Source organism: Salarias fasciatus, chromosome 6 (genome assembly GCF_902148845.1).
Source record: "Salarias fasciatus chromosome 6, fSalaFa1.1, whole genome shotgun sequence".
Lineage (NCBI taxonomy): Eukaryota > Metazoa > Chordata > Actinopteri > Blenniiformes > Blenniidae > Salarias > Salarias fasciatus.
In genome coordinates, this window is record NC_043750.1 from 1963264 (window position 1) to 2034808 (window position 71545).

The window sequence follows — 71545 nt, forward strand, 5'->3', positions numbered from 1 at the left end:
TGAGCGTCAGTCTCGCAGCAGCAGAGTCCCGGCGGTCTGACAGAGACGAGGCGGGTTCAGCGGTCCTGCTGAGACACTTCACCGTGACGACACTCATCACTGCAGAAACAAGGCTTCACACGCTTCACTCTTTCTTCAAGTGTTTTAGCTGAGGACCGCCGCTCGTGTGTGTGATGGATGAATAGGGACAGCAGCCGCACTGGACAGCAGGTTCACTCTGTCTGTCCCCACAGCTGATTCCCAGCGGTCCCACTGGAGTCCAGCGGAGACGGGATCAAACAGGCCCGGGTCAGCGACACCCGCCCACCACAGGGGGCTGCTGCAAGGAGATACAAATTATCTGACAGCACACACACACACACACACACACACACACACACACACACGTACACACACACACACCTTGCTGTAAATCCTCAGACCACCCGGGTCCCGGCAGACCACCAGGCCGCTGCATGTTTTTGATCAGCAGGTCTGGGAACACACATAAAACCTGGCTAAAGGTGAACACACACTCATGTGAGTGGCAATAACACTGTCACACACACAGCTACACACAGGCACACACATGGACAATAATGGAGTCCTGAGTTTTATGGTTTCGGTTATGTCCGGCTGTGTGTGTGTGTGTGTGTGTGTGTGTGTGTGTGCCTGACACCATTAGAGCTGTGTGTGACATGATGAAAACTAATGGGCTGACTGATGGAGGCACACACAGTGCGGTTGGTTGTGTGGTGGAGGGTGGGACGGGGTGGGTGGTGGGTGGAGGGTGGGGTAGAGTGGGTGGAGGTGGGTGGAGGTGGGTGGAGGTGGGCAGGTTGGGGTGGGGCTGTTACCATGAGTGACACAGTCTATGATGAAAGTAAGACTGAAGCTACTTTCCGTAGCTTCCAGTAAAGCTTCCGGGTGGAGCTGCTCTGGACCGTCTGCCAGAGCAGCTGCTGCAGGTTCAGACTGCTGCAGGACTTCACTTCCTCACTCAACACGTTTCACTTCAGATCACTGACATTTGTCTCTGTGCAGAAAGTCTGGTTCTGCAGGAAGCCTCCTCTGAGTCTGGATCTATAGGAAGTCTCCTCCTCTGAGTGCCTTCAGCTGGACTGTATTGAACAGAAACATCAAAAATAACAGTATAATGATTAATTTAATTTCCTTCCATATTTCCTATTGGCTCCCTCCTTGAATGCTCACATCAGGTCTGGTTTAATAAGATCCTGTGTCCCCCACTGCAGAAAAACACTGTGAATATCACGAGACACATCAGTGTCAGTGTCAGAGTCCTGAAATGAGGGCTCGGCTGTTCACTCCGACAGGAGGTCTGAGCCCACACCAGCAGGGTGGAGTGAGATCCTCTGGAGCTGGACGTGTTGGTGGAGCTGGTTAGAGCGCTGCTGCACATACATCTGAATTTGGGAAAACAACACATGGGAGATAATCTGTCATGAGGTCAAAGCTGTAGGAAAAACAAGATATTTAGAAAAGGAATTAGTGCTGGAAGAGGCACAACACAGAACAGAAGGATCAGTTTACATGTGTGTCTGCAAAATGATGGATGGATGGATGGATGGATGGATGGATGGATGGATGGATGATCCATCCTTTGAAGAAGCTCCAACAAACAAACCCTGCAGCAGTTTCAACCCACTGGATGAAAACAAAGGTTTCCGTCTGCAGCACGAACCAAGCAAGAAGACGGGGCATTTCTCAGGTTCAGGACTCCACCAATTAGATGATCAGAGGGAAAAAAGTAGTCAAATAAGTGTTTGCAGCTATCATCCTCCTGAATGCTGACTATCCAGAAGACATCTAACAGAGCAGGCTTTGATGACTCAGTGGATTCACCATGAGATGCTGATAAGAACCTTTAATGTGCGTGAATAATGTTCAGAGGAATGACAATGACAGGAGAGGACCGTACCGCTCACTGTAGAAGACTCACCTTCACTTCTCCAGAGAGCTTCTCTGAGGGAACCTCGGCCTGAATGGACCAACACTGACACCCAGTGGTCTTTATGTGCTACTGCAGCAGTATTGAAGTCTCTGCAGAGTCCAGCATGCTTCAGGGTTAAACGGTCTTTCTCTGTAGTAGAGATTATTGCCTTGTAATCAGGAAGATGAGGGAGCGGCTGCTTGTTAGGAAGCCCTCATTCAGAACCAGTCACAGCCGCACTCTGGCTCAGAAAATAGATTACAGTAGCAAGAAAGAAAACTACTTTGTAAGTCTGTAAGGAGGTAAAGTTTATTTATGAAGTGCCTTTCACAGATAAACTCACCAAGCGCTGTACAGAACAAGGAAAAAGACATACATCCAGTTATACTGTCACAGATTTATGTGATGAAATATTCAGCTTGAAGCTTCCCTGAGAGTCTTCAAGAGGAAGAGTCCTTTTTGGATTCAGTGGTGCCCTCGGGCTGTGGCAGCAGGGCCGAGGCACCCGGTCTCACCCAGAAGTCTCGGGGACAGTCTTCAAAGAAAAGAGTCTTCAGGCCTTTTTGCCCGAGCGGTTCTTCCTCCTTCCCTCAGAGAGAACCCCGCTCAGCCTTCCAAACCCGTTGACAAATGTCTTTCCTTTCATTGCAAAATGTCCCAATTAAAAAGAGGACGGTAAGCAGGTGCATTTTGTGTCATTCAGTTGAATTTTTTTCATATAGAACAGCTTGGAGAGGAAACTGCTGATGAGCTATGACCGGAGATTCCATCCAGCAGTCCATGAGTGCGCATGTGCACCTCTGGGCATCGGTGCGTTTGATTTGATGCACTGAGACATTTTCTACAACTGGTCCACAGACGTCAAGACACAGCGCTTGCACCGGGACAGGAAGAACAATAAATTTCACCAACGATGTTCCACACATTCCTCGGGTGTTTTGAAACGCTTCCAAAATGATTTAAATATCTGTCATTTACCGTCTACAGACATTTTAAATATAACAAGAGGTAAACACTGCTAAACAGATTTTTTTTGGTCCAAGTAGTAATGCAAAGAAAAATAACTTGAACTTTGTTCAGAAGAAAAGACAGGGTGGGGTGAAGACAGGGTGAACATGGGTTTCCACTGCAGAAAATCAGAAAAGCACCCGATAATGAAGGCTTTGAACCAGCTGAGTCAGGGTGAGGAGGTGCCGTGTCAGGAGGAAGAAGCAGCTGCAGGGGCCCAGAAAAACCCACCGCTGATGATGATGATGATGCTGTGCCTCCTGCCCAGCCCTCCTTTGGACAAAACGTCAATATGAACGGTTTAAAAAGCAAAAATGAATGGTTGCACACCCAACAGTCAATGCTGGGGTGACCAGGCCTCATGGCCTCCCGTGGGTCAGTACTGCCACCCAGTGGGCTGAGGGAAGGATAACCCCGTCTGGTGATTCAAGAGATGTCCCGCTTTTATCACTGCCCAACAAAATTCACGAGCACAGAAACTCCCAAACACACAATGCAGCCATAAAGACTTCAGACACCAAAGAAAGACCTGAACACGGACGTCAGCAGTCAGGAGTCTGCACTGGAGTCCACCACCAGGGTTTTCAGGACAGCACATTATGTGGCCAAAAACAATGAGCCATTCACTGACTTTGAGAGTGTGTTTGACCTGCAGCAAGCTAATTCTGCTGATTTAGTTCGTGTTTTTCACAGCAAACTGTCAGTGTTCATTAATCGATGGTGTGTCAGCACAGATGAAGGAACTCCTCAGGAAGATAATAGAAAACTGGATAAAATCACAATATTGAGTTGATGAATCACCCAGTGTGGGGTACAAATCAACATTAATTGTGTTTTAGAAAGCCAGTGTCGATGGAGAGACAGAGCCTATCGCTGTTCCATTTAACCTGTTTGAGCTGCTTATCTCAAAGAACAGCTGATGAACAGCTTGTTCAAGTAGTGTCTTCGCCACTGAAATGCTGCAGGATTTTGCAGTGATGGGGTGAGTCTGATGCTTGGAGTGAAGTCAGGTGTTGGAAAGCTGCTCCAGGATGACTTTTCAAGCGTTGTACTGTGGAACGGCCTATATCACAGCCTGGAGCTGGCTGTGCACCGGGCACTGGAGGCAACCGGGGCAACCAAAGACTGCTCTTTAAACTCGGTGAAAAATCTTGCACTGATGGCAGATATCCTGACTGAACTGAAGAACTTGTTTAAGTTTCTTCAGAACAGGAAGACCACACTCCCAAAGGCCCATGAGATCAAGGCGATGTATGTGAAACGCAGTGAAAGTCTCAGTTCACATCCAGGGCAGCATGCAGTTTAAGCGAACCAGGCAGGGGAAGAGATGAAATTTCAGGGAGAAGAGTTAAGAGTCGGCAAGTCTCCGATCACTGACTCTGGCAGTTTATTCAAGCAGTGGCAAAAAGTATGAAAGACAGACTCTTCACAACCACATCTAAGAAACCACGGGACAGTGTCACAGCAACAGAAAAGAGACTTACAACAGGCTTCTAAAGCAAATGGCAGTCCTTAATCCTGAAGAGTGGGACCATGACAGTCCTCGATATGGAGAAGAGAGGAGGGCTTAGTGCCATGTCCTCCATCTCAATGAACAAGAGGCACACCCTGGATTCATTCAATACAAGGTCAGTGGAGGAAGACGATTCCTAGCATGATGAAGAAGTCGCTTGTGGCAGTAGATACATTGTCGGCATGTAATGCAGACTGTGAGCGGAGGTTCAGTCTCAGAACATCATCACTGAGCACAGCAGCACACAGACAGCAAAGAATGCTGTGAGCCTCCTCCACCTGGCTGGGCAAAGGAAGGAGAGCAACTCACACAACCAGAGGCATGGCCCGGGAAATGTTTTAGACTGTGTGGATCTTCAAGTCCTGAGTGTCGTTGAGAGCTCAGTGTGTCAGACATCTGAATGTCTTTATCTCCATGTCTCATTGTACAGATCTGATGAAAACAACATGGTGAAGACCGTTACTCACACTACGCCCACAAAGAAGGTTTTTTAAAGCATTCATGTACACTTGACCACACACCAAAAAATGGAGGAACAGGAATGGACCTAAAAAGGTACAAAGGGTTTGTCGCTCCAGCTGTACCCTTATGGAGAACAATATTGTACCTCCAAATACAGGTACATTTTTGTACCATATTGTTTGTACCTTTAAAAGAACATTTCTGTACCTCTAGTGACAAAAATGTCCCAGTTAAAAAGGGACCAATTACGTACCCTATGAGGTACAGATTGAGAAACATGTCAAATAGTACCTTAATGAGACAAAAACAAGCCAATAAAATTACAAAATATTTATTGCTCAAAATGCATTTATTTTACATCAGCTCATTTAGATAAAATCACTCTTTTCATACGAACCTGACCATGTTCAGTGCTTTTCATTTATGCCATGTTCTGAAACACTTGAATTTGAAACAAAAGTTTAACAATTCATAACATGACCAAAAAACAGTCTTAGCAACTCAGTAAAAGGTTGAAGATATGATAGTTTATCTCCAGGACTACACAAATTTGCTCTTGCAACCCCTGTATATAGGCCGTTACACCAAACATCTCAATCCAACATACAAATTGTCGTCAATGGTGTATGTGTCAAGTGATGTATGGTCCTTTTCATCTCCTGGTTTAAGCAAAATCCACTCACTGTCTACTCTTACACGATACGCGTGAAAATGCAAGTCAAAGGACAATGGATGCAAAATTTTGCTGCAAAGAAACCACATAGTATCAATGTTGAGAATGTATTTTATCTGACCAAATACTGGAATTTTTTCCACATGTACAAGATCTAGGGTTAACACATCTCTAACAGCATATTTAACATTGTTTACAGTTACTTCTGACACGCGCTGTATTACTTTCCCTTCTACACTACTGAAGTTGCCACTTTCTTTTAGTGTAGTTTGAAGACATGAGGGTAGAGACGATATTGGTGTGCTGATGCTTCTCCCAGGCACCTGTTCAAAATCACCCAAGATGTTACTATGGGAAAATTCCCAACATTGTTTGAGCTGGTGACGAGTACTCAGTGTCACAGTTATGTTTCTGAAATTTCGACAGTTGTTAGTCAAACTCTTGAAATATTGATGTTTTCCTTCGAAACGCATACACCATAGAGATCTAAGAGGACCATACACTGACATTAGTCTGGCATAATGAACAAGATAATGACATTTTGGCGTTAATACAGTTCCAAAAACCTCTGTCATTTCAGAAAGAAATGTATGTACAAGCAATTCTAGATATGCCTGGTCATCTTTCCTCACTTTGTCTGCCAAAACAATGTCTGCAATATCTCTGCATAATAAGAACACATGCCAGTATCTGCTCCCAGGTGGAATACGGTGCCCTATTATAAAAGGCAGCAATCTGAAAAGGCACCATTTTTGGGCAGCAGTTCCTACAATCCCTTTATTTTTGAGGACCTGTTCAGAGAATATTACAGGCTTATTGGCCTTGTCATTCTGCCCAACACAAAATCTTTGAAGCTCTTCATTTAGCTCTGCAATACTTATATGCTTTTGTTTGCATGCTTCAACAAGAACATGTTTCATCGTCAGTGGAAAAACTCCTTCCAGCAAATCATGCATTAAATCTGGAGGCAAAGACTTGGTTACGTCAAAATAGTCCAGTGCATCAAATGGACTTCTGCAATGCACACCATACACAGCAGCAGTCTCAACATTTTGCTGGACACACTGGAGATGATATTTGTGAACTTCACTTGTTCGTTGAACAAAGTCTCTTTCTTGGAATTTGTGATTAATTTCTGAATGTGTTGCCATACAGTACCGACAAATTCGACCAGAGTGAAAACACATGCGAAAGCCACCAAACATATGAGCTGACAGATTGTCACCTGAAAAAGTAGCTAAAGCAGCATAAACTTTTTCATCTCTACCATAGACATTTATAATAAAGCCTTCTGTTGAAAGTTGTTTTAGGTCCTCAATCATTGGTTTTAATATGACCTCCATGCCAAACTGTTTCACATGAGAATAACGAACTAGCAAAGCTAAGTGAATATGTTTAAGCTGAGACCGATACTTGCCACTCAAATTTCCGATAGTGTAGTAAAATGCACACAACTTATATTTTGTTCTCTTTGATCCTAAAGGATTTACAATTTCAAATTCGTCTTCATACAAATGAAGCCTTAAAGCATTTGGATGCTCCTTGAAAAATGCATGTTCCTTAAAATAGATAGAATCTCTGTAGTCTGTCAGAGTGTCTGGATCTTTGACTTCATTTTTTTCAGATAAAACCTGATCCCAGACATCTTCATGAGAACAGTACTTTTGTAAAACTTCAGATATAGGAACATAGGAATATGTTCCTATTGGGTTCCCAAGGGAGTCTTTTAATGCATAGTGTATAGGTTCTGTGTAGTCCATCTTGGTCTTGCAGTGTTCTTTTATCATGTATGGGGAACGAACAGCCTCACAGGCTTTATCGAAGAAATCAGGTGAATGTAAAACTTGCTGAAGTTCAGGACATTTTGAAATATCAAAACCACTCTTCTCAAGATGATAAGAGATGAATGCATCATAGTTTTCTTTGAAAAAACTAAGAAGAAATTGAACATCATCAGTAATTTCTTGTTGAACTGATAAGTGCAAAAGATTTTTCTCTCTACATTTTAGGACAAATTTGAACAGATTGTCTCTAAATTCCTCCAGCAGTTTATCTAAATTGGGCTCAACTATTTGAGGAACACATGAATCTATTTCAGAATCTTGCTGATCAAGGTGCAGATTTTGTTGCTCTACAATGGCATCCTCAGTTTGATCTTCAGGATCAGAAGACTGAAAGACAGGGCATCGATGCTTTCTGTACACATGTTTTCTGAAGGATTGGAACTGGGAAAAAGTTGACTGACACTCACTTATACCACAGGTGATACTAAACCCTGCATCATGGGCATGAACGAGCCCAACATGTTGAATCAATTTAACAAGAGTAAAGGTCCTTCGCAAGCACTTAGGACACCGATATAAGTGTGGCATCAGGATCTAGCCTAGTTGGTTAATGATTCTCAGTACAGTTATAGGCAGAGTCTTGTTTCCTTCTTCCACAATGCTGACAATCCGCCTCTGAAGGAAGGTCATGGTGTTTTTCAGCTGTGGTGGGTAGGCAATGTTGAAGATGAAGTACATACTGAAGGCTGTTATGAAGGCTTCATCAAGACCTTTGCACTGGCAGACATCGACACCATCCACTTTCACCACACTGGGCCTGGGACTGGTCATCAACATTTTCCAGTCGTTATCCATCAGCTGAATGGTTGGATAGGGTGTAGCAGCATCTCTCTATATAAATGAAACAATAACAAAAAAAACAAAAAAAAAACACACACACACATGAACTGGCGTGTTATGGGGTTTATAGAGGATATACACTCAAAAATATAAACACAACACTTTTGTTTTTGCTCCCATTTTTCATGAGATGGACTCAAAGATCTAAAATTCATTCCAGCTACACAATATTACCCTTCCTTTCAAACATTGTTCACAAATCTGTCTAAATGTGTGATAGTGAGCACTTCTGCTTTGCTGAGATAATCCCTCCCACCTCACAGGTATGCCACATCCAGATGCTGATCAGACACCATGATTAGTGCGCAGATGAGCCTTATACTGCCCACAATAAAAGGCCACCCTGAAATGTGCATTTTTTTTTATTTTTATTTTTTTGCTTTATTGGGGGTCTGGGGACTCAGAACCAGTCAGTATCTGGTGTGACCACCATTTGCCTCATGCAGTGCAACACATCTTCGCACATCACCTCATGTTTCAGCAGGATAATGCACGGCCCCATGTTGCGAGGATCTGTACACAATTCTTGGAAGCTGAAAATGTCACAGTTCTTGCATGGCCAGCATCTCACCGGACATGTCACCCATTGAGCATGTGTGGGATGTGCTTGACCGCCGTATACGACAGCGTGAACCAGTTCCCACTAACAACCAGGAACTTAGTACAGCCTTCACAGGCCACAATTGACAATCTGATAAACTCTATGCGAAGAAGATGTGTTGCACTGCATGAGGCAAATGGTGGTAACACCTGATACTGACAGGTTCTGAGTCCCCAGACCCCAAAAAAGCAAAAAAAAAGCACATTTCAGGGTGGCCTTTTATTGTGACAGTCTAAGGCACACCTGTGCACTAATCATAGTGTCTGATCAGCATCTGGATGTGGCATACCTGTGAGGTGGGAGGGATTATCCCCCGATGCACACTGGATGCGGTCCGGCTGCGGAACGGCTCCGGTCCGGACACCGCAGCTAATCCGTAGTCATTAAAATCAATGCTGTGATGCACACCGGCTGCGGTCCGGCTGCGGTCCGGCTCCGGTCCAGCTGCGGAGCTCCGGTCTCTTTCTGCAAAGATCCTATTTTTCCGCATGCCGGAGCCCTACCGCGTCAATTCCGACAGAAGCAAGTCGGGCGCCGGAAGGAAACGCGATACGTGTTCCAAAATAAGTCACTTCAAAATAAAATCTGTGTCGTGTTTTTGCCTTAATATTCTATTTTTTTTACTTCTTCTGGTAGAATACAGAACAAACAACGTCATGTAGTCATTATAGACATTAGAAGAACGAACGGTTTTGCTCTTCGTCACTGCTGAAAAGTCAAATGACTCCAAAATGGCTCAAAACAGCTCTGTGACCGGAGCAGCTTCGTGTTGCCAGATTGGGCGGGTTTGTTCCAAATCAAGCATCTTTTTTGAACACGTTGGACGGGTTGATGAAATGATTATGTGTTTATGACGTGTTTTTTATCATACAAATATGGTTTTAAGGTGCATTTTCATCCGAGGCGGTGGTTTGGGCTGCTTTCTATTGAGTAAAACGGGTTTCAAATTGTCTACGGGGGATAACGACAGATCTGGCAACGTCCTCCGGCTTGACTGCGGAGACACCGCAGGTGGTGTGAATCACAGTGCTCCGGTGTACCGGGCCGGAGCCGGACCGGTGCCGTTCCGTAGCCGGACCGCATCCTGTGTGCTTCGGGGGTCACTCAGCAAAGCAGAAGTGCTCACTATCACACATTTAGACAGATTTGTGAACGATGTTTGAAAGAAATGGTAATATTGTGTATCTGGAATGAATTTTAGATCTTTAAGTCCATCTCATGAAAAATGGGAGCAAAAACAAAAGTGTTGTGTTTATATTTTTGTTGAGTATAGTTACAAGTTGTTTTTTATATCAGATGAGCACACTGGGTATATAGATGAACAAACTTCTGTGTCTTACAATTTTTCTTTTTCCTCCTGAAATCTACTAGTTAGCAAAGCAGAACAATTCAAAAGCCTACCTCTCCCAAAGTGATGTAGTGTTCAATCTTTTCTCTGAAGATGGATGGCAAAAGGAGGAGTCCAGCCCTCAAATCAATCCCTTGATATTAAATGCAAAAGGGAAAAAAATTACAACAGTTCAACTACAACGCCATGTTTATAAACAAGATGACTGACTACCTGAATGATCTTCACTCAAGGCATCTTGTCTTGCATCAATGTACTGTTTTGCCAGCGCAGACTTCCCCTGTGCGAGCTGGAGTACACTCGGCAAGACACTGGCAAATCCATCTCTGAAGCGTTTACAGAAGGCAATTGTTGAAGGATGAATTCTGTCAACCTCCTCCATACACTGTAGAAACATAGACATTATAAATTGAGCAGAATATTGATAAAAGTAACTGCAGGTCATATATTAACATTTTATTTCAGAAAACTATAGGACATATTTACATTTGTGGTAATCGAATGTATAGTTTCTCGTGATAAAGAAAGTGGAATGCGGCAGTTTTTAATTGTAGCAATAAATAATATTGCTATTTTGGCACATTTTTTGCATTAATTTCTTAATATTTTCTAATTATTCTCCCTTTCATTTGTCTGTAATGGCTATTTGAACGTAACCATCAATTTGCTTTGGAGACAATCAATGCACATTTAATTCTGTCAGTGCATAACAGGGTTTGGTCAGTTGCATTGCTACTGTCTAATAATTTCCTATATAAGGGTAATAATACATATAGTAGGATATAATAAATCTAGTAATTTTAAATTGGCTGAAAACAGAATATTTTTAAGTTTGTTTCTTTGAAAACAAGTTTTCAATGCTGAATTTGTTCAATCAACTGTTATCAAGTAGGATACTGCATCATCATCGAAACATACATCAAACATCACTTATCAAGCAGTTTATTCTCTCCTTAGTTGATGTTGTCCCACAGGCAAAAAAAAAAAATCACAAACCAGTGGCTACTGCATCATGCCTAATAGACATTGAATCTATCGCTGTACTTACTATAGCAGGCATCTTTAAGAATGGATATTTGTTGAGCACTTCCTCAACTGGCATCCCTTCCACGATTTCACGTCGTCGCCAGGAGAATGTTCGCGTCATGAGGTCTTTGACAGTGGTCATATCAGGATGCATCTTCCGATACTCACTCTGGAGCACAATAGCATGGGCTTCAACAGATGTAGAATCTTCACCGATACCAATTTCCTTTGGCATAAAGAAAGACAGGGCTTAAGCAGTGGTAAGGAATGACTTCCTGTATTACCTTGTCAGTATAAGGCAATAATGCGGTTGATCTGTAAATGCAACTCTTAAAGCAGGGCTACTCAACCCTGGTCCTTGTGGGCTGCAATCCAGCATGTTTTAGATGTTTCCCTCATCCAACACAGCTGATTCAAATGATCAGCTCATCATCAAGCTCTGCAGAAGCCTGGTAACGATCCTGATCAATTGAATCAGCTGTGTTGGAAGAGGGAAACATCTAAAACATGCTGGATTGCGGCCCACGAGGACCAGGGTTGAATAGCAATGTCTTAAAGTGTGCTATATTATTTTTTAAAGTTGGCTTTACAACATGTAAAATGCATTCTATAAAGATTATTACAAAAAGTCAAAATGTAAGCAATGAATAACACATGGAGATGTACTCACCAATGACTGACTTGGTGGCCTTCGGGACACATCTGAAGATTTGTTGGTTGTCTTGGACTGTTTTGTATGGCCAAACTTCTCCTTCAGCTTTTTGACTTCAGAGTCACTGACAAGTGGGGCTCGTTCTGCTTTAAATTTCCGTTTCAAAGACATGTGCCAAGTGTGCTAGAATAATTATATGAAACATAAGTAAAATCCATGTACACTATGTTATACATGCTAATATATGTTGATGGACAATAAGAAATACTCACATAGCCATTTCCTTCCATGTCTCTCAAAAAAGGGTATTTCATGATAAGAGCCTTGGCAACCTGAGTGTACTCCGCATTGGTTGGATACCTATCACAAAGACAAAGAGTTACTTTTTTGCATATGCAACACACCAATAATATAGCAATAGTACTAAAAAGTTACTTACAAGGTATATTCTGCCATCATCTCGTACAGTACTCTGATAATTTTGTTGCGGAGTTTGGGGACTCTGTGACATGGTTCTTTTGCATCCAGTTTCATCTGGACATCTTTAGGAAACATTGGAATGATGGTCACAATAGGGAGTCTCCTATGAGCTGCTTCTCTGCTAAAATGCAAACAAAGAAAAAAAGTTAGAATTTCTCAAGATTGGCAATAAAACAGCATAATACCACTTAAGTAAAATAAATAAAACAAAATGGGAAAAAATATTTATTTCGTAAAAGATTTTTGCCAAGATCGCTCCCAATGTTAATTTGGCTGGAAAAGGATTTTCTTGGCCACAAAAAGGCATAAATTGATCTGGACCATAAAGTATTACATTACAACTAGTTTTGTTTGTCTTATTTTTTTGTGACATTTTAAAAGTGTTTTGTCTCATTTTTAGGGAGTTTCTGTTTTGTCATTTTTGAGGGTTTTGAGTCATTTTTTAGAGTTTTTCTTCTTTTTTAGAGGATTTTGTGTAGTTTTTAGAGATTTTTTTTTTTTTGAGAGAGAGAGTTTTGCATCACGTTTCAGCAGTGAAGAGGAAACCCTTTTGGCAGAAACACCTTTAGTATACATGATGGTGTTTCTTGGGGGCCCCAAGCAGCTGCATAGTCTGCTTACAGGCTGGGCTGGCCCTGCAAGTGGCAGATTTTTAATTTAAACAGCATCAAACAACAAAGTTAAAACCCAAAGTGCCATGCTGAAGCGTCACATTACATAACACTGAAAAATATTTCAAAACAAATCTCATTCAATACAATTTTGAAGAAATACACTTGCCTTGCATCAGTAGATGGCAGACATTGGAGCTCTGCAGAAGATGTAGAGGGACAGTAAAGTTCCACTGGTACTGGCTCCAGGGTCATCATCGTCTCACCCTCCTTATACTGGCGCACAAACTGTTGAAACTTGACTTGCTTCTTGAATGAACCATCAAAGAGGAAGGCGACCATGGCTTCTGTTAGTCCACAATCCACCGTCTCTCCATCCACATCATTTTCTGCGGAGTACAGGCACGATGAATCACACACACACACACACACACACACACACACACACACACACACACACACACACACACACACAAACATTAAGATGAAGCACGCACAAGGGTCTGTAAAGTCAATGTCTTGTGTCACGTGCGCTCCTCGTTTTCTGACGAGGCTCCCACCGAGAAGAGTGGCGGTGGCAGTGACGGAGCAGTAGCGGGGCTTCGCTGTCGGCTTCGCGGGGAGCTGTGCTCCGCTCCACACGCCACGGGCACGAGCAGGCCCGCGCACCGAACCAGCCAAGCTTACGGCAAAAACATAAAAAGACCTAACTCACCTAAGAAGCAGAGATAATAGTACCATGCCGCCCACCTTGTACGTGCATAGAAATCCATGTAAAGCCACCGAGTGATACACGATAGGCTGCCGTCTCCCAGTGAAAAGGGCTCGATTAACGAGGAGTCTTCCGTTAGCATGTTAGCTAAATCTGGCTAGCGCCACTGGCGCCAAGTCAGCTAATGTTAGGATATCTTGAGTTAGGCGACTACCGGGAAGCTTTTTGAAATAAAATTTGAATTCCTGTTACAAAATTAATCACTAACATTAACACAAGACCCAACATTTACATTTCAAAATTACAAAGACAATAAATTACAGCTTCTAGTTCAAGTACATTTAGTGGATAGACCGTGTTTAAACTGAAGGGGCCTGGGAGCTGCCTGCACCACAAAATATAGAGCCCCTAAATAACGAAAACAAACATTTAGCGAAACAAAAATGGTGAAAACACAATCCCACCATGATAATGATATTCACTGGTAAAAAGTTATAAAGAAAAAAAGAAAAGTCAGAGTAAATTTAGTAATTTCTGTAACACACCGCCAACATGCTGGGCACTCTTTGCAATTAATCTTACTTCAATTCATATAAACTGAGTTTCGCCAAAGACAGAAATAGGTTCAAATACTTACCCCTGAATTTTCTTGCCTCTTCTTCGTTGACTTTGATGCCAAATTCAGATATTTTTGAAAGAAGTTCTTCCGTGGACAGGGAGCATAAACCACCAGGGCTGTCCGCCATTTTATATTTCTACCGCGTTTTCTGTGGCTGGGAGGAGAAATGCTGACACCTACTGGTACACTTTTGTACCTTTTACTCCGAGGATCGATCTTGTACCCCTAAAATTAAATAAAGGTCTACAGTAAACCACTTCAAGGGCCATATATGTACTTGCAGGGTACTTTTCTGATTAAAGTACCTTTTAAGTACAAAATTTGACCTTTATTTTTCTGTGTGCACCACAAACCAGTTGTCCAGACTGGAAGACCACCAATCTGAGGACAGGAGGTGTTTCTCATTATGCTGAATTCTGGTCTATCAGCGTTTTATGATTAATAGGGATTTGTTCATATTAAAAGCATATCATCAGCATACAGCAACGTTTCATGCTGTTTTGTATAAATTGTTACCCCTCCAGATAAGCCTGTGCCTGCTAGCTCATGCTAACAGCCCTGTAGCCCAGCCAAACACAGCAAGAGAAAGTGGACTTCCTGTACCTCTTTTTATTCTCAGGAGAGCAGACAGCAGAACTGTGGTTGGTGTTTTAAACAATGTGACGCAGAACCAAATCCCTTCATTACTTCAAACTAGGGGTGGGACGAGAGACAAATTTCACGGGACGAGATGTCTCGCGAGATTGAGTCCACGAGATCGAGACGGCATGAGTCACATGCAGCGTCGGAGCATGGAGTGTCGGGTTGGAGTGCCCCTTGTACGGCCACGTTGCCCTCCGCTCTACACTGCGCCCGAGGCGGCCGCCTAGTTCCCCATTCCCATTCAAACCGCGGCGCACAAACGACGCCATGACTGCATTTGCACTTCATGCCACTAGGTGCGCTGTTTGCATGTTCAACCTTACTTTACACAGACACCACAGAGGAAGAAGGGCGCCGCAGCCGCTGCAGGCTCTCTCTGCATGCTGTTAGAAAAAGAGTGTGAGCCGGCAAGACGTGGTAAAATGTTCATTGATGCGATGCACCGTTTTTTCAATAAAAGAGGAGAACTGAACGATCGTTTCCGCACATTTTCTTTACGTCGTATCAATTAAACTGTATCACAAGTAGTTTGTGTACTCAAAAGACCAAGATTCCTTGCAGATATAACATGCGCAGAACAGTATTTCATGTCCTTTTCGACCGTGTTTTTAAATATGAATATGAGCATATTCAGGGGTTTGCACGTGTTTATATGGCTGTGCGCCATGTAATGTATCATTCCGTCAATATTCCAGTTAATAAAGAGTTTTTGCCTTGATATAAAAGTACTTAATCTCGCGGCATTCAATCTCGCGAGATCTCGCGGCATTGCGATCTCGTCCCATCCCTACTTCAAACGTATTCAGATTAGTATCAAATGCCTTTAGCCTTCAGCATCCATAGAAAGAGCGATGCCCAGTGTTTTATTTGTATTGATATAATGAATGATATGGAGTAGTATGGTCACAGTTCAGCCAATCTGATCCTCAACCACAACCCTCTCCAGCGAGTTAACCAACATACCGGAAAGTGTTTTGTTATCCAGGTTAAAGGTGCTGTAGGCAGGATTTTGCTAGTCAATGCTAATTTTTCTGTGTTTTCTTTGGATTAAATGTTAGAGTATCCATTGATAATCCTTTAGGAGTGCAGTATCACTGCACTACCGCGAGGGCGCAGCGTTTCCATCTGTCTCTGTTCTGAGCTGAAAAGGAATCTCGACAGCTCCAGGTATCTTTGACCAATCAGAAGAGCCCAAGAGGCTCTAACCGTGAATGGGGCGTTTGTCGCGCGTTCTTGTGGGAGGGGCTTAACTTGCGTAAGGGCGTGATGTCAGAGAAAACAGGACCGGATTGGCTGTGCTGGGTTTCAAATCGCCATCTTGCTTAGGTAACCCTAAGCAAGATGGCGGAGATGCGGAATCCTGCCTACAGCACCTTTAAGGAGTCTGATTGGTTTATATCGAGAGTTCTTTATTAATCCCAAACTGGGAGATGTTGGAAAACTGCTGTGACCCAGATTTGAGCCAGGGTTGCTGAGGCCACAATACAGAGTAATAACCTCTATACTATCACGGCTGTCTGGAAGGGGAGGGTAAGGAGGGGTAACACTCTCGGTTTGGTGCTGTTATATCAGTCTGTACAAAGAACCAGGAGGATGAGAATCCTCAAATGATTTATTAAAAACTGGTTATAGAAACATCATCTCCACCTGATGCAGAACCTTGGACACCATCGGTGTTGAGTCACTGCTTGTTTGAGGTCTTAGAAACAGATAGACGACCCGACTGAGGCCGATCAGATCTCGGCCTGAGTCCAAGAGGCATTAGTGTCCCCACTGCTCACCCCTCTTCAGCCAGAGCTATCTGGACGCCTTCTCTGCTCCCTCCATGGTGTTACAGACGGTTCTACTCCAGTTGGCGTCTGTTGTGCCCAGTGAGCCACAGACCTTTCTCAGGGACTGATTGGCAAATCCCCGACTGTCCTCTTCCACTGGCATCCACGTGGTCCTCCACCTGGTCCTCTGGTGGGCCTCCTCCATCCTTTTCCCCCCCATGCCACTGCAACTCCAGCAGGATGAGCTGCTGTGTTGATTCAGAGATCCAGATCATATCAGGTCCCAGCCTGGACCGGGTGACGTGTGGTGGGATTTCTCGCTGCCTGTCCAGGTCAGCTGTCATGGCCTGGTCTCAGGCTGTGGAGAGTCAACCAGCAGAGCAATTCTTCGGCTCTCTCTGGCCTCTGACCGTCCTCCGCAGAGTGAATGTCCTTGGTTGGTGCTCGGTGGAGTCAACTGTCCCCGACCCCCTTGCTGATCACCTCAGTTCTGAATTTCAGGAGATTTTCTTGGTTTGGGTAATTCTGACCCTCACTCAGCGCCTTGGACGAGCTGCTTGGTATGAGCGCTAACGTCCCTGTTTGGGAACCCAGGGATCATGCAGGGGTTTCAGCACCGTGCCTCCACCTGGCTGCAGCTCTGCTGGTTCTGTCCTCCTCCGTCCACCTCCGTCTCTCTGTCCCGCCGGCAGAGTCGTGCTTCATCGCTTCAAAAAATCCACTGGACATTCAACTGCTGGAACTTTGGAGTAGCTTTGTCTATTTCTAATATGCAGAAAGAGGATTCCAAAACGTCAAACTGATCCTCTGATAACTGTGGACAAAACAAGCTGTCTTAAAGAAACATTGGTCCTAAGTCTGTCTGTATCGCACTGGATAATCGTAAAATATAGAAGAGGAGCATTCCTCGTGATAAAAGCCCATCTGGATAGTTGGCAAATCGAAAAAACTTTTTGTCTGGCAAATAGAAAACCCCTCCCTTCCCTCTTTGGTACCAGATTTTAGCTCACGGAATGTTTTATCTAATTTTGTTATGCAAAAGGCTTCCTTTCATTTTATTTTCTATTTGAAGCTGTGTGGCGGCTCGCTTGGCCATCATGGGTCAGCTTCAGTTTCATCATTATTTTAAAAAATAATCTGTCAGAATTGCAGTAGCAGAACATATATCCAGAAGCAGGGCTGCATTCATTGTCCCAGAGAATGAGCCGTCACTGGGCCTGGTGGAATTGGAATTTTACACATCTGCATTTTCAACTGAATCCAGAAGATATCTAGAAACAAAAGTCTGACCAACATGAGAAGATGTCTGCCGGGGCTGAGAGTGGAGAGTTTATTGTTGGAAATGTGGGTTAAAATGCCTCCATAAGTACAAGATATTTAGAGCAGCTCTTACATTTTTAGGCACATCATTCTGAGGAGGAAGTCTATCAAAGCATATCACACCTCCAATTATCGTGTTGGGCTGTAGATATCCGCTGACCAGCCCAGATCCTCCGATACTCTTCATGTTCTTCATACCTGAACTGTGTCTGTATTTGAATCTTCTCTGTTAAGAGAATAAAGACAGCTTCTCTCTTCGAGCCATGGATATTCCATGTACTTGTTTTAAAAACCATTAACTCTTAATTACGCTATAGGCACGTCACAATCAAGTTTAATCCTTTAAATGAAAGGCACCAGTCTGCAGTTTTAAGTGTAACATTAATTTTCAGACACATAAAAATGTGTTCTGAGCAAAAGACAAACAGACCAAACATGAGCACAGAGAGCATTATGAAGCTACAGTCCCTCCCCCAGAGAGGAAACCTGAAACACAAATTCACCTCGCTGCACCGCTCATTCTTTAAGAAAAATGTAAATAGCACAACTATGAGGACAGAGAGAAGAAGTTGATCTGGTTTCCCTGCTGGATGCCACTGAGAGACACCGACCAGCAGGAGCGAAGCAGGAACCCGGAGCAAACCAAGCCATGGCTTCACGTTTCACTCTGCTGTATTTAGCAGTCACACCTGGAGCCTTCCAACGTGACGACAGAGACCATCACAGCTTATCCAGCTGCAGTCCCATCGAGGGGCCGGAGCCATCGCAGTGAAACACTGTTTTTACAGCCACTGGCAGACTCCACACCTTCATTTAGTCTAACGATCCTGAGATTCTGGTTCTCAAAGCGTTCCAGACCACCTGATGCCTTCTGGAGCTGCTCCTCCAGATGTTCGCCGTCCTCTGCAGTCGGCTGTGGAGTTTCACTGGAAGCTGCAGCAGCGTCTGTTTGCGGGATCAGACCCAGTCTCATCCTCCGCTCATCCTGCCAGCGTTTGTAGCATTAGCATTAGCATTAGCATTAGCTTCAGCGTTAGCTTCCTCTTGCTGTTCAGAGAGTGTAAAGTCAGATGTGACATTATAGATGTAATCTGCTCCTGGTCTGACAAATAACGTTTACGGTAATCCAGCAGGGAGCTGGTCCTGACACGCAGACCAGAGGTCTAATCCAGAGTCTGAATCATTTTATTTACCAGAGTAACGATATATAAAAACAAGACAATCAGAAAGAAAAAGAAGCTCATCCTGTGACAACAGCGCGGCGGGTCCTCGGCGACTCCTGGGGGTTTAGCAGAAGGAGGAAACGTCACCACGGCCAGCATGAACCACTGCGATGCAGTCATGGTCACTGCTGGAGCTCTGGTTCCAGCATGACGGACCAGCTGTGGACCGCCGCCAGGTGAAGCGTCTGTTTCTGGGTCATCTGGTCCTGAAGCCGGTGGTTTCAATCCCAGGTCTGCTGACCTCCAGAGCTCCGGCAGAAAGAGATGGAGCGCGGACCGCCAAAGGCAAACACACAAACACACACCACACAAACATCTCAGCAAACACTCAGAATACACCAGCTCCGCGTCTGAGTCCCGTGGCCGCTGGGATCCGAGGCATGATGAACGGCGAGGCCGCCTCCGGGTTCACTCTGTCACGGCGACGGGCCGGATGATCAGCGGCGCCTCGTTCCGCCCTGACTTATTGGTGCAGGGGCTGAAGAAGGGGTGGATGGTGTCGGAGAAGCTGTCGGTGTAGCTGAAGATCAGCACTCGCGCCTCCACGTTGTAGAAGGACACCAGGCCTTTGTCGCAGTCCACGAAGATTCCCACCCGGGAGGGCCTGGCGCTGACGGAGAGGCTGGTGGAGGGCTCCGTCCGGAAGGCGTAGTCGCAGTGGTCCCGCAGGCTGAGGAACCAGTACCCGTGAGCCGGGCTCACCGTGATCTTACCCTTACGGTTGACCGAGCGGCTCGCCACGCCCAGGTCCCAGTCCGTCTTTTCTCCCACCTCCACCTGCAGAGGGCAGCGGAGAGCACACTGTAGTGAGCCACGCCTTCCTCCACCACAGACCACACCCCCTCTGCCTACAGCTTCTACTGTCTGTCCACAATCTCCACTCTTCCTCCCACAGCTTTGACCTTCTGATGGATCGTCTCTCATGTTTCTTAAGTTTTCTCCAGCTCTGTCACAGTCAGCCATGTTTGATCTCGTCCCCCACTGTCCTGCAGGGACAGGGCTGTCTGTCCACTCACTGCCTGGCTAAAGCACCAGGCCCTCATCTCATCCCTGCCGGTCGCTCTTCCCTGATCATCTGAAAGAGAAGTCCCTGTTTGTCTGAGTTCAACATGCTTCTCGGGGATCTTGACAGAATCAGCGTCAGCAGGGATTGGTTGAAGCTCTCGTCCCCCGTTCACTGACTGTCGGTGCGATTCCCAGACTGTCTCCCTGTCCTGACCCGGGGACGTTAACGTGTCCTCTGCTCCCGGTGACGGAGGAGAATCCACCCACCTCCCAGTAGTGGCGGCCCGAGCTGAAGCCCTGGTGGGCCAGGACGCAGACCACCCGGTCGAAGCGTTCCGGGTTCTCCGGCACCAGCTGGTGGCGCTCTCCACACTGCACCTGCTTCCCGTCCTCCGAGATGACCAGGCGGGGGTGGGCGGTGCCGGGGTCCAGGGTGATGTCAGCTGGCGCGGGGAGAGGCGGGGACGGTTAAGAGACAGAGCACAAAGACCAGCGGCACCTGGAGGACCTGGAGGACCGCCTCACCTGCGTATTCCTGAACCCGCTTCACCTCTGCACGGACACAAACACAACGCCGCATCAGCACAACAACACAAACACCGCACTACACACTGGAATGTCTGTGGACAGAGGTCTTACTCATGTTGTGTCGGGGGACAGACGGCTCCGCCGAGGACCTCTGGCCTGTGATCAGACAACCTGGATTCAGGATTTATAGCTTCAGACATTTTCCTTTATGCTTCAGTTGGACATTCCAGACGTTCTGACAGTTCTGTTGGTCCGTGTGGTTGTTGAACTGAGGTCTTTAACGGGTCCATGACCCACAGGGGGTGTCCAGAGGAACTGCTTTTAATAGTTTCTTTCAGTTTGAAATATAAAGATTGGTTGATCAGTTAGATTATCATGACGTCGATATTTGAAGCTATGAAGTGGCCTCGACCAAGTGAAATAAAGCTTGAAGAGATGAAGCTTCTAATAACTCCTCCTGAAGCTGCAGGCATCCAGACCATGACACTGAGACACTGAGACTTTATTGTGAAAGGCTTTCTTGGGCTCAGAAAAGTGGATTTAACTCAAAGCACGTTTGTTGATCTTGGCTGCAGAACTAAAACTGATCCTGCGTGTAGATTTGGTTTGGTGGGATCTTCTGAGTACGAGGGAGACTCGCAGCGTTCCTACACACTGCTGGACTTTACTATGAAACGTGTCGTGATCTTTGTTCTTTGTTTTTCAAACCTTATTGAAAGGAAAGCAATAGAAGTGAATTTAAGAGAAGAGTTGTGTGGCGTTTTGCAACGTCGCGGTGCCGCTGTGCCGCTGTGGAGGAAACGTACAGACTTCTGGCAGTTTGTGAATCTCCTCCTGAAGCTTCTCGATGGTCTGACTGACGTTCCTGAGGACGACCCCGGAGGTGAGCTGGGACGAGACGGACACGCCGGTCCAGCTCTTGGTGGGAGCGGGGATGGACAGTGACGGGAACGTCTGCAGAAAGACACAGATTCATTCAACTTCATTCAAATCCTTCTGGCTCTACAGAAACTCTCCTCTGACTCTGGTTCTGTGGGTTTCTTGTATTTTTTCCACCCTCTCCTGCAGTTTCTGTTGACTTGCTTGTCTCGTTCTTTCGGATACAGTTCTGCGCTTAAAGTCTGCAAGTCGGAGCGAGACAGTCAGAAGGTTCTAAAGAGTCCTGCTGGTCCTGATGGGGGCCTCTGGGACCTCATGAGGACAGCACACACTCCGGTTTCTCCAGTTTCTCCGCATCCTGCAGCGTTACCTGGAGAAAGAACATGCAGTCCTCGGACAGAGCCAGCTGGTTCACAGTGGCGCTCCTCCTCCTCAGCTCCGCGATCTCCTCCTCCAGTTCCTTCAGCAGACCCTGAGCTCGGCTCTCTGCGGCTCGCAGGTTCCTCTCGATCACCTGCCGGACACACCTCCGTCACACTCCGTGGCCCGCCCGGCGTCTCCACCCGCCCGGCGTCAGGAACTCACCTCCAGGACCTCGGCCTGGCAGCACTCCACGCTGGAGATGAGCTGGGCGAAGACACAAACCGCCTCGTCCGTCTCCCTCTCAGCAGCCGCCTGAAAACAGGACCACATGTCTTCCAGTCAGTCTTCTATCGACCAACGTCACCAAGGAGGTGTTGAAAACACGACTCCACCTGATACTTCAACTTCACAGCGTCACACGGGTGTGGGAGGACTGATTCCCACACTCCCATCATCTTTTGAAAGGTCTGGTTCCAGCAGTTTTCAGGATTCTGCGTCTGAATCGGCGGTGGACGGGAAAACTGACCTTGATCTCCTGAAAGGAGGACTGGATCTCCTCCACCTTCCTCTCCCTCTCACTGATCAGATCTTTCAGCTCCAGCTCTGTGATGCCCAACTGAGACTGGACAACAAACAAAAACACAGAACACCCCAGGAGAGCGATCAGTGCTCAGAGCCGTCCACACGACTGACCTGCAAGCTCAGAAGATCCAGAAAAGAACATCTTCCTCATCATGAAGGGAAGTTCTTGAGGATGCGAGATCACTGTCTGTCTGTCGAGCACGTTTTCTCTCCTACGCCGCCACATGCCGCTGCAGCATCCCTACAGCATGATGCTGCCACCACCCTGCTGACCGAGTCAGTGGTAACAATGTGTGTGTGTGTGTGTGTATTCCTGTGAATGTGGTTCATCAGCTGTGAAAAAACTGAGATGATTTACCTTTGTGACGAACACTTCCTGTTCTCAGGTCAAATTCACATTTATGTGTAGAAACACAGACAGTAACACACACACACACACCCACCCACACACACACACACACACACACACACACACACACACACACACACACACACACACACACACACACACACACACCTTCCTGATGAGCCACTCCCTCTTGGCGGGGGTGACGCTGTGTCCTCGGTGCTCGGCCGTCTCCACACACACGCTGCACACACAGGTGTTGTCGGTGCGACAGAAGAGCTCCAGCCGGCTCAGGTGGGCGGGGCAGAGAGGGAGGGTTGGGTCGCCGCCGCCGCCGTTCACACCAGACCTGCCCGGTCAGGAGACGAGCACACGGCGGTGAGTTGTCATGACGCCTGCACATCCCGCTATCCATCTGTTTCCAGCTGTTTTCAGATCTGACTTCAGCAGCTTCTTCCTTCTTTTTCAGCATTTTTCGACAGTTTTGACATTTAGAATAGAAACACTTCATTATTTCCAGACAGAAATTCCTTCAAGGAATGATCCACTAAGAATAAATAGAGACAGTTGAATATCAAGCAACACAGACTAAAACATGTAACATGTACATGACTAATAGCACAGAAAAGAGTAAATTCACAAAAACACAGCAAACAGCTTCAACAGGGAGGTTATGGAGTCTGATGAGAAGAGGAAAGACGGACACTTTCATCAGTCCATCTGTCTTTAATCAGTTTCTCATGATTGTTAGCTTTACTTTGTGTGTGTGTGTGTGTGTGTGTGTGTGTGTGTGTGCAAATGACACTTTTTTTCCTCCAACTGTAGAAATTCTCATCATTTGAACATATTTTCCTATTTTGTTTTGTTTTGTTTTTTTTTTTCATCCAAGAAATAAAAGTAGAAAATAAAAATTTGGAAATGAGTGGTGTGTAAATTAAATTAAAACTATAGTAAACTGTTTATAAAGCTGTTATTTAATGCAAGCTTCAGAAGCTACAGCAGAAGAGTCAAGGGCCTCATGAGGCTCCAGAGCCTCAGGTTGAACCCCCCCGGTCTCCAGCGTGTGTGGGGTATTTCTACAGCCGTGCAGCGTGACTGGGAGTAGGGTAGGGTGGAGGTGACGGGTGTACCTGCTGGGAGTGCTGTAGGGTGGAGGGTGGGTTGGAGGGTAGGGTGGCGGTCCGTCCTGCTGCTCGGGGTTCTGGGGGACGGGGGGTGGAGCAGACCCAGACGGTCCCAGCTGTTGGAAACGCAGCCTCATCTCAGCAATGAGGCTCCCAGGCAGGTCCCCCTGCCGGGGCAGGGAGGAGGGGGCCGGCGGGGGGTGGAGCTGGTGGGCGGGCTGCTCCGAGGCCCCGCCCCCTCCGTTGACGGGCGCGCCGGCGTCGGCCACCTGCTTGAACTGCTCGGTGATCTCCTTCAGCGTGCGGTTGATGTGGAGCTCCGGGCGCTTGCGGAAGCTCTCCTTGCACAGCGGACACTGGTAGGGCTTGGAGCTCCGCCCCCCCCGGTCCCAGTAGGACGAGATGCAGGCCTGGCAGAAGCTGTGGCCGCATGGCGTGGAGACCGGGTCCCTGAACACCTCCAGGCAGATGGAGCAGGTGAACTGCTCCTCAGACAGGCAGGCGGCGGGCAGCGCCGACGCCATCGGCTCTGGAACAGGGAGAGGAGCGTCCACAGCAAGGTTAAAGAACGCTGCTCCGGTGCTTCACTGAGGAACATGACACCCTCGGGGTCGCGACCCTCTGACCGTCAGACCTCTGACCCTACGACCATCAGACCCAGGGCCGGCTCCGGGCATAGTGCCCAGTACAGGAGGGGCGCCGAACTGCCTTCCCAAATGTTCTTTTGACAGGTGGACAGTTATTATCAGTCATTATCTTGCGCCCCCTAGTGGGCACATGGAAGGATAGTGCATTAAAATCTAGTCAGGGACGCGACGTGGTCGGAGCCAGAATTATGAGCGATCGTTTTAAAGGTTCTCTCTGAACCTCATGCAGTAGAGAACACAGCAGCTCCTCTCTTCATGTGTCTTCCTCCAGAGTTTTCAGCTGAACTCTCAGATTTTCTCTCCACACATTGAATTCAGATAAAGCCTTTACAGCGGGAGAGTTGAACATTCATCTGGAGGCTGAACTGATCCACACTGAAGGAAAACTGCATCTCCACTGGGTTCAGTTCCAGGTCAGATGTGCAGGAGGACCCCTGCCTCAGGTTTAGATCCTCTCACTCTGGAAATACCTGAAACGAATCAGGCTCCACAGGTCCGTCATCAAACTCCTGCTGTGCTCCATGCAGCTGACAGCCGAGGTCCAAAACCAGCAACCCATCAGTGGAAGAGAGGTAGAGGGAACTGTGCTTCCAGCTCTGGGAAATTCAGCTCATTGAACAGGTTTCTATTCACATGCTCTGAGTTTTACACAATAAATGCAGTCAGAAGTCCACCTGAGTTTGGTGGCTAAAGGTCAAGTTGACTGCGGCTTTAGAGCTAATCAATGCACAGCAGGGAAAGTGTGTTTCCTCTCTTTAACACACCCACAAGCAAACAAAACAAACAGCTGAGAAAGATCCAGAAATTCAGGCTTGGTTGGACCGTCGTGTCTGTCATGTTGTCGTCATCTAGATAATTATGGCAACAAACTAAACCCGGTGAGTCACTTCCTCCTGACTGATCAGCTTCCTGTTGATCACAGTCAGTCCACAACACACACACACACAGGTTTGTATTTCTATCCTTGTGAGGACACTCATTGACATAATGCATTTACTAGCCCCTGACCCTGACCCTAACCCAGACCACAACACAGCCGAACCCTAAAGAAATGTTTTTGACCTTTTACTTGTTTCAGTAACAACATGGTCAAGAAAACACTGTTCCCCCTCATTAGGACCCCACAAGATCCCCACAAGGCACATCGTGCAGGTTTTCCTATCCTTGTGGTGACATTTGGTCCCCACAAGGATAGGAAAACGCACGCACACGCACGCACAAACACACACACACACACACACACACACACACACACACACACACACACACACCTCATGATGCTTCCTTACACTGGACTGAACTGAAGACAAACAATCCATTCACTCCACCCACAACACTGACCGCCACCCAGAACCCCGCCTCCACCCAGAACCCCGCCTCCACCATGGACCGCTCCACCCAGAACCCCGCCTCCACCCAGAACCCCGCCTCCACCATGGACTGCCCCACCCAGAACCCCGCCTCCACCATGGACCGCCCCACCCAGAACCCCGCCTCCACCCAGAACCCCGCCTCCACCATGGACCACTCCACCCAGAACCCCGCCTCCACCCAGAACCCCGCCTCCACCATGGACCGCTCCACCCAGAACCCCGCCTCCACCATGGACCACAACACGGGCTCTACGCACAACTCAACCACTTCCTGAACTTCAGGAGGCTCCTTTGCTTCCTGTCTTTCATGACAGGACGAGCTGATTACTGCAGGTGTGTCTGACCATCACTGTTGTGGTTACAGAGGTCAGGGACATCTGGACTAATCAGCTCGTCCCATCATGAAAGACAGGAAACAAGGAGCCTCCTGAAGCACTGTGGGACCAGGATTCATCCACACAGAACCCCTCTGAAAGAGCCAGACACCATCCAGAGAAGCCACTCCAGTCTGTTACTGTGACGCACTGCAGTCAGATGGACCTGATGAGGAGGACCAGGATCCAGATGAGCTTCACTGAGATGCTCCTGTCAGTTTGAGCAGAAATTATTTGGTTCTGCACACTGATTGTTGCAGCAGCTGTTTTGGGGGCTGAACTAAGACCATCCTGGAGGGAAGATGGTGGATGTAGAGGTCCTGTTCAGGTGTGGAGGTCCTGGACTAGACCTGGTCTGTAGCATGGAGCCGTGTGGAGAACCAGCTTCAGCCATCAGGCAGGTTTTCATCCAGACTGGTTCACGAAGGAGGTTTCTGTTCTGGGTTCAGTCTTCATGTTTCACCGTCACCAAACATTCTCCACTCAGGAACCAGAACAATCTGCTAGTAAACATGTTTCCACACAGTTTCACTGTGTAAGTGGCTAATATCCATTTACTCTAAACATTTTATGTTTACTTTTTTTATCTGACAGCAGGTAATAAATTACTTTCCTCCTTTCCACCTAAAGTTCCAAACATTCCAGACAAATAAAAAAAGCTGATCAAACAGGCTAAAGAGCCTAAAATTTATTTTTTAAAGAGTAAAACTGATTCAAACAGCTAAAATTATGAACTAAAAACAAGTTTGTTCATGTACACTGTTCACAAAGTGATTTACAATCAGACCGTAAATCACAGTGTGGAGTGACTGGAAACCAAACGTTTCTGCTGTAAGTCACTAAAGCCCGGGGACTCTGTTATCGCCTGCTCGTTTCAGCTGAAGTCCGGTCCTGAGGGAACAACAGGACCGTCCTGAAATACAGCATACCACGATCAGCCGGAGAGCCGCTGCAGCTCAGGACGAGTCCGAGCAGCAGGAGGAGGAAGTCACCGCAGGACTCCTCCACTCCTTCCTGTGTCACGCTGCTCAGAAACATTTCACAAGCCGGGCTAACCCTTTCACAACCTCTCACCTCAGCTCCACCAGGGGTCTGAGGACAGCAGCCGTTCTGGTCCAGGCTGGTCCTGGACTCAGCTCACACTCCCTCACCTGCTCTGGTTTTCGTTCACACTGCACTTCGAGACCAAACTCCTGGACAACGCGGTGTAGTTCCACCAGCTGCTGTCTGGAGGCGCTGTCAGACAGGAAGTCCGGCCTGACCGAGAAGAATCCAGCTCACCGATTGGTCTGGACTGAAAGAGGAAGTCCCGCTCCAGCTAGCAGCTAGCAAGTAGCAGCTAGTTATCAATGAGCTCCTGCTCTTCCTCACTACTCCACATCTGACCTCTGACCTCCAGACACTTTCTACTCTTTCTGTCTGCGTCTGTTTCTTCTGACTCTAACCGTTGGCTTTGTTTGTTGACTACCCAAAATGCATTGCGCTCCACATCCTCTCACTGCAGCCACTGGAAAGTCCACTTTAAGGGTTTCATGGGGGTCAGAGGTCAGGGGAGCTTTAATTCATGACCAAAGGAAGAGGACTTCCCCAGAAAGTCCCTGAAGTGGACTCTGGTCCAGACCAAACAGGACCGCAGTGAAAATGCCTCAAACTGAGTCCCCATTATTGACTCCGTGGACTGTGACCTTTGACCTTGATTGAAGCACATGTCCTGAGCTCCTGCAGGGTTTTCAGTTCGTTTTTGCTTCCGGTCATATTTGATGTGTGTCCTCCACTTTAATGCTTCACTGCACCACCTTGTGGGGCAAACTGGAATTACAAGACGGGACATTCTGTCTGTTAGCATTAGCATTAGCATTAGCATTAGCATGAGTGTTCTCTCACATGCTGCTGGTGGCTGAAGGTTGTTATTGATGATTAGAAACAAAAGCAGAAGAACACGGAGGAGTCGGATCAAACTTAATCCTCCTGTTAAAACCCGCCGAGCTTGGCGAGCGTTCAGGAGCCATGAAGCAGGAGGCAGAGCGGGAGAGGCGCCGGGCGAGGACGGCGGGGCACGGAGGAATGCCTCCTGGTGTCTGGGTGTAGCTCTGGGATTATGAAACAGCCTCACGTGGCGGCGGGCCAACTTCACACTGTTAAAGAGCGACGGCGCTGTGGAGGGGGGGTCGCTCCCCGCAGGGTGTCAAAACATCACGACGAGCACCGCATCGAACAAACAACACACACACACAGCTCAGTATTAATCAGTTGACCAATAACAAGTGAGGATGACGTGAACCATGTGGAGAAGGCTTGGGCTGAACATGTGGTGTGTGTGCACCTGCTGCCTGACACACACCGATCACACATCCACTCATGACGTTTCCTTTCCTCTCACTGTCATTTAAAAGCTGTGGACCTACCTGTGGCGGGACGGGGAGCGGCCGATCGGAGACAGAAGGGTTTGAGGAGAAGCTGTTAGGTCCAGGGGGAAGCCGGTTCTCCGCGCTCTCCCTGCTCTCCTTCCTGCTGCAGGTGCCTCGTCCTCCTGGCCGCCCGGCTCACATTCCTCCCCCTCCCACCCAGCCAGCATCCAGACAAACCCGTCCAGCAGGAGCTACTGCAGGTGAACCTTACACACACACACACACACACACACACACACACACACACACACACACACACAGCCTGCTGGCCGCTCTCATTCTCACCTGGTGCAGGGTCGTCCTCATCGTCCAGGCTGGACCCTCCGGTGGGCCGCTTTTGGCCCACGGGCCTTATATTTAACTGTCCCGATTTAAGACGTGTCGCTGTCGTCCGTCCTGTCTGTTAGAAAATCCCACTGGTTCTTCATCACGGTGCTTTTTCTCTTAGCTTGTCACGTTTTTTGTTCTGTCCCTCACATCTGACCTGGTCGTAACATTACGACAGTTATTGAAACTGCAGGCGTTCCACTTCTTTTCAAAATAACACACAGTCATTCGGTGTGTAATGTATTAAATTTTGCCCTTTCTCTGTGTACATGATTCAGTTCTCAATGATTAGGAGACATTAAAGTCCCGGGTTCTTCTGTCCTGCTGCCACAGCCACCCTACAGTCACCCTACAGCCACCCTACAGTCACCCTACAGCCACCCTACAGCCACCCTACAGTCACCCTACAGCCACCCTACAGTCACCCTACATTCACCCTACAGCCACCCTACAGTCACCCTACAGCCACCCTACAGCCACCCTACAGTCACCCTACAGTCAGCCTACAGCCATCCTACAGCCACCCTACAGTCACCCTACAGCCACCCTACAGTCACCCTACAGCCATCCTACAGCCACCCTACAGCCACCCTACAGCCACCCTACAGTCATCCTACAGCCACCCTACAGTCATCCTACAGCCACCCTACAGCCACCCTACAGTCACCCTACAGCCACCCTACAGCCACCCTACAGTCGTACCTCATATCCAGCTGTGATGCTCCACATCCGGTCCGGGCTGGAGGGCTCGGCTGCAGGGGAATCTGGGTGTTTTGGGCTCCAGAGCATTAACACTCTGCTGCCCTCTGCTGGTGATTTTGAATTATCAACGTGTTAATTTTCAAAATACAGCTGATGTTTAAAAATCAAAGCAAAAAAAATCTGCATTCAACCTTCTGTAAACTTTAAAAGGGACAAAAAAAAGTAGACTTCAGAAGACTGAAGCATCTGAAGAGGTTTTATAAAACTATTTGAACAAAATGCCCCTTTAAACCTGAAAGTCATCCGAAAAGCTCAAAAGCAGATTCTGGGAGATACTGAGCAAATATTTGGTAGCTTATAAGTTAGCAGTAAAAATCACGTGTTTGGGTTTTTGGGTTTTTGATTTCAGTGGTCGATACAGGCTGTATGTTAACAGTTTAAACCTGCTTCTTGTGTGTTTTCTTGTGGAAACCACCAACCTGGACCATAAACACGACCAACACCACCAGGACCGGAAGCACAATACAGTAGGACCCAGATCACCACACCGAACCAGGACCCAGACCATGACCCACATTCCAGACTTAATTTGAAACGGTCTCAGGAAGTCATTTATTCTCGGCCTTGACTTCACGCTCAGCCGTCATCTGGAACTGTTCGATGTTTCGAGCTTCTGGGTTCGAGGCTGCAGACGCTCCTTCCTCGTCTCACGTCTGTCAGTCTTCTCTACTTTCCTCACACTCCTCTGAGCATGGTTCGGCTGTTCAGACTGTCAAACGTGGGTCTGGGAATGAAGACTCACAAGTTCTGGACAGTTAAAGGGGCTGTATCATGCAAAATTCACTTTTTGTATGTTTTAACCTTGTTACATAGTTATGCACTCACCGAAAACACCCCCAAAGCGTTTTTTCCTTCGTGCCTGTGTGTTTGAGCTTTCCCAGTGTTTGTGCTGCTCAGAGAGGCAGCCCCTCCCACCGTGAAAACGCTCTGTTTCCCTCATTGACGTCACACGGAGAAGATGGCTCCCCTGAGCCCCCCTCCCCCCCCCCCCCCGCAGGCCCTCGGAAATCAGCGTTTCTGCTTTTTGTAACTCCAATTTCGAGGATAAACTTTGACCATCGTCTGAAAGCAACAGTCAGGCAAGAGCAAGAGTCTGGAGGGTCTGGAGGGTCTGGAGGGTCTGGAGGGTCTGGAGGGTCTGAAGGGTCTGGAGGGTCTGCGCTTGGTGAGTTTCTCACAGGAAAAGACGTTTTTGCATGTGGAGAAGCTAGAGCTAAAGAGCTAAAGCCAGCCAGCGTATTTGTTTTGAAGCGCTGATTGGGTGAAGTAGCTGTCAGTCAAAGTCCACAGGGGGAGAGGCGGCCCCTTTAAAGGAAAAACCATCCATAAGTGGAAAAAAAATCCAAAAACTAAAGAGAAGAGGAGCCAGAGCCACAAATCCACACTCAGCAAGACAGTCAGAGGAGCAGCAGAACCGGGGACAGGGAGACAGACGCTGCAGCATGAAGACAGCAGGGGACGGCTGTCTCACGTCAGGACGGGTGAGAGACAGCAGGACGGGTGAGAGACAGCAGGACGGGTGAGAGACAGCAGGACGGGTAGAAGACACCAGCAGTCAAGCAGAAGGAAGGGGAGCTAAGGAGTCTGAAACCAGAGACAGTGTGAGACTTCAGACTAAAGCAGGAAACAGAGTTTTCAGAATAAAATAACAGCAGTGTTCACGTCCATCTGCTACACTTTACAGCCACTAGCAACCTCACATGCAGGTCTGGGCTGTGGCAGGAAACTCACATGGAGAACATGCAAACTCCTCACAGGAAGCCTCTTCATGAGGCCCTTCCTGTCTGGGAGGCTCAACTACAGGAACCGGACTGCCACGGTCCCATCAGGGTGGTGCAGCTGATCAATAACACACAGCAGGGTTCAAACTTCACATGGTTTAATATGCTGGAGGACCGGAAACATCCCACATTCACAGAGAGTGGAACTTCAGAGACGAACACGGAACAAAGTGAGGCTGGTGCACTGCAGGACAGAGACCTGCAACCTGGAACCTGGACATGAAAAGACATAGGAGGGAACATTGTTAGAAATGAATTATTATCAGCGAGAGCAGCAGCCATGGCGACGCCACACAGAGTCCCTGTAATGCACTGAAAGCAACCCGGCAAGAAGTTCTCTTACAGTACAAACATATCAGCACATTCCAGAGATAACAGCACTCACAGCAGTGTCCCAGACACCCCTGACGGGGACATCAGCTCTCAGGAGGCACCAAAACCAAACTGTCCATATTGCATGTGAAAGTCTGGGTCAGTCTGGGACTGCCGGGTCTGGGACCCAGGGGAGTCAGGGACCCAGGGGAGTCAGGGACCCAGGGGAGTCAGGGACTCAGAGGAGTCAGGGACCCAGGGGAGTCAGGGACCCAGGGGAGTCAGGGACTCAGAGGAGTCAGGGACCCAGGGGAGTCAGGGACCCAGGGGAGTCAGGGACTCAGAGGAGTCAGGGACCCAGGGGAGTCAGGAACTCGCTCATGAAGTCAGAATTATGGGTTGGCTACCACAGGACACTGAGTGTGAGTGTGTTGCAAAGGGAAATCCCAGGGGCCTCGAGGTGGAAATACATTTCTTGGTTCCAGAATGTTATGAAAGACTTCCCGTTTTTTGAATACACACCTCGTTACCAGACACGATGAGAAGAGCAGTTTAAACTGGCTCCGGGTTTTTCTCACAGATCCACTGAGACCGAGCGTCACAGTCATAGTCATTCAGCCCCGTGAAGGAGGGCATGACCCGGAGGTCGCCACAGTCCTCTCCCTCAAAGGCCTGGTCCGGCTGTCCAGGAGCCCAGAGCAGCCTGCAGGACGCAACGGGACACGAGACGAGACGACAGGACACAGCACAACACGACATGAGAGGACACGACATGACCTGTAACCATGCGATTGAACGGAGCACGGTGTAATGTGACACCAGGTACCGGCGTGTCCTGACCAGAGGCCAGACGTGGGACTGGAGGAGATCATTTGAGGTTTTACCCTCCAGTTACTTGTTTTTCCAGGATTTCATCTGAAAGGACATCTGATGATATTCATCCCTCAACCCTCACATTAGTCTGCTGTCGGGTTCCCCCGGAGGGCCTCGACCCACACTTTGACAACCCAGCTGGGTTTCCTCACCGTGCTCTGTCCACTGGAGTTCCATCGACCCACAGCCAGACTCCTTCAGCCCCACGGTCCGTCATGCCCACCCAGGCTGCGACCACCAGGCCACTGAGGACGTTCTGCCAAGGGGAGGAGGGCTCAGAAACACACACACACACACACACACACACACACACACACACACACACACACACACACACACACGGGGCTGACCTGCTCCTGGGGGCTGTTGATGATGACCAGCTCCGCCCCCCTGCTCCTGCAGTCCTTCCTGGCTCCGTCCCAGCTCGCTCTCTGAGAGGAGACGTAGTAACAGCTGGAGGAGGACAGGATCCAACCCCGAGGACAGCTGTCCTCCTTTGTCTCCTCCTGCGTCTCCTGCGTCTCCTCCTCTGCCCCACCTCAACACCGACAGCAGCATCAACCACAGCTCTGTGTGTGTGCACTCATCCATCAGGACCAGCTGGTCCGGTTTGGGGTCTTTCCTGTGTGTGGACCTGGTCTCACCTTGTCTCAGTCTCAGGCAGACGTTGAGCGAAGCCTGGAGGACACACAGCAGGCCGAAGCTGAGCAGCAGCAGGTCCAGGAGTTTGGTTCCTGCAGCAGAAGCAGAAGCAGAGCAGCGATCGGCCGCTGCTCCTGGCAGAAACATGCTGTGACGTCAGGGAAGACATACTTGCTTGTCTTGATCCGGGAGCGGCCGCAGCGGCCCGAGGCTCAGATCCGGAGATCTGCCGATATTCACCAACTTCAAAGTCATAGTCGGACTCGCGGGAGCGGAAGAAGACGGCCATGAAGACTCAGCCGAGGACGAGGAGCCTCTGCACGGCGGCTGGGTGTGTCGCTTCAGTCCATCGCCGGGTTTCAGGGAGGAACTTCAGTGAGGAAACGTCCTGTTGGGGAACGGCTGACGAACGGGAACTCAACAAGTTGCCACACACGTTGACAAACTGACGCTCTGCTTCACGAGGTTGAGTCAGAACCTCACAGCTGTCAACATCTGTCACCGCACATCCTGGAGGGTTCAGGCACACATACTGTATCCTCTCACATGCACACATTCTCCCGAATCAATAGGCATAGATGCATAAGAAAATATGTGCATGTAAGAGAAGTGTGTTTGTGTGTAAGAGAGGAATGCAGTGAGAACAGTGGAAACACTGGATGCAGTGCCAGCTCAGGCTTCAGAGCGTGTTGTGGTGCTTCTAAAACTTCTCCAGTCAACACACTGCAGGTTGAGATGGGAGAAATGCCACTGGTTTGACGTGGACTCATTCACGTGTTCACCGTATGGTGATTCAGCCCGAGCTGAGGGAGGGTCTGTCACTCCCAGCACGACCACGCCATCTGCTGGACACAACCAGCAGCCGTCCGGGTCCAGGACGGGGACCAGGACGGGGTCCAGGACGGGGACCAGGACGGGGACCAGGACGGAGACGGAGGAGGGCCGGGGGACTCTGGCTCTGTAACTGCAGCTTGGAAGGATGGTTTTGGCTTTTTTTAATCTGGATTTCAGTAGTTAAACATTCCAAAACATGATGGACAGTGTGTGACGTGCTTTGAGTCTGATCACTGTGAAGAAGCACTGACATGTTCCTGGAACTGCTGAACTTCTTCAGTTTAGACAAGCCTCCTTGATTCTGCTGAAATGTTTGTAAAGGCTTCTACTATTGAAATGAATGACTGATGCAGCATTTTCCATTTCACTATTGAAGCTGAATTGTTCTGTATCGTATTCACAAGTATTATTACTTGAAGGGAAGGCGGCACAGGGAGAGAAGCTGCAAGAAAATGAAGCAAATCAGACTGAAGTACAACGATGTCAGGTTATGGAGACAGACATGGATTTAATGAGACTGGTGCTGTGTCCCACACTCTCCTGCTTATGCTACTGATCATGTTTAAAATCAATATTCATGAAAATGACAGCTGTAATATGACAGTGGCAAAACTGATCATAATAGTGATGAGAAAATTACAATAAACTAGCAATGAATGCATTAATAATAATAATGATATGACAATGGCAACATGACAATACAGTAAGTAAAATATAAAACCAGTCTCTCAATAAAAATCTCAATCAGCGTGAACACTTTCGGAGTTCCTTTTGTTGTATTTATGTCTGTGTGTCCCAGAGGCGGTTCTGTCTTCAATTGCACCCTGGGCGAGAACCGTCCAACCCCCCCCACACCCCGCCCCGCCCCACGCCCAACAAAAAGCACTATTTTCTCTCCCTTCATATCACTCCGCGCTGCCTCGAGCTAACTTTGGTAAACAAAGTGGAACCAGCGCGGCTGCCAGTGTGGAGTGATATGAAGGGAGAGAAAATAGTGCCAAGCGTTTACAAGGTCTGACTTTTTCATGAACGGTTTTGTAATGCAAATATATCACTCTTTCAAACACATATTTGTTTGAGAAGAAAAACGTTTTATTTTGGTGACCCCAGCAAACTTGCCGGACTACTTTCCTCTGGACCAAAACCGGACAGGATCTCCGCTCACTGGACACTGTCAGGGGTCAGGGGTCAGTCTGTGTGAATGAACAACACTGCTGGTGGGGATGCCATACAGATTCATGTCAAAAATCCCCAACTATCCCTTTAAAGGTTTTTCACCTGGTTGGCCATGATGACTTTCAAAATAAAAGAAAAGAACCAAAGTGAAATCCTGGCCATTGAAAGAATTCCTGCCCAAATCTTCTGAAGCAAACCTGCTCTTTCAAGTGGGGGAAGCTACTATTCCTCACACGAGTGAGAAGCACTTGACACAAAATATCAACTCAGAACAAATTATCACAATTAGTCTCTCTCAATTGCATTTGGGAAGTCACAAGTATACATCTGATCACCTGTTTCCAACACCACACATTTCTGCTCCAACCTGCCCACTGATATCAGACAAAGTGGTGAAAAAATTCTTTCATGTACAAGTCTGATATGGGCCACAAACCCATTCGCTTGTGATAAAGGGATGCATATTTGTGAATGGAGTTCTTTAAAGAGTACAGCAATTTCTGTACGTCCATCTGAGGCAAAGCTCACAATGTTCTGAATTTCCCCATACACACCATCACTGAGCTTAGCAAAACAGTCACCCCGTCTTTTACTGAGGCTGTAGTTTTTGCTGGTGTACACCAGTCCTTTATGCACCATCCTCTGGTGGAGCACAACTTCATCAGGTGTGTGTTTCTGTGCAGAATCAAAGGCACACTTCTGATCATGGGTCATTTCAGTCACCCTGCCAGTATCTAGTACAGTTGTATCCTGACATTTTGTGACACTCTTAACTCTTGAGATATTTGTCAGCTCCACACAGAACTCCTTCACTTGTTCACTGACCACATATCGTTTGGTGAAGAATGGTATTGCTCTATGCAACAGAAATTTGTTGACAATCTGCAGAGCCACACACTTGGTTCCATGAAACAGTTTTAACAAACTACCATTACCACTTTCAAAGACAAATGCTGAGTGTGCCCACAGGGTCCCCATAACTTCACTGACTTTGCAAGATGAGTTAGTAAGTGGACATTGAATGTCACTGAGGTTTCCCCGTATAGCATCTGAAACCTTGCCACAAACTCGAAAAGCATCTCATCTGCTTTGTTGATGTCCTCGAAAGTGATGTTCTCTTTGAGAAGTAGGAACACCGCAGAGACCAGTAGGCCTAGGTGCTTCAAATGTCGTGGCTGCAGCACACCGCTGAGGACAGGCAAACAGTAAAACAACAGCCACGCACGCCACTCCGAGGCCTTCCAATACTTTAAATCGGCAGGGGGTCTGGGCAGTCTTGTTATCAAGTGGGGTGGTTTAACGTCCTGGATCCTGTTCTCTATTATCCTCATTGTACTGGGACTCCCAATATAGTACTGCTGACCACTGTTGCTCAGGAGAAGTTCTGTGAGTTGTCTAATGACTCCAAGTAGCACAGCATGCATATAATCCGGAACAAATCCCTGCACAATATCAAAATAGGACATGTTTATGAGTGGTGATGGACCTTTCACTCCTCTTACATTTCTATTTAGTGCTACTGCTTGCTCCATATCTGCCAACATTTCTTTGGCTTCTCTTTCAGGATATTCTGTTCAGTCACGGTGTATTTCACCTGTTTGTCTAGAAGAGTGCCAGGGTGTAAACAAAAGCCACAACCAAAGTATCCATTGAACTGTGTGGTGTTTTGCATTGCTGGTCTTGCCTTTGAATCCACATAACAACAGAGTCCAACAATCTTGCTGTTCACACAGGTTTCATTCTTTCTCCATGATACACCATTGGATGCCAGTGTTTTGGCTTGATCAACAAAAGGTCTGAGAAAAATCGACATAACTGGGTCTTGAGCACCAAACCAAAGACCAGCAAGCACAACATTTTTTAATCTCATTTTGGGGGGGAGTTCATTTAAGTCTAGTTGTATTGGCCAAATTGAAAACTTGGAGGACTTGTAAAGAGGTGACCCATCAGAATTGAAAATGTATGAGAAATTGTTTGGGTGAGACAGAACTCCACCTGGTTTTGACAAGTTTTTATACATTTCACCATCATATATGTCAGAAATGACATGGTCACATTCTGCCCTTTCTTGTCTGCACTGTAAAATTTTTTGGTGTGAATTTACAGTAAATTACTGGATAAGTTTTACATGACTTTCACAGCAAGGATTACAGCATGATACTGTGAATGTCCTCACAACAATTTACTGTGATTTCACATCTGTGACATTACAATGCATTGTTGTAAAAGCACAACTGTTTACTGTAACTTCACAGTGTCAATGACAAAAGCAATACTGTGACATTACAGGACACTACTGGGGAATTACAACCTTTTGCTGTACATCATTACAACAGGGCCCTGTATTTTACAGTGGGTGCTGTGAAGTAATGCACAAGTCGACAGTGATTTACTGTGAAACTAATGCAGATGAAGCATCAATTTACTGTAAATGTATAATCATTGTTCAATTAAAATCAACCCCCCCACAGCCACCACACCATGAAATGTGTGCCCAAACCTGCGATTCAATTATCCAGCTGTGTAAGAGTGACATAAACACACAATATTTTTTTCACCCAATTTACTTTAAAGGTGCCTGAAGGAGTTTGCACGTTTTATGTGAAACAGCGCCCCCTGCAGGCCTTGGGCGTAATGCAGCTTAGTGAAAAACTCGTCCCTGTGGCTCCCGTGCACGGAAGAGGGGAACTCCGTCTTCGCTCGTTTAGTAGCACTCAAGTAAGATTTAAGTTTCTTCTACCTGGTGGAGTCTGTGTGGAGCTGTGGCAGTGCTAGAAGCCAGTCTGTTCTTACTTTCTGGAAGATCCTGCTCAGTCGTTGCTCACTAGGCATCTGGCGGAGTAATGGCGGACAAAATGAAACCTATCCAGCCGGAGCGTGCATTACGTCATTCCTTTCAAATTCTCCCCCAAAAAAATGCTGGTGCCGGACCGGCACTGCAACTTTCAAGTGACAATTTAGCGCTGTTAGAGGTACTTGTAATGAATATGTCAGGGCACATTGTACACAGCATTAAAAATGTGTAACATATTTATGGTGGAAAATAAGTATTTTTAAGGTTGTAAAACTCCTTAATGCACCTTTAAGTTTAGACTTAGTTTTTGAGGTATTAGGAGGAAAGCATTAGTAGTAGAATTAGAAGTGAATCTGAATCTGAACTAGGAGGAAAGCATTAGTAGTAGAAGTAGTAGACATTGAGGTTAAATGAGCTGTGTCAAACAGAACATAATACAGTCAAAATGGAGAGAGAAAATGAATAGTACTTCTAGTACTAGTGTTCATTGTACTTTCTATTTCGTTTCTTTTAAAGCAGTTTTTTTTTACATTTCAGTTAACTAAATTATTTTTTCAGAGCTAGTTTTAGTCTTACTTTTAGTTAACTATAATAACCCTGGACAGCAGCTGTCCAGTTTAGTTAGTTCTAGAAGATTGTTGTAGAACACCGATCCCTCGCGTTCCAGCTATGGTTCACACAGGAGACGCCGCGCGCGGAGCGTTCTAGTCCCGGTTACCAGTGCTTTACCCGTCGGCTTTTTATCAACCGAAATGTTTGCGTACGTTAAATATGTTAGCGACGGTTGTAAGGAGATTGTCCCGACAACGGACATTAAAGACTTCAACATTAACATCTTCAGCAGTGACAAGATTTACTGGGTGCGGTGAAAAGATGCTTTCTACAAAGCACAAATAATCATCATCAAAGGTGAGTTGGCTACATCTCATTGATCCTGAAGCAGTTGTGTTACATTACGTTTAGCGATATGACTGTCGAGCCCAAATGGTATTAATCAAAGTTAGCTACATCTCATTTGATGCCGACACTGTTGTATTAAGTTACGTTTAATTATTTGACTGTCACTAATGAGTCTTCCTAGTCACGACTCGCTAGCTAGCCATGAACTAGCTCGCTAGCTAGCCGTGAACTAGCTCACGGCTAAGCAGCGAGTCGAGTCATGCTAGCTTATTAACAGCAAACGGAGAAAGCTCTCGCGGTGTGTATTAATGTATTGGTATATGTGAAATGTGTATGTATTAGCTGGGATCGGCTCCAGCCACCCGCGACCCCGAAAGGGAAAAAGCGGCAGAAAATGAATGAATGAATGTATGTATTAGTATATGGAAAGCAAGTTTTTCACTTACCATTTGTGTTCTTTACCCGTGATCCAGACACCAGAGAGGCAGTGGAGGATGAGCTGAGTAAAGGAAAGCCAGTGAGGGTTCTCAAGGTCAAGGACCCGAGCCCCGTCTCCGTAGCGCCGCCTTCCGAACGGGAGGATCAAGCCAAGGCCGAAATGTAACTAACTAACGTATGCAATGTAAATAGATAATAACCAGGGTTACTTTAAAATTGTAATCTGGTACAATTACAATTTATTTTTCAAAAAATGTAATCAATAACTTACTCTAATTACTTCAATTAAAAAGAAACGTACCAGATTACTTATACTTACTTTTAGATTACTTCACCAGAAAACATAAAATATAAAGGCAAATACAATGTGTCATCCTCACAGTGTATTGACAACTCTACACAGCAAACACTAAATGCTCTGTTAAGAACTCTGCTAAACTGTGTGTGTTCAGCTCCAATTATAACCAACAACATGACCTTTAACCTCTAAACCTACTGAGAATCTGACTTTCTTTCTCTCTGACTCAGGATCAGCTCCATCAGTTCAGACTGTGTTCCTCTGGTAGTTCTACAGTCCAGCAGCACCAGGAGCCGCATTGACAGTGTTCACACACATTTATATTCTATCCTCAGACTGCTGTGTAGCTGTACTGCTGCAGGGAGGAGCAGGTTTGTCTTCAGGTCGGCCATGCTCAGTATTTTTTTCAAGAGTTCAGAGTTGATTCATTCCTCAGTGACAGAAGGAAACATGCAGCCTCCAATAAATCCTCCATCCAGGCTGAAGATATTATCGCCTCCATCAGATTCTTCTGAGTTCAGCCTGGTGAGGCTGGTTAGCAGGTTACTGACAGGTTAGCAGGTTACTGACAGGTTGGCAGGTTACTGACAGGTTAGCAGGTTACTGACAGGTTAGCAGGTTACTGACAGGTTAGCAGGCTAATAACACTTTAGCTTCACTGTGAGTTCAGGTGTGTTTCATACTGTAGATGTGTCTTCAGGTTTGATGAGTCCCTGGATGTTGACAGCATTTTCACAGCTGGAGGCAGAGTTTACATTGTACAGAGAAGTTCTGGTCTCATCTGACTTGAATGCAAAATGTCGACGTTTCCAGCTAAAGAAAGAGTTTCTCTACCTGGAGCAGCCATGACTCCAGCAGCAGGGGGTAAAATTCATGGCAACGCGGGTTGTTTCATTCACGGTTAACATATCAGTAGAGCAGGAGGCTGCTCCAAGACAGCGGTCGATGCGGCGTCTATCATTTATATATCTACAGTGTCTATTGTTTATAGATCTACGATGTGGCGGTTTGTGCCGTAAAGTGCTGTAAGGTGCTGTAAAGTGTCACAATATCTGTATAAGGCGCGGATGTGTGTTGTTGCTGGTATATTCCGTCTGATTTTCAAAAGTAATCCCGCTCAGTAATCTGTGTTTTTATCAGAAGTATCTGTAACGAGGTTAAATATTTTTTGCATGTATTGTAACGGATTACAGTTACAATTTTTTTGAATCCTGATTACGTAACGCTGTTATATGTAATCCGTTACTCCCCAACCCTGAAATAACCCAATGTAAATGATAATAAGGCGATGTAAATAGATAATAACGTTGGCATTAAAAATCCAGAAAACCTAAAGAGACACCATTATGCTGATCTCAGGAGCTTTTAATGTGATACTTGACCTTAGTGGAACACGAGAAAGGAGAGGTGATCAGAGACTGTGTGTGTGTGTGTGTGTGTGTGTGTGTGTGTGTGTGTGTGTGTGTGTGTGTTCGCTTTCAATTTTTGTGTTTGTTTGGTCCTTTATTATGTGTTCTTTGTATTATGATTGCATTCTAAATTATGCTTTTGTCCTTGTCCACAGATGACTCACAAAAAAGCAGCAGAGAAGGCCAAAAAACCAACCTCTTGGCCATCTTCGAGGAAATAAAAAAAAGAATAAACTTTCACTAATGTGCCCAATTCCACCAAAAAAAAGAACAGTGAAATGTTCCACCGTGTGCCCTCTGAAGAAGAGGATTACAGTCATGAGGATGATGGGGATGATGATGGCGGGGTTGTTCCTCAGAAAACTGATGAGGAGGTACTGAGAAAGTACCACCATTACTGGGACCTTTATAAAGGCCTTTGTCTTAAGCAACACGAAACCAAAAAAAAGTAAGTACCTTTTGAATAGCCTTAAAGTACATTAACATTTTGTTGGAAAGTATTTTTTAATCATGTGCTCAATATAGTCACAAATTTAGAAAAACAATCAGATTTTATCCAGACTGATATTTTGTAGATTATATGCCAAATTTGAAAGAATTCTGGCTCTCCTTGTTTAGTTTACACGATTATCAGACCCTTTTTTCTCACAGTTTTTGTTCAGTGATGTCTGAATACTCACATGTATTGACACTACTACCTGTCTCAAACATAAATAGATAGATTAATCTTATTATGTTCAAGATTTCCTATATTCTCTCTTGCAGTGTCAAGTAACAATGCTGTGTTTGGTTTCTATATAGACTGGAGGAACAGCAGAGCCTGTATAAAGAGGTCGAAGCAGAAAACAAAACGATCTGCAAACTAAACATTGAGCTGCAGCAACAACTTTTGTGCACACTGAACTCGAGCTCGATTTCAAAATGCAATGGTGAGAAAATATTGTTTTCTTGACCCCGACACTGAAACTTAAACAGAATCAGCACTTGGTATTCATTTTTGCTTGTTTTTTCAGAGACTGATAATCACTTAAATCCCTTAATCAGTCTTATTGCCATGATTTAATGATAATTTCCCTTCACCAAGGAGGTTATGTAATCACGTCGGTTTGTTGGTCTGTTAGCAACATTACGGAAAAAGTCATGAACGGATTGCAATGAAACTCTGTGGAAAGGTGGCCCTTGGGCTAACTTAGAATCCATTGAATTTTGGTGATGATCCGGATCACTGTCTGGATCCAGGAGTTTTTTAAAGGATTCTTTATCATTGAGAGATAGGGCAGTTTTGGACATAGTTGGGCAGCCCGCCGACAGGGGGGACAAACGCCTGGTTCACAGGACGCGCCACACGGCGGTGGAAGCGCCCCTGTTAACCTATCTGACGGTTCATACAGGAGGCGTGGGGAAGCGCCGTGGACCGCGGCCGCTCCGCTCCTCTCCATTTTCTCCGTGAGCCGCACGCCGTGCACCGCCGGTTGTAAAGCTGGACAGAGCAGATCGCACCAGACAGGAAGTCGGGAACGGAAAATACGAGAGAATCCAGTCAATTTTCAAATTACAATGAAGTAAAATAACAAATTATGTTGCTTTTCGGTTTTCCTTTTCAGATAAACACACACACACAGGGAGAGAGGGTGAGAGAGAGAGGCGCCGCAGTGCTCCGCTCTGATCACACCCCCGATCACAATATTGTTTTATTATATATAGTGTTCTTATTGTTGTTGGTGCAGTGTTGCCAGGTGTACGATAATTAATAATAATAATAATACATTTTATTTGTAATGCGCTTTACATTTCAAAAGAAATCTCAAAGTGCTACAAAACAAGATTAAAAACAATTCTCAGGCAGAAATACAAAGATCAGGAAAAAAAAAATAAATAAATAAAATAACATATTAAACATATTAAAACTTCAAGTCAAGACCAAGATGGAGAAGACAATGGATCTAATAGGCCTTTTGAAACAATAAAGTCTTTAGGCCTTTTTTAAAGGTTTCCACACTTAGTGGGGCCCTCAGTGTCTCAGGGAGAGCATTCCACAGCCGAGGGGCCACTGCCTGGAAGGCCCTGTCTCCCATGGTGGAGAGTTTAGTCCTGGGTTGTTGGAGGCAGTAGGTGGAAGAGGAGGAGGAGCGGAGACTTCGTGTGGCGGTATGGGGTGTAAGTAGTTCGCGGAGGTAGGACGGGGCAGTTCCATGTAGGCACTGGTGAGTGAGGAGGCAGACTTTGTAGTGGATTCTGTATTTGATTGGCAGCCAGTGGAGAGTTTTGAGTATCGGTGTGATATGATCGAATTTGCGCCTCCTCGTCAAGATCCGGGCAGCACAGTTCTGAATGTGCTGCAGCTTTTGCAGATTCTTGCCAGGGATCCCGACGAGGAGGGCATTGCAGTAATCCAGCCTGGAGGAGATGAAGGTATGGACCAGCCTCTCAGCGTCTGGTTGGGAGAGGGAGGGGCGGAGTTTGGCGATGTTTTTGAGGTGGAAGAAAGAGATTTTACAGAGGTGGTTTATGTGGGTTTCAAGAGTGAGCTGAGGGTCAAAGATGACTCCAAGATTTTTAACAGAGGATGACAGGGAAATGTTATGACCAAAAATGGGAATACTGCTGAAGGGGAGGGACCGAGTTTGATGTGTGGTACCAACCAAGATGGCTTCTGTTTTGTTGCTGTTTAATTGAAGAAAGTTTTCAGACATCCATGCCCTTATCTCCTCCAGGCAAACACAGAGTGCTGGTGGTAGAGCTGAGGGGAGTGCGGAGTCCATTTTTATGTATAACTGAGTGTCGTCAGCATAGCAGTGAAATGAGACATTGTGTTTTTGAATGATATGACCAAGGGGAAGCATGTATATGGAAAAGAGGGTTGGACCGAGAACTGAACCTTGTGGTACACCACAGCTTACCGAATGGGGGAAAGACTTGGATTTGCCGAGTTGCACATATTCTATTCTGTCCGTGAGGTAGGATTGGAACCATTTGAAAGTGGTTCCAGTGATACCAATCACTGATTGGAGGCGATGGAGCAGAATGGTGTGATCGACGGTATCGAAGGCAGCTGACAAGTCCAGTAACAGGAGGAGGGATGGTGAGCCCTGGTCCGAACAGCTGGTCGTATTTGTACGATAATTTTGCCCTCTGTACGATGTACGATCAATAAACCCAAAAAAGGCCAAATATACGATAATTTGACCATTCCGTGAAAGTGTGGTTGTAACTGGTTGTAATCAGCCATTTGATCCCAGGCAGTGCTTTGTACGGTTTGAATATTGAGTAAAGGGACATTATGTGAAAATCAGTTTATTTTGCTTGCCAAAAACAGATTCATGCCTCTGGTATTGTATATAGAGGGATATTTTGCCCCAAAACTATTTAATATAACTCAGCAGAGTCAGATTTACAACATTTGAACACAACCAGTACTTCATAGCACTTGAAAAATGAGTAAAGGCATTACAATGTCAAAATTAGCTTATTTTGCTTGACAAAAACTGATTCCGCCTACCGGAAATCACTTTCTGGCAAAAATCAAGTTTTGGCACGACACAGGCACTTTTAAGTTTGCATAAGTGCAGTTTTTGTTTATTTTATGAACTGTTTTCATTGTGAGGACAGAGACAATGTTGTTTCACTGAAAATAAAAATTCAGTACGTGAATCCAGATTTTTATTTCCTTGTCAGTTATCATGAAAACTATTTACCTTTTAAACCTGGTGCTATGTCTATTTCCTGACATTGGGTGGCCTCCAGGCCTCATGGTTTGGCTCATTAGTTCCACCCGTCATTGTTTATGGGGGACACATCCGCCGAACGCAACTGTGGAGCTGCTGATGAATCCATTCAGACGTTCTTTGATCCATTCCGTATTGGCGCAAAGCCGTGAGTGCCTGTTAGACGCTTTTCAACACGAGAGTGACTATAGCGCATCAATAGACTTTTTTAGTTTGATTATGACGGGTGTACGATAATTTTCCTCAAAATACGATAATTTTATGTCTCTGGTACGATAATCCTACATTTCCCACCTGGCAACACTGTGTTGGTGACTGATTTGAGCTGTGGTGGAGATCTGCCTTTCTGAGTGCCAACTTCTAGTTGCCAGTGCATTCTCTATGTTCTACCCATAGTCTCTGTGCTGTAATGGTTTTGTATTTTGTGATCAATTATCTATTTTTCACAAATTTTGCTTTTGTATGATTTCACTGGCATGACGAAGTCCTGCTACAGCAGGGGTACTCAATTGTATGTGGACTTAGGTGGCTATGGCTCACGCTGTAAAAAAGTTTTTAATTTCTTTTTAAAGATAACAGTTTGATCCCTCATTTGCTCAAGTGTCCTGGGACTACACACAAAATTTGGACTTCCTCACCATGTACCAAATGCCTTGCACTGCAGCACTGATGCTATTAGTCCATGATTAACCTGTCATAAAGCCCTTTATTCATTCATGTAGACAGAAGAATGTGCATTGACCTTTTTGTGATATACAAGTTTCAGCTGCTCAGAAAATGATGCCAGCACCAAGAATTAAAACATTACAATTCAAACAGCATCAGTCATACATATTTCACTTAATACTCAGCATACTTGAAATAAGGTGTTGAGGAAGCATTGGAGCAAGGTTTGTAAACCACAATGTTTATTATAGTCATGTTTTCCATCTTATGTCATATCCATGTTGTTCTTTTTGTTAAAGATCCTGCTCCCTCAAGCCCAAGGGGGGCCGCTGAAAGTAAGTGTAAAAAATATTACTCATGGATTCTTGAGAATACCAATCTTGGCTGACATTAACCTACTGCGAGATGTGAAATTGCTTATTTAAAGTTTTTTTTTTTTTTAATTTGGCTGTGGCTGCAGAGTATCTTACATTATGTTTTAAATAGTTGCAGAATCTGACAGTGGGAGTCCAGTGGAGCCAGTTGGATCTCCAAACAAAGATGAGGTAAATCATTATTCTGTTTACAACATATGCTTGCATTGCTACTATAAATACAGGAAAGGTGAATTCCGGCAATCTGATTGGCTGTTAACTGTGGTATAATGAGCGTATATCACGCCTAATGTTCCAAAAAGCCTTATCACAGCAGATCACTCCGCTTCAGGGAAGCATCAATGTTTCCATGACAACAACCTGCTGTTACAGTACGCAGCAAAAAGTAGCCGTTTAGATTTTTTTTTTTTTACGGTGTTAACATTATTAAAACATGTTGTTGTGCATTTAAACATTTTAACAGCTGGGCCATATTATTATTGGATTGATTCTAAAATATTGCACTGTGCATCATTGAGTAATTAGGAGTCACATCGCGGACCACGGACAGCATGGCAGACCGGATCAGCACCTTGACAGCGACTATGACATTTAGGGCTCTATAGGCTGATCTGTCACTGTCTGATTGAACAGCCTCATGGAAATATTTTACAATTCTTCACATTATTTAGGCTACTCATGAAATTCGTTAAGGCAAGTAGGCTAATTTGATGCCTTTAATGTCCTGATATTCAGATGCTGCTGCTGCGTCTCCAGGTGCTGTCACATATAGTCGTCTTAATGAAGTCAGTGATCACTCATAGCTAAAACTATTTAAAAAAAAAAACATTAATTGAGGTTTTGGGTGGATTCTTCTGGAACACTCACTCTTAGTTAACTGTGCGGGGGGGAGCGCGACAACGTCTCCATGACAACAAACTGTCAGATGCAGTGTTTTGACAACATTAACAAATAGACTAAATTAGTTGAATTCACACGTTTAAGGTAACTTTTACCTCCAGATAGGATTTATAAGGGTAGAGTTGATTGAGCAGTGACTTCCTCTGAAAAAAAGGTGAGGAATAGACGGGATGCAGAGCTAACGTAGAGAGAGGTGGGACTATTTTTTCAAAGCGGGGCTATTTTGTTATTTAATATGTATTTATGTTTAATTAAAAACTACACAAAAATTATTGTGTATTCCTCTTTCATATTGCCATTATTGATAACAGTAGATATATATATATATATATATATATATATTATAACAATTGGTTATAAATGCAATACATCACTCCAGTCCGTGATATGTTATACCATGCTAAGGGGCGTTCTTTGGCCCTCTGCAGTGTGCATATCACAGCCTGTCACAATGTATTGCTTAAATATATAACCAAGCTGACTGTATGATGGACCAAAGAAGATCTGCATGTATAATCCATAATACATGTATCGTCTGTTATCTTTGATTATTTCTATTGTGGATATTTTGACAGATTGATTTGGGAGGAGGCATTATCATCCGGAAGGACGTCTGGGTGAAAATTCCGAGCAATGCCAGAGACTCCTTGTTTGTTAAAGAGCTGGCAGTGGCCATATGAGGCGCAAAGACCCTCGCTAACAAGAGCCTCACAGGGAAGACCTGTCCCACCACAAAGACCAACAGGCAGCCTCTGACCCCACAGAAGCTACAAACATTGAAAGGTATTGCATTCTGAACATCAGTAGCCTAAGGTCTTTGCAGGAAACAAAGGACTGACTTATTTGTTATATGCTAAGGAGCTTTAAATGTGCATTAAGGAGTCGTCCAGTAACCGGAGGTCACCGGTTTGATTCCCATGCTCCCCTGGCTATATGTTGAAGTATCCTTGGGCAAGATACTGAACCCCAAATTACTCCTTGCATGGCAGCCTCAGCCATCAGTGTGTGAGTGGGTGAATGTGACTCACGTTGTAAAGCCCTTTGGAGAAAAGCGCTATATAAATGAGACCATTTACCATTTTAACAAATTCCTCTCACAGAATTATCCATCAGTAGTTGACAAAACATGACAAAAACATAAAAATTAGGTAAAGGTTGATTAAGCACTCAGAGCTACCAAACTTTGCTGATACCTGTGTAAGTGCATATTTTAGAAATAAATAATAACTTTTTATAAATTAATGTATGTGATAATACGGGAATATGGAGTCTGGGGCCCCTTGTTAAGGGCCGTCCGGTCTCTGTATGACCGGAGTAGGAGTCTGGTCCGCATTGCCAGCAGTAAGTCGGACCTGTCCCAGTGCTTGTTGGACTCCGGCAGGGCTGCCCTTTGTCACCGGTTCTGTTCATAATCTTTATGGACAGAATTTCTCGGTGCAGCCAGGGGCCGGAGGGGGTCCGGTTCGGGGACCACAGGATTTCATCTCTGCTTTTTGCAGATGATGTTGTCCTGTTGGCACCATCGAACCTGGACCATCATGCACCGGGGCGTTTCGCAGACGAGTGTGAAGCGACAGGGATGAGGATCAGCACCTCCAAATCCGAGGCCCTGGTCCTCGACCGGAGGAAGGTGACCTGCCCACTCCAGGTCGTTGGAGAGACTCTGGCCCAAGTGGAGGAGTTAGGTTAAGTTAAGTATCTTGGGGTCTTGTTCACAGTGGGGGACGGATGGAGGTGAGATTGACAGGCGGATCGGTGCAGCGGCCGCAGTGATGCGGTCGTTGTATCGGTCCGTTGTGGTGAAGAAGGAGCTGAGCTGAAAGGCGAAGCTCTCGGTTTACCGGTTTACCGGTCAATCTATGTTCCCACCCTCATCTATGGTCATGAGCTTTGGGTCATGACCGAAAGGACAAGATCCCAGATACAAGCGGCTGAAATGAGCTTTCTCCGTAGGGTGGCTGGACTCCCTTAGAGACAGGAGGAGGAGCTCAGTCACCAGGGAGGAGCTCGGAGTAGAGCCGCTACTCCTCCACATCGAGCGGAACCAGCTGAGGAGGCTCGGGCATCTGGCCAGGATGCCTCCTGGACGCCTCCCTGGGAGGTTTTCCGGGCATGTCCCACTAGGAGGAGACCCAGGAAAGACCCAGGACACGCTGGAGAGACTATGGCCCAATCCCATTTCACCCCTTAGTCCTTCCCCTTAGCCCTTCCCCTTAGCCCTACCCCTATGAAACGGAGTGCCAAGGGGTAGGGGAGAAAGTAAACCCCTCCGAATTGGGACACCCCTCCGACCACCGCGTACGTCATCAGTAGTCGCCGCTGCCGATGACGTAGGCAGATGCGACAATTATTTGCTGAAGAAGAATGTTTCTCTTACATTTTAGAATTTTATTAATTGACAAAATTCTGACAGGAACTTCTTTCATTGCGGACGCCGCCATCTTGCCGATCTTGGAAGGCTTTCTGAGAAATCTGTCATCCAGTGGCATTCCAGGCTCATTCCAACACACAACAGACAGACGATTATTTTCAATAAACTGGTTTCTTCAACACTGCCTGCCTGGAATGCGTGGGTGGGAAACGAGCGCCCCAGACAATGCGGAAGTGAACTAACCCCGCCCGCCACTGACGGTCCAGGTGATCAAAACAAGCGCCCCTCGCCACCGGCCGATACCCCTCCGTTTGGAGTGTGCCTCTCGAGAATCTCCTTTTAGAGGGGTGACTGACCCTCTTTCTTGGCCCTACCCCTCCATCATAATGACAATTGGGACACTCCTACCCCTACACGTGAACGCCCAAAACGAGGGGAAGGGCCAAGGGGAAGGGCTAAGGGGTGTAATGGGATTCAGCCTTAGTCTCTCGGCTGGCCTGGGAACACCTTGGGATCCTCCCGCAAGAGTCTGGGGACAGGAAGTCTGGGCATCCCTGCTGAGACTGCTGCCCCCGCGACCCAGCCCCAGATAAGCGGTAGAAAATGGATGGATGGATGGATGGATGGATGGATGGATGGAATGAATCCCTTGCTGTGTTTATAAGTAATGAATATTTTGATACCATGTTTTATATTGATTTAATAGTTTGTTTATCTTTTCAGTCTGTTTCAGGGAGTGGCTCAAAGCAAAAAAGGTGGACAACGAAGAGGTAGAGGCAAGATGTGGAAAGGCTGGACAACACATAACTGAAAAAATCATGGACATTAATAAACAAAAAACAAAATCTCCAAATTGAATTGAATTAATGAGATGTGCTAATCTATTTATTTGACTGTTCTAATCTGTTTTATGTTATGTCTAATCAGAATCTTTTTATCTTACCAGTCCTAATCTGTTTTATCTAACCAGTTCTAATCTGTTTTATGTTATGTCTAATCAGAAACTTTTTATCTAACCAGTTCTAATCTGTTTTATCTAACCAGTTCTAATCTGTTTTATGTTATGTCTAATCAGAATCTTTTTATCTAACCAGTTCTAATCTGTTCTATCTAACCAGTTCTCATCTGTTTTATCTAATCAGTTCTAATCTGTTTTATGTTATGTCTAATCAGTTCTAATTTGTTTGATGGTACTGTATTTTTATCTATGTATTATAGTTTTTAATTAAAGACAGCTTTTTGTGAAACCCTTACATTGAGTTTTTTATTTGATTTTTTTTATTTCTAGTAAAGCAAGGGATGCTGGATGCTGGAAACCTGGCTCCCCAGCATGGGATGCTGGACCAGCATGGGATGCTGGTCAGGATGCTGGTCCCCAGCATGACCATCATGGGATGCTGGTCACCAGCATCAAAACACAACATATGCAGGTCTATGCTGGTATAACCAGCATACCCCATGCTGGTTTTGCTGGTGACCAACCTTGCTGGTCTATGCTGGTTTTTCTAGCAGGGCAGTTGCGTGTGGGTCTCTATCAATTATGAAATACAATTAATTTTGAAGCAATATGTGTTGGCATCAGTCTGCCCCCCAACCCCCTCCCCCTCCCCGTGCCACTGCGCACCACCGCCCTCCTTGCCAACCTCTGCAGTCGCTCGTTATGATAATGATATGACAATGGCAACATGACAATACAGTAAGTACAATATAAAACCAATCTCAATAAAAATCTCAATCAGCGTGAACACTTTCGGAGTTCCTTTTGTTGTATTTATGTCTGCGTGTCCTCCATGTCTGATGTTTGTAACAATCTTCAATAATAGTTGAAAACCGATGGATTTCTGATCACTTCTCTTCTTCAAACATGTAATTCCTCCAGACTTCATGTGCTGCGGTAGCAAGGGGAAGCTCCACAAGATGGCCGCCGTGACGACCCCAGTCAGCGGAGTGAGTTACACCTCCACAAGATGGCCGCCGTGTTGGCCCCTGTCAGCGGAGTGAGTTACACCTCCACAAGATGGCCGCTTACGTCGGCACGTCGGCTCCAGACGCTGCAGCGTGAACGCAGCGTTTTGCCGTCAGGTATGGAGTGACGTCATACAAACTGGTTTGAACTGGTTTCGCTTCATTTCTCAATGGCCTGCGCAGATAGCTACACACTTTCGAATTGGGAGGGAGAAATTCAGCTTTCTCGCAGAAATGTCTACCTTGAACAGCACCAACTGGACAGGATCTGGACAGAGACGTGGAGATTCCAGTCCTGAGAGGCTCCTGGCGCTTCAGGTGAGACGCAGTCAACACAGCCTGACTGAGGCCTGTCGCTGTGAAAATCCCTCTGGGGCTAGCAGCCATAATTGAAAGCTAATGGCGCTCCAATGAGCCCTTTCAGTGCGACCATAACTCTTTCTGGAACATGGGTGTGATTTCTGGACTCCAGTCCAACTGACTCACAATAATAAATCCTAAAGTGAAGTCTTAAGTTACGATTTAGATTTGTTTCCCAGCTCAGAAAACGTTAGCAACACTCACGGGCGCCATTTTGCTAACAGCAGGATTGCAAAATTAAACACGCAGTGCTTTTATTTGGATTTGTGTAATGCTTTCTTGAGTGTGTTTTCAGAAAATATCTTTGTAAATAGTTAGCCAGTCATAGTCAAAAGTGTGAATATTGTAAGAACAGTGTCTGTGGCGTTAAACAGTGTTAAAACAGTATTTTTTAGTGTTAGAACAGCGTTAATGGTGTTAGAACAGTGTTAATGGTATTAGAACATTTTTGTGGTGGTAGAACTTTGTTTCTGGTGTTAGAACAGTTTTAGAACAGCGTTAATGGCTTTAGAACAGCGTGAATGGTTTTAGAATAGTGTTTGTGGTGTTAGAACAGTGTTAATGGTGGTAGAACAGGTAGGGTACTTTATTTGTCATTATACAGTGAATGTACACGGAATTCTTGTTGGTGCATTAATTGTGAATCTGTGAATAACAACTGGACTGAACTTTGAGAGGCCATAACAAGATATGCAGCACCGAGCTGGGCAAGCTGGCAAGACACAGCGAAGATTGGTTCGATGACAACGATGAAGAGATCAAAGCCCTGATGGATGCAAAGCGCTCGGCTTTCAGAGTTTGGCAGTCTGACGACAGAAACAAACAGAAAAGAAGTCAATACCACAATGTCAGATGTGAAGTCCAGAGAGAAGTCAGGAAACTGAAGAACGACTGGTGGGTCAGGAAATCAGAGGAGATCCAAAGCCTGGCTGACAAGAACTGTACCCGGGAATTCTTTGCTGCCACTCGGAAGCTATATGGACCTTCTTCCAGCGGAGCACGACCCATAGCTGCAAAAGATGGCACCATCTGTAAGGAGAAGGAACAGATCAAAGCCAGATGGGGCGAGCACTTCTACGAGCTACTTAACCAAGAAACCCCAGTTAATGAAAATGTTCTGGATAAAATACCCCAAATCCAGACAAAGGAAAGTCTGGCTCCACCACCAACCACAAATGAACTGCGGAAAGCAATTAAGACGGCCAAGCAAAGCAAGGCGGCTGGCCCTGATGGAATACCTGCTGAGATCTTCAAACATGGAGGAGCTGAACTCACTCCAAATCTTCTGGATCTATTCCAAAAGATATGGGAGGGCGAAACACTCCCTGCTGATCTCAGAGATGCCAACATCATTACCATGTTCAAGAAGGGGAACAGGGCTGAATGTGGAAACTATCGGGGGATTTCTCTGCTCTCCATAGCTTGTAGCATGAGCTGAGGACAGCCAGCTGTGGTGTGCGTGAATAGTACAATATCACTCGTTGTAGCCAATGTCTTGCGGCGCTTTCTCTTTGGCTTGAATCGGTGGCGCCGTTTGTGGTGTGAGGACAGTGTTAGAACATTGTGGTGTTCGAACAGTGTTGGAACAGAATTAATGGTGTTCGAACAGCGTTAATGTGTTAGAACAGTGTTCGTGGTGTTAGACAGTTGTTAATGGTATGAGAACAGTGTTAAAACATTGTTTCTGGTGTTAGAACAGTGTTAGAACAGCGTGAATGGTGTTAGACAAGTGTTAATGATGTTAGAACAGCGTCAGTGTTGTCAGAACAGCATTAGCGGTGTTAGAACAATGTACGTGGCGGTAGAGCAGTGTTAAACAGACTCCATCCTGTTTGTTCTGTCTCCTCCTGGTTCCTGGTGAGTCCTCCTGGTTCTTGCTGGTCAGTGGCATTAGAACAGTGTTAAACAGACTCCATCTGGTTTGTTCTGTCTCCTCCTGGTTCCTGCCGTTTGGTTTTGGCTCCTGCTGGACCAAGGAAGCTCCGTCCGCCGTTAAAACCACCTGAAACGGTGTGAAGCTGAACAGGACGGAGCTCAGCAGAACCAGCCTCCGTTTACTGAAACTTCAAAGCCTCCTCGACATTATATTTCAAAGTGTTGATGTGGATTCATATCGCCGCCAGAGCAGGAAGTGGACCAGAAACTAACTGGAGAAAACCGGAAGTTGGTCCCGGGCTGTTCACGGAGCCTGTTCAGTCCACAGGGACTGGAGTGTTTTAGAACCTGAATCATTGGTTAAACCTGAAAGAGGCTTTGATGAATTGAACTGAGATGTGACGACGAACAGAGAGATCAGGTTGTAATGGATGCTTTCTGCAGTGTGTGTGTGTAGAGGGTTGGTTTTTCCTGTGGATCACACTGGACCAGTGGAAACCTGAACCCTGCGAGCCGGACCAGTGGCGGACGGAGGACAGCCTGAACCCCGGTGAGGCCAGCCGTGGGTCGGCCTCAGAAGACACCAGGACCATCAAGACTTCAGCGCAGGTCAGAAACGCACATCCAGCAGCAGTGGAACACAGATCCCAGACAGGAAGTCTGACCTGTTCCCCCAGCGGAGGAGGAGAACTCCTCAGGGCAGACCAAACACATTCCATTTCAGTTTGGCACCACTCGGGGGCGCCACACTTTCCACTGTTCTTCACAGCTGTTCCACAGGTTGACGCCTCTGACAGGAGAACAGCTCTGCTGCAGTTGTTCTCACTGGTTCCTCTTTCCCTCAGAACCGCTCTCTCATTAGAGACGTTCTGCTGATACATGGTTCTCCGTGTCTCTGCTCTCCTTCCAGGTCGGGTGTGTGAGGAAGGCGACTGGGCTCCTTCCCTGTGAAGAGCCGTGACCTCTGACCTCCTGTGTGAAGTGTGGAACTGCAGCTGTGCCTCAGCTTCCTGGGAGAGAGATGCCAGATGGCGGAGTGAGCAGGGAGAGCTGAAAGAACGTTTCCTGACCTGGACAGTGTTTCCTCCGTACGAGATGTCAGGTTAGTGGAATGAAGGACACTGGATTAAAGCTTTTCTAAACCTGATGCTTCATGGTTTCACATTCCCAAGAGTGAAATGACAAAATAATAAATAGAAAAACAAAATGAAAAGCTTCCCTGAGAACATCTTTGATTAGATGAGGTTTGGAATGCCTTCTAAAATGTGACTCTCTTCACCTAATATAAGCTCTTTACAATCAGATATACTGGCCTTTACATGTCTGTTGGCTGGACGGTGTATTTTATTCCTATGGAAATCCCCAAAAGCCCCATCAATTGCCCGCTGGCTTAGAGACGTTACATCTTTTCTTAAACTGGAAAAAAAATATTTTCTGTAAAGGGGAAGACCGCTGAGTTGGATCAAAAATGGAAACCTTTTATAGATTATTTCAATTCTTTACAAACCTTACCTCCGGACTGACACCCTTGCCCACTGCTAACCCCAATCCTTTACCCCCCATCAACCCCTCAGTCCCCACCTTTTTTTTTTTTTTTTTGTATATTTGCTTCTATTTTCTCACTAGATGTCACTATTATCATGTTTTCACAATTTAATCTCATGTACCGCTTCATTGTTAAATCAACTGTATTTAGGATTCACCTGTAACCTACTATAGCTTTTTATTTTGTTATCACAACTATTGTTAGTGGTGCTGTCTCTCACTCTCAGTTGTCTAGTTTCTGGCTCCTTGTGCATGTGTACATATTCATGATATTATTTTGATGGTCCTTTTTCGTATGTTTTTCTTCTCCCCTCTTTTCTCTTTTCTTCTTCTTTCATCTGTTTCTCTTTTTTAAATGTACTTAATTTAAGTTTTTCTGTAAATAGCTTTGTGGTACTATTTTATTATTGCCGTTGTTTACAGAGACAATGTTCTAATGTTCGACTGTTTTGTTTAAAAAAAAAAAAGGCAGATAATATGTGTAATGTCTTTGCTGCCCTGTATTGTATTGCCGCTTAAAAAAGATAAAGGAAATAAAATGTGACTCTCAGGTCTTCAGTGCCAGCTCCACTGTGGAAGATGCTCTTTACCCAGAATGTTGGCCACGGCTCCACCTGCTGGAATAATGGAGTCATTACTGCTGACTGCAGGATGTGATTGGTCCAGAGTTGGTCTGGAAGGTTCCAGATATACTGGATGATCGAGGCTGTTTCCTCATAACAACACCGTTATGAGCAAGATATTGAAAGATAAACTATTTTATAATTTTGACCCACAAACTGGATGAAAAATCAGAGAGATGAAGCAGAACAGGTGGAACTGGAACATGTGATGTGTGGTAAAGAAAACTTAACCAAAGAGCCTCTCAGAACTCACATTGTAATGAAAGCCATGTTCATAAAGGTAGATGGTGAAATAAAGATCCGTCTCGTGTTTATGACTGAACTTGGGAGTATTTCACTTCCCTCCAACTCATGAGAGACTCTCGTGAAGACGCTTGTCTCTTGTGTGAAGACGTCTCCTGATATTTGTTGTTCTCCAGTGAAAGGCTTCCTTGTAGACGTTGTGTGGTTTTCTCACGGTCCAGAGCCTTGTCTCTGTTCTTAATTTGCTCTGTGGTGTGTTTGGTTTGACATGGACTCATTCATGTGTTCACCGTGTGGTGATTCAGCCTGAGCTGAGGGAGGGTCTGTCACTCCCAGCACGGCCACGCCATCTGCTGGACACAACCAGCGACGGGGACGGAGGAGGGCCGGGGGACTCTGGCTCCGTGTGGACAGAACCAGCAGAGGAGAACAGGAAGGGGACCGGAAGTGTCCTCTGACCCCTGCAGACAGTAAACTCACAGCTCCCACTGAGGTCTGTTCTGGATGTGTGTATCTGGTCTCCAGGTTCCAGTCAGCCAGGACGCAGGACTTCACCCCATTCTCTATTTCTTGATCGTGTGTGTGAAGACATGACCTCCGTGTTCTGTAACTGCAGTTTGGAAGGATGGCTTTGGCTTTTTTTAATCTGGATTTCAGTAGTTAAACATTCCAAAACATGATGGACAGTGTGTGACGTGCTTTGAGTCTGATCACTGTGAAGAAGCACTGACATGTTCCTGGAACTGCTGAACTTCTTCAGTTTAGACAAGCCTCCTTGATTCTGCTGAAATGTTTGTAAAGGCTTCTACTATTGAAATGAATGACTGATGCAGCATTTTCCATTTCACTATTGAAGCTGAATTGTTCTGTATCGTATTCACAAGTATTATTTCTTGAAGGGAAGGCGGCACAGGGAGAGAAGCTGCAAGAAAATGAAGCAAATCAGACTGAAGTACAACAATGTCAGGTTATGGAGACAGACATGGATTTAATGAGACTGGTGCTGTGTCCCACGCTCTCCTGCTTATGCTACTGATCATGTTCAAAATCAATATTCATGAAAATGACAGCTGTAATATGACAGTGGCAAAATTGATCATAATAGTGATAAAATTATAATAACCTAGCAATGAATGCATTAATAATAATAATGATATGACAATGGCAACATGACAATACAGGAAGTAAAATATAAAACCAGTCTCTCAATAAAAATCTCAATCAGCGTGAACACTTTCGGAGTTCCTTTTGTTGTTTTTATGTCTGTGTGTCCTCCATGTCTGATGTTTGTAACAATCTTCATTAATAGTTGAAAACCGATGGATTTCTGATGACTTCTCTTCTTCAAACATGTAATTCCTCCAGACTTCATGTGCTGCGGTAGCAAGGGGAAGCTCCACAAGATGGCCGCCGTGTCGGCTCCACTCAGCGGAGTGAGTTACACCTCCACAAGATGGCCGCCGTGTTGGCCCCAGTCAGCGGAGTGAGTTAGACCTCCTCAAGATGGCCGCTTGCGTCGCAGACGCTGCAGCGTGAACGTAGCGTCTTGCCGTCAGGTATGGAGTGACGTCATACAAACTGGTTTGAACTGGTTTGAACTGGTTTCGCTTCATTTCTCAATGGCCTGCGCAGATAGCTACACACTTTCGAATTGGGAGGGAGAAATTCAGCTTTCTAGCAGAAATGTCTACCTTGAACAGCACCAACTGGACAGGATCTAGACAGAGACGTGGAGATTCCAGTCCTGAGAGGCTCCTGGCGCTTCAGGTGAGACGCAGTCAACACACAGCCTGACTGAGGCCTGTCGCTGTGAAAATCCCTCTGGGGCTAGCAGCCATAATTGAAAGCTAATGGCGCTCCAATGAGCCCTTTCAGTGCAACCATAGCTCTTTCTGGAACATGGGTGTGATTTCTGGACTCCAGTCCAACTGACTCACAACGATAAATCCTAAAGTGAAGTCTTATGTTACGATTTAGATTAATTTCCCAGCTCAGAAAACGTTAGCAACACCCACGGGCGCCATTTTGCTAACAGCAGGATTGCAAAATTAAACACACAGTGCTTTTATTTGGATTTGTGTAATGCTTTCTTGAGTGTTTTTTTCAGAAAATATCTTTGTAAATAGTCAGGTAGTCATGGTCAAAAGTGATAATATTGCAAGAACAGTGTCTGTGGCGTTATACAGTGTTAGAACAGTGTTTTTGGTGTTAAAACAGTGTTTTTGGTGTTAGAGCAGTGTCAGACAGACTCCATCTGTTTTGTTTGTTTTGTCTCCTCCTGGTTCCTGCCGTCTGGTACTTGTTCCTGCCGTTTGGTTCTGGTTCTTGCCATCTGGTTCTGGTTCCTGCCGAGTCCTCCTGGTTCCTGGTGAGTCCTCCTTATTCTTGCTGGTCAGTGGTGTTAGAACAGTGTTTGGAAAGTCTTTGGGTTGTTTGAAAAATATTAGGACAGTTTTCGGTTCATTAGAACAGCGTTAATGTGTTAGAACCGTTTTAGAATTTTGATTTGATTTGATTTATTTATTTCATTCATTTAAATAAAACAAAAAGTGAATGCAACATACTTGCATCTGCATACTTCAGCACAGATATGAATGAAAAGGTACAGAAAGAAGCAAAAGCTTATAATATCTGCCCCTTGTCAATTCAGAAATCCTTTAAACTTCCGATGTGCGCGCTACATTCAATACATAACAAAGAAACAATACATAACAAAAAAACAAGTTGTCATCATACAACACAAATTTCAAAGATGTCCTACATGGCGTCTTTGTATCTATCCATCAGAATTAGTTTCACACTCTTTTTGAAACAATGGATGGATTTTGAGGTTTTGATTTCACACTCAAGGCTGTTCCATAGATTTACACCGTGGACTGAGATACACCTTTCCTTTGGTTTAGTTCTAAACTTAGGTTTACAAAAAAAATCTGATCCTCTTAAATTATACTTACTTTCTTTCTTTTTGAATCTATTTTGCAGGTTTTCTGGTAATGTTTTCTGGTGAGCTTTATACATACATTTGAGAACGTTAAGTTCAACCAATTCATTAAATTTTAATGTTCCTAATTGTAAAGAAATTGGATTTGTGTGAGCTCTGTATCCACTGCCATTTACAACACGAAGAGCACGTTTCTGTAAAATGCAAATTGGATCAAGGTAGGTTTTACATGCATTTCCCCACACTTCTATACAGTAAGTCAAATGTGGAATAATTAAGGAATTATACAACAGTAATAAAGCATTCTTATTGAGAGACTCTTTAACCTTGTGTAACACAGCAACAGTTTGGGATAATTTTGTTTTAACACGTTCTGTGTGTGATTTCCATGTTAAATGTTCATCAATTAAAACACCCAAGAACTTTACTTCGTGCACTCGTTCGATCTCTAACCCTTGAATGGAAAGTCTTGCACCAATATCTTTTTCTTTACAAGTAAAGACCATAAATTTTGTCTTGTTAATGTTTATAGATAGTTTGTTAGCATTAAACCAATGTAATACTTTCTGAAACTCATTTTCCACTGTTTGTAACACCTCATTTATGTTTTTTCCCGTGTAAAACAATGTGGTATCATCTGCAAATAAAATACATTTTAGTACATTTGAAGCAGACACAATATCATTCACATAGAGGAGAAAAAGAATTGGTCCAAGGACTGAGCCCTGGGGTACCCCACAAGTTATATTGCAAAAGTTGGATTTTGTGTCATTAACTTCCACAAACTGACTTCGATCTTTTAGGTAACTTGCGACCCATTGATGTGCGACTCCTCTGATACCATATTTGTATAATTTTTGCAGAAGTATCTCATGGTCGAATGTATCAAATGCTTTCTGAAGATCGACAAAGATGCTTACTAAAAATTGCTTATTGTCCATAGCATTGGTGATTTCTTCAGTCAGCTCCATTAATGCTGTTGCAGTTGAATGATTTGCACGAAAACCATACTGGCTGGGACTTAAAATTTTGTATGTTTCAATAAATTTATTCAGTCTAATCACAAACAATTTCTCTAATACCTTTGAAAATTGTGATAGCAAAGCCACGGGTCTGTAATTTGAAAAATCATTTTTATTACCTTTTTTAAATAGTGGTATTATTTTAGCTACTTTCATATGGTCAGGAAACAGTCCGGTGGTGAATGACAGATTACATATATACGTAAAAGGTTCAATAACAGCATCTATAATGTTCTTTATCAGCAGCATATTCATGTCTGTATAATCGTTGGATTTTTTGTTCGCTAATTTATTCACAATTGACAAAATTTCGTTCCCATGCACTCTCTCCAGAAAAATACTATTTACATTTTCTGCTATATTACAATCATTGTCTGTGTTTACCTTAGGAATATGCTGTGATAAAGTTGGTCCAGTATTCACAAAGAAGTCATTAGAACAATATGCGTGGCGTTAGAGCAGTGTTAAACAGACTCCATCGGGTTTGTTCTGTCTCCTCCTGGTTCCTGCCGTCTGGTTCTGGTTCCTGTCGTCTGGTTCTGCTTCTTGCCGTGTTTGTTGTCTTAAAACAGTGTTAGAACAGTTGCAGTGGAGTTAGAATATTGTTAATGTTGCTAGAAGGGTGTCTTTGCTGTTAGAACAGTGTTAGAACCTTGTTTGTGGTTTTAGAACAGTGTTAATGGTGTTAGAACAGTGTTAGAACAGCATTAATGGTGTTAGAACAGTGTTTGTGGTGTTACAACAGTGTGAGAACAGCGTAAATGGTGTTAGAACGAGGGGTGTACGATTTTGACAAATAACCTATTTCTGATTTTTCTGATCAATATGCGATTGAGATTCGATTTGCGACTTTCACATTTTATACTTTCAAATGCAGAAAAACCGCTAAAATTATGGTAAAAAATACCGTATCGACCCGAATATAAGACGACTCCGATTATAACACGACCCCTATTTTTCAAAGATCATTTTGTGAAAAAAAAAAAAATTGCTTAAGACAGTAAGGTCACTCATAAAACAACTTTTTATTATACAGTTATTATAAACTCAAAAACTAACAACTGAGATAACATTTCACGAGATACAAATCGAAAAAAATATTACTACAGTATTGAATAAAAAATATATTCTCTCTCTCAAAATAAGAAACAATGAACAACAAATAAGAAGCCTCAAGGGGTCAAAACTGCATAAATGATGTAAATAACTTTCCAGTGCCTTCAGCTGAATCAGGCTCTGGTGGTGGACATTCCGTCTTTCCGTCTTTCAGTGACGTATTCACTCTCCCTTCTATCAGTCTCTCTGAAGCGTCGCTCTCGGGACCACGGAAAGCTTTTCTCTTTTTTTCTGTGCTCTCCAATAAGAACGAGGCTCTGCTCCACCAGATCTCCTGGCGGCTTGGCAGTAGTTTGATGACTCTGCTGCGTTGATCACCATCAGGTTAAAGTTGGTATCATAACTTCTCCTCTGTTGTTTGCTCAGTTGTCCAGCGTTCAGCCCCTTCGTTCCAGATGATCCGCCATTTTTCATCAGATCATTTGATCTCATTTCATCGCTCCACTCGCTCTCTGGTCAGTGATACTTTGGCTCCATCTAGCGGCGCGGATGGGTATTGACCATCTACCGTAAGTCCGCGATTATAACACGACCCCACTTTTGAGGACGCAATTTCTGGAAAAAAACATCGTCTTATATTCGGGCCAATACGGTAATTCTTGGTACTTTTACATGGTCTTGCTCAAGTTCACACATAAAACAACACATAATGTAAACTAACTTGACGAAGCTTCAGGCAGCGGCAGCCAAGACACCACCATGCATGTCCGCATCACGTTTGGAAAAAAAGAGTACGTTCTTTTAATGAAATAAATAACAAAATAATCTAAACTCATTGCATTTGAAATTGTAATTCAACACTGGTCTTGCTTTCATGGTTCCCAGAACATTACTTAGACAACAGTTTTCAATGCGAAATAAATGGAAATTAAAAACCAGAACCGGAAATAGGCACCACTCAGAAACCAACTTCAACTCGCAGAAAAAAAAAAAAAAAAAAAAACTCGCCAGCCTCTAAAGATAAAGAGTAAAAAAATAATAGTTGTTGCTGTAATATTCATAGATCACACTCAGTTTAGTAGTCCTACTGTGGGTCATCCTCCCTCACGTTCTTGGGCTGCGCTTCATGTTTTCATGGAGAGAGATGAACCCATCCACATGCTGGATGAAGGCTGAGCTGTCGGGGGATCGGGTGAGAGAGAGAATAACCTACGACTTGTCGGCATTTCTGTTGATCCCCTATTGTGTAGAGGTGAGTCATCAGGTGTTGGTACAAATTAGGCTACGTTCACACTGCAGGCTGAAGTGACCCAAATCCGATTTTTTTGCCCCTATGCGACCTGTATCGGATCTTTTCCTGACAGTCTGAATGACACAGATCCGATTTTTTCAAATGCGACCCAGGCCACTTGGATATGTGGTCCTAAATCCGATACGTATCGGATCTTTTGCCATGCGACTTCAGTTTGAACGGTTTGAAAAAAAAGGCGCTCGCAGACGCACATTAAGGGAGTTCTTGTCATCCGAAAAATATTATTGAACTCCGTATCATTAAAGCCTCTCATCACTGTCCCCCCACTCCTGACTGCGTTTCTCTGTTGCTGCCGCTGCCCCACAAAACGCCATGGCCAAAAACTTGGCTCTCTTCCTTCTCATTCGCTAAATTCTGCAGCGCCAGGACAACGGGGAGGAAAAATAATAATTATATCCACACGCGCGCTCTCCCTCTCTCCCTACCTCTCTCCCTCTCTCTCTCTCTCTCTCTCTCTCTCTCTCTCTCTCTCTCTCTCTCTCTCTCTCTCTCACACACACACACACACACACACACACACACACACACACACACACACACACACACACACACACACACACACACACACACACACACAGAAGGAGCTCGGCGCAGCTGATTAGAAGCGCAACACTGAAATGATTGCTCACTATTCAATTGTGAGAATACATGTTTGATCAGTTCTTAAATAAATCATCGACGCTTGAAAAGCTACAGATTCTGTATGTTGTTTCTGGGTTCCGCAAACACTGAAGCGCGCTGCTGCGTGACGTCATTCTGTCCTCTTCTGCGCATGCGGGACACTTTTGGGTGGTATTCCGTTCAGACTGGAGATCACATACAAGTCGCATTTTATTGTAAATGTGAACGAACTCGCAAAAAAATCGGATTTCACAAAAAAATCCGAATTGAGCATTAAGCCCTGCAGTGTGAACGTAGCCTTAGACATGTTTCCTCTGGATCTGGCTGCTGCACTGCGACACAATCTACATTTGGCTCGCTTTTGTTCCACGTGGTTTTTTTCAAACCCAAAGTAAGTCCAAACAACTGAACTACAGTTCTTATCTGATACCAGCTGCTCCGCACCCTCTTCTGTTGCCATCTCAGCCATTTTCACACCGTGATGGAGTCACCCTGAAAACTTTTTGCTCCTCACGACACCGCAAAGCACACATGCAGGGTTTGTTGTCAGCAACCTGACGCTAGTTAGCTGCAACAGTGCAGTGCATACATACTTGCTTCCTATTGTCATTTCTGATTGGCCGGTGGCCTGGAACGCGAGACTCGAATGTTTTGATTGGCGGATAGATCTGTCAATCAAATGCCTGGAAAAACCTCTGCCCTGTGCGGTTCGGTTACCGCGGTAGTTAAAACCTCAATTTCGATGCGGTGTCGGTGATCGTGCAGCCCCAGTTAGAACAGTGGTAATGGTGTTAGAAAAGCGTAGGTGGTGTTACAACAGTTTTTGTGGCGTTAGAACAGTGTTAAACAGACTCCATCTGGTTTGTTCTGTCTCCTCCTGGTTCCTGCATCTGATTCTGGTTCCTGCCAACTGGTTGTGGTTCTTGCCGTGTTTGTGGTCTGAAAACAGTGTTAGAACAGCATGAATGGTGTTAGACAAGTGTTAATGATGTTAGAACAGCGTCAGTGTTGTTAGAACAGCATTAGCGGTGTTAGAACAATGTAAGTGGTGGTAGAGCAGTGTTAAACAGACTCCATCCTGTTTGTTCTGTCTCCTCCTGGTTCCTGCCGTGTCCTCCTGTTTCCTGCTGAGTCCACCTGGTTCCTGCTGAGTCCAGCTGGTTCCTGCCGAGTCCTCCTGGTTCCTGCTGAGTCCACCTGGTTCCTGCTGAGTCCACCTGGTTCCTGCTGAGTCCACCTGGTTTCTGCTGAGTCCACCTGGTTCCTGCCGAGTCCTTCTGGTTCCTGCTGAGTCCACTTGGTTCCTGCTGAGTCGACCTGGTTCCTGCCGTCTCCACCTGGTTCCTGCTGAGTCTTCCTGGTTCCTGCCGAGTCCACCTGGTTCCTGCCGAGTCCACCTGGTTCCTGCCGAGTCCACCTGGTTCCTGCCGAGTCCTGCTGGTTCCTGCCGAGTCCTCCTGGTTCCTGCTGAGTCCACCTGGTTCCTATCGAGTCCTCCTGGTTCCTGCCATCTCCTCCTGGTTCCTGCTGAGTCCACCTGGTTCCTGCTGAGTCCACCTGGTTCCTATCGAGTCCTCCTGGTTCCAGCCGAGTCCACCTGGTTCCTATCGAGTCCTCCTGGTTCCTGCCATCTCCTTCTGGTTCCTGGTGAGTCCACTTGGTTCTTGCTGGTCAGTGGTGTTATAGCAGTGTTTGGAAAGTCTTTGGGGTGTTAAAAAGATATTGTGACAGTTTTAGGTACCTTAGAACAGTGTTAATGTGTTAGAACCATTTTAGAACAATATACGTGGCGTTAGAACAGTGTTAAACAGATTCCATCTGGTTTGTTCTGTCTCCTCCAGGTTTCTGCCATCTGGTTCTGGTTCCTGCCGTCTGATTGTAGTTCTTCATGTGTTTGTGGTGTGAGAACAGTGTTAGAACAGTGTTAATGGTGTTAGAACCCTGTTCGTGGTGTTAGAACAGTGCTCATGGTGTTAGAAGAGCGTTTATTTTGTTAATACAGTGTTCGTGGTGTAAGAGGAGCGTTAATTATGTTAAAAAGTGTTTGTGGTGTTAGAACAGTGTTAATGGTGTCAGGACAGTGTTAGAACATTCTTTGTGGTGTTAGAACATGGTTTGTGGTGTTAGAACATGGTTTGTGGTGTTAGAACAGTGTTAATGGTGGTAGAACAGCGTTAATAGTGGTAGGACAGTGTTCATGGTGTTAGAACAGTGTTTGTGGTCTTAGAACAGTGTTTGTCATGTTAAAACAGTGTAAGAACATTGTTTGTGGTGTTAGAACAGTGTTTGTGGTGTCAGAACAGTGTTTTTGGTGTTAGAACATTGTTTGTGGTGTGAGAACAGTGTTCATGGTGTCAGAACAGTGTTTGTGGTGTTTGAACAGTTTTAGAACAGCATGAGTGGTGTCCAAACAGTGTTTTTGGGGTTAGAACAGCGTTTATTTTGTTAGAGCAGCGTTTATGGTGTTAGAGGAGTGTCAATGGTGTTCAAACAGTGTTTGTTTTGTTAGAACAGTGTTTGTGGTGTCAGAACAGTGTTCATGGCGTTAAAACAGTGTTAATAGTGTTAGAAAAGTGTTAATGGTGTTGGAACAGTGTCAGAACATTGTTTGTAGCGTTACAATAGTGTTTGTGGTGTTATTACAGTGTTAATGGTGTCAGAACAGTGTTTGTGGCGTTAGAACAGTGTTTATTTTGTTAGAACAGCGTTTGTGGTGTCAGAACAGTGTCAATGGTGTTAAAAAAGTGTTTGTGGTCTTAGAATAGTGTTTGTGGTGTCAGAACAGTGTTTTTGGTGTTAGAACAGTGTTTATTTTGTTAGAACAGCGTTTATGGTGTTCAAACAGTGTTTGTTTTGTTAAAACAGTGTTTGTCATGTTAGAAAAGTGTTAGAACATTGTTTGTGGTGTTAGAACAGCGTTAATGGTGTTAGAACTGTGTTAATGGTGTTTAAAAAGTGTTTGTGGTCTCAGAATAGTCTTTTTGTTTTGTTAGAATAGCATTTATTTTGTTAGTACAGGGTTATTGGTCTGAGAACAGCGTTAATGGTGTTAGAACTGTGTTAATGGTGTTAAAACAGTGTTTGTGGTCTTAGAACAGTGTTTGTGGTGTCAGAACAGTGTTTATTTTGTTAGAACGGTGTTTATGGTGTTAGAGGAGTGTCAATGGTGTTCAAACAGTGTTTGTTTTGTTAGAACAGTGTTTGTGGTGTCAGAACAGTGTTCATGGCGTTAAAACAGTGTAATAATGTTAGAAAAGTGTGAATGGTGTTGGAACAGTGTCAGAACATTGTTTGTAGCGTTAGAATAGCGTTTGTGGTGTTATTACAGTGTTAATGGTTTTAGAACAATCTTTGTGTTGTTAGAACAGTGTTAGAACAGTGTCAATGGTGTTAGAACAGTGTCAATGGTGTTAGAACAGCGTTAGTGGTAGTAGAACAGCGATAGTGGTGTTAAAGCGGTGTTAATGGTGTTGAAACAGTGTTTGTGGTGTTAGGACAGTTTTAGAACAGGATGAGTGGTGTCCGAACAGTGTTTTTGGTGTTAGAACAGCGTTTATTTTGTTAGAATAGTGTTTATGGTGTTAGAGGAGTGTCAATGGTGTTAAAACAGTGTTTGTTTTGTTAGAACAGTGATTGTGGTGTCAGAACAGTGTTCATGGCGTTAAAACAGTGTTAATAGTGTTAGAAAAGTGTTAATGGTGTTGGAACAGTGTCAGAACATTGTTTGTAGTGTTAGAATAGCGTTTGTGGTGTTATTACAGTGTTAACCCCTTAAACTTAGACCGACCCGCCGGCGGGCCGGTCAACTTGTCCCGATGCATTTATCAATTATTTTGCATATTCCACAGACGTACTATGTACCGTTAGAAAGCTGATATTCTCATGAATCCGCTGGTATAAACCACTTTCAGATGTGATTACCACAGCGGGTAATATAAACACATTTGTCCAACATACAGCAAATTAGGTAAACAGCGCAACTCACCTTTGGAGGCTCATAACTGATCACAGACGATCCATAATCCAGATAATCCAGCAAAAACTGCCACAGTACAAACGTATGCATCCAGGCAAAGCTAGAAAGTATAGCCTTTTGTCCAAAACATGTCTTGAAATAAGCAAATAATCCAGAATTAGAAGCGCCACCGTGCGCGCACGCGGCGCGTCCGATAATAATCCATTTTTTTATCAGATAAAAACATCCAGACGTCTCTCCCTCGTGCTGAGGATATCCAATATGGCGACTGATCTGTTTCCGTTGTTTATTCGTCATATTTCAACCAATCAAGTGACTCATCCCTCCCTCCGATGGCTAACCAGCCAACCGCTGCCGAAACTGATGGACCCACGTCATCGGTCGTCAGCACTCGTAATCAATGTATTCTGAGCCTATCACGTCGGTAGAAACGTTTGACTGACAGGGCTGGTAGCCAATGAGCTTGCTGAATGGCTGGCTGGCCCGCTAGCGGGGTTTTGTGACTTCTCAGATATCTGCTGAGGGATGCACCTGCTGTCTATCCCTGCTCCTCTCAATCTGAGGGCCTTATCCCACACTGAAGCCTATCTGAAGTGATTTTTTGAGTACTTTATGAGTTTTTGGAGTGAAAATAATGTAAAAACAGGCCAAAAACCAACATATACCATTGTACAGAGGGCATCCAGAGGGTATACAGAGGATGTCCAAAATTGACCCCGCCGGGGCATAGCAGTACAAATACATGTGTGAAACACTCTTTTCTTGAATTACTGCTCTGACATTTTGACCTGAACTATGTAAGACCCCAGGCTTTAGCAAAATTGTGTTTTCAAGCTCTCACAGTGCTGCCACACTTATTTCCAGGTGTTTTATGAGGGAAAAAATTCAGGCGAGAATGAAATTCATCCTAATTCAGTGTGCTGCAACATAAATAAATCTGTGGCAGTAGCACCTAGAGTAATTCTGACTGCACTGGGTGAAAATACAGGTTGTCAGCTTTGAAATGAGACCCCAACCATGCATGTACTCCAAACAGTTCAAGAACAGCATTCAGTTTACTTTGGGTACGTCTTTAGTTGAACCTTTAGGCGAAAATGGCCCCGAGCTTAAAGGTTTAATGGTGTTAGAAAAATCTTTGTGGTGTTAGAACAGTGTCAATGGTGTTCAAACAGTGTTTGTTTTGTTAGAACAGTGTTTGTGGTGTCAGAACAGTGTTCATGGCGTTAAAACAGTGTTAATAGTGTTAGAACAGTGTTAATGGTGTTAGAACAGTGTCAGAACATTGTTTGTGGCGTTACAATAGTGTTTGTGGTGTTGTTACAGTGTTAATGGTGTTAGAACAGTGTTTGTGGTGCTAGAACAGTGTTAGAACAGTGTTTGTGGCGTTAGAACAGTGTTAGGACATTGTCGGCGGTGTTAGAACATTATTTGTGGTGTTAGAACAGCATGAGTGGCGTTCGAACAGTGTTTTTGGTGTTAGAGCAGTGTTTGTGGTGTTGGAACAGTGTTGGTGGTAGAACAGCGTTAATAGTGGTAGAACAGTGTTCATGGTGTTAGAACATTGTTTGTGGTGTTAGAACAGTGTTCATGGTGTTACAACAGCGTTTTGGTGTTAGAACAGTGTTAGAACAGTGTTTGTGCTGTTCGAACAGTGTTTGTGGCGTTAGAACAGTGTTTGTGGTGTTAGAACAGTGTTCATGGTGTTACAACAGCGTTTGTGGTGTTGGAACAGTGTTTGTGGTGTCAGAACAGTGTTTTTGGTGTTAGAACATTGTTTGTGGTGTTAGAACAGTGTTCATGGTGTCAGAACAGTGTTTTTGGTGTTAGAACATTGTTTGTGGTGGTAGAACAGTGTTCATGGTGTCAGAACAGTGTTTCTGGCGTTAGAACAGTGTTAGGACATTGTCAGTCGTGTTAGAACACTGTTTGTGGTGTTAGAACAGTGTTTGTGGTGTTGGAAGAGTGTGAGAACATTATTTGTGGTGTTAGAACAGCATGAGTGGCGTTCGAACAGTGTTTTTGGTGTTAGAGCAGTGTTTGTGGTGGTAGAACAGCGTTAATAGTGGTAGAACAGTGTTCATGGTGTTACAACAACGTTTGTGGTGTTGGAACAGTGTTTGTGGTGTTAGAAGAGTGTTAGAACAGTATCTGTGGTGTTAGAATAGCATGAGCGGTGTTCGAACAGTGTCTTTGGTGTCAGAACAGTGTTTGTTGTGTTAGGACATTTTTAGAACAGCATGAGTGGTTTTCGAACAATGTTTTTTTGTGTTGGAACAGCGTCTGTTTTGTTAGTACAGTGTCAATGGTGTTAGAACAGCGTTAGTGGTAGTAGAACAGCGATAGTGGTGTTAAAGCGGTGTTCATGGAGTTAAAACATTGTTAATAGTGTTAGAAAAGTGTTATTGGTGTTGGAACAGTGTCAGAACATTGTCGCGTTAGAATAGCGTTTGTGGTGTTATTACAGTGTTAATGGTGTTAGAACAATCTTTGTGGTGTTAGAACAGTGTTAGGACATTTTTGGTGGTGTTAGAACATTATTTGTGGTGTTAGAACAGTGTTCATGGTGTTACAACAGCGTTTGTGGTGTTGGAACAGTGTTTGTGGTGTCAGAACAGTGTTTTTGGTGTTAGAACATTGTTTGTGGTGTTAGAACAGTGTTCATGGTGTCAGAACAGTGTTTTTGGTGTTAGAACATTGTTTGTGGTGGTAGAACAGTGTTCATGGTGTCAGAACAGTGTTTCTGGCGTTAGAACAGTGTTAGGACATTGTCGGTCGTGTTAGAACACTGTTTGTGGTGTTAGAACAGTGTTTGTGGTGTTGGAAGAGTGTGACAACATTATTTGTGGTGTTAGAACAGCATGAGTGGCGTTCGAACAGTGTTTTTGGTGTTAGAGCAGTGTTTGTGGTGTTAGAACAGTGTTTGTGGTGGTAGAACAGCGTTAATAGTGGTACAACAGTGTTCATGGTGTTACAACGTTTGTGGTGTTGGAACAGTGTTTGTGGTGTTAGAAGAGTGTTAGAACAGTATCTGTGGTGTTAGAATAGCATGAGCGGTGTTCGAACAGTGTCTTTGGTGTCAGAACAGTGTTTGTTGTGTTAGGACATTTTTAGAACAGCATGAGTGGTTTTCGAACAATGTTTTTTTGTGTTGGAACAGCGTCTGTTTTGTTAGTACAGTGTCAATGGTGTTAGAACAGCGTTAGTGGTAGTAGAACAGCGATAGTGGTGTTAAAGCGGTGTTCATGGAGTTAAAACATTGTTAATAGTGTTAGAAATGTGTTATTGGTGTTGGAACAGTGTCAGAACATTGTAGCGTTAGAATAGCGTTTGTGGTGTTATTACAGTGTTAATGGTGTTAGAACAATCTTTGTGGTGTTAGAACAGTGTTAGGACATTTTTGGTGGTGTTAGAACATTATTTGTGGTGTTAGAACAGTGTTCATGGTGTTACAACAGCGTTTGTGGTGTTGGAACAGTGTTTGTGGTGTCAGAACAGTGTTTTTGGTGTTAGAACATTGTTTGTGGTGTTAGAACAGTGTTCATGGTGTCAGAACAGTGTTTTTGGTGTTAGAACATTGTTTGTGGTGGTAGAACAGTGTTCATGGTGTCAGAACAGTGTTTCTGGCGTTAGAACAGTGTTAGGACATTGTCGGTCGTGTTAGAACACTGTTTGTGGTGTTAGAACAGTGTTTGTGGTGTTGGAAGAGTGTGAGAACATTATTTGTGGTGTTAGAACAGCATGAGTGGCGTTCGAACAGTGTTTTTGGTGTTAGAGCAGTGTTTGTGGTGTTAGAACAGTGTTTGTGGTGGTAGAACAGCGTTAATAGTGGTACAACAGTGTTCATGGTGTTACAACAACGTTTGTGGTGTTGGAACAGTGTTTGTGGTGTTAGAATAGTGTTCATGGTGTTACAACAGCGTTTGTGGTGTTAGAACAGTGTTTGTTGTGTTAGGACATTTTTAGAACAGCATGAGTGGTTTTCGAACAATGTTTTTTTGTGTTGGAACAGCGTCTGTTTTGTTAGTACAGCGTTAATGGTCTGAGAGCAGCGTTTATGGTGTTAGAACAGTGTCAATGGTGTCAGAACAGTGTTTGTGGCGTTAGAACAGTGTTCATGGTGTTACAACAGCGCTTGTGGTGTTGGAACAGTGTTTGTGGTGTCAGAACAGTGTTTTTGGTGTTAGAACATTGTTTGTGGTGTTGGAACAGTGTTTGTGGTGTCAGAACAGTGTTTTTGGTGTTAGAACATTGTTTGTGGTGGTAGAACAGTGTTCATGGTGTCAGAACAGTGTTTCTGGCGTTAGAACAGTGTTAGGACATTCTCGGTCGTGTTAGAACACTGTTTGTGGTGTTAGAACAGTGTTTGTGTTGTTGGAAGAGTGTGAGAACATTATTTGTGGTGTTAGAACAGCATGAGTGGCGTTCGGACAGTGTTTTTGGTGTTAGAGCAGTGTTTGTGGTGTTAGAACAGTGTTTGTGGTGGTAGAACAGCGTTAATAGTGGTAGAACAGTGTTCATG

General features: G+C 45.0%; 2 protein-coding genes across 4 annotated transcripts; both read right to left on the reverse strand.

The window, feature by feature from the left end:
• Positions 1-19222: 19222 nt before the first annotated feature.
• Positions 19223-29028, reverse strand: LOC115390427 (nuclear factor 7, brain-like). Of its 2 annotated transcripts, none has more exons than XM_030094296.1 (11): positions 28903-29028; positions 24110-24632; positions 23151-23328; positions 22578-22673; positions 22274-22363; positions 22059-22202; positions 21616-21763; positions 20921-20965; positions 20807-20833; positions 20549-20724; positions 19223-20053 (listed from the first exon to the last, which is right to left on the reverse strand). In XM_030094296.1, exons 2-11 carry the CDS (start codon positions 24625-24627, stop codon positions 19685-19687), a joined length of 1791 nt encoding a protein of 596 aa, XP_029950156.1. In that variant the 5' UTR covers positions 24628-24632; positions 28903-29028; the 3' UTR covers positions 19223-19684. The 2 variants fall into 2 exon arrangements, with proteins under 2 accessions (XP_029950156.1, XP_029950155.1); XM_030094295.1 differs by having other exon boundaries at positions 20921-20980.
• A 2838-nt stretch (positions 29029-31866) lies between these two features.
• LOC115390453 (C-type lectin domain family 4 member M-like) lies at positions 31867-33945 on the reverse strand. Of its 2 annotated transcripts, none has more exons than XM_030094336.1 (6): positions 33774-33945; positions 33605-33638; positions 33311-33498; positions 33113-33216; positions 32610-32790; positions 31867-31988 (listed from the first exon to the last, which is right to left on the reverse strand). In XM_030094336.1, the coding sequence occupies exons 1-5, from the start codon at positions 33855-33857 to the stop codon at positions 32640-32642; spliced, it is 561 nt and encodes a 186-aa protein (XP_029950196.1). In that variant the 5' UTR covers positions 33858-33945; the 3' UTR covers positions 31867-31988; positions 32610-32639. The 2 variants fall into 2 exon arrangements, with proteins under 2 accessions (XP_029950196.1, XP_029950195.1); XM_030094335.1 differs by having other exon boundaries at positions 33605-33694.
• Between the last annotated feature and the right edge of the window lie 37600 nt (positions 33946-71545).

What these genes read in the sequence shown, in the direction of transcription:
- LOC115390427 (XM_030094295.1), bottom strand. Translation starts at nt 24,627, where the DNA reads ATGGCGTCGGCGCTGCCCGCCGCCTGCCTGTCTGAGGAGCAGTTCACC. An exon ending in CCTCCTTTCAGGAGATCAAG is followed by an intron (nt 22,364 to 22,577) that starts GTCAGTTTTCCC and finishes TCCTGTTTTCAG; the next exon opens with GCGGCTGCTGAGAGGGAGAC. An exon ending in GCGGGTTCAGGAATACGCAG is followed by an intron (nt 20,725 to 20,806) that starts GTGAGGCGGTCC and finishes TCCCCGCGCCAG; the next exon opens with CTGACATCACCCTGGACCCC.
- LOC115390453 (XM_030094335.1), bottom strand. Translation starts at nt 33,891, where the DNA reads ATGGCCGTCTTCTTCCGCTCCCGCGAGTCCGACTATGACTTTGAAGTT. An exon ending in TCCCGGATCAAGACAAGCAA is followed by an intron (nt 33,695 to 33,773) that starts GTATGTCTTCCC and finishes CTTCTGCTGCAG; the next exon opens with GAACCAAACTCCTGGACCTG. An exon ending in ACTCCAGTGGACAGAGCACG is followed by an intron (nt 32,791 to 33,112) that starts GTGAGGAAACCC and finishes TGCGTCCTGCAG; the next exon opens with GCTGCTCTGGGCTCCTGGAC.